The sequence below is a fragment of the Miniopterus schreibersii genome (assembly GCF_964146895.1).
Source record: "Miniopterus schreibersii genome assembly, chromosome: 13".
NCBI classification, from domain to species: domain Eukaryota; kingdom Metazoa; phylum Chordata; class Mammalia; order Chiroptera; family Miniopteridae; genus Miniopterus; species Miniopterus schreibersii.
In genome coordinates this window covers 50,636,395-50,707,509 of record NC_138113.1, presented here as the reverse complement: position 1 = coordinate 50,707,509, position 71,115 = coordinate 50,636,395, and the positions used below count along the sequence as shown (strand labels likewise).

The 71,115-nt window shown below is 45.6% G+C and overlaps 2 protein-coding genes and 1 pseudogene across 3 annotated transcripts; all 3 read right to left on the bottom strand.

Moving 5' to 3' along the window:
* Positions 1 to 9,569: 9,569 nt before the first annotated feature.
* LOC308566271 (MYG1 exonuclease pseudogene) lies at positions 9,570 to 10,589 on the bottom strand (annotated as a pseudogene). The gene has a single exon. The product of its transcript is annotated as an MYG1 exonuclease pseudogene (transcript).
* Positions 10,590 to 13,852: 3,263 nt separating this feature from the next.
* CKAP2L (cytoskeleton associated protein 2 like) lies at positions 13,853 to 33,805 on the bottom strand. Its single transcript, XM_081156302.1, has 9 exons — positions 33,695 to 33,805; positions 32,252 to 32,318; positions 30,584 to 30,635; positions 26,774 to 28,014; positions 24,624 to 24,831; positions 20,604 to 20,759; positions 17,249 to 17,312; positions 15,690 to 15,882; positions 13,853 to 14,945 (listed from the first exon to the last, which is right to left on the bottom strand). Exons 1-9 carry the CDS (start codon positions 33,723 to 33,725, stop codon positions 14,720 to 14,722), a joined length of 2,238 nt encoding a protein of 745 aa, XP_081012428.1. The 5' UTR covers positions 33,726 to 33,805; the 3' UTR covers positions 13,853 to 14,719.
* A 4,845-nt stretch (positions 33,806 to 38,650) lies between these two features.
* On the bottom strand, positions 38,651 to 47,562 carry IL1A (interleukin 1 alpha). Its single transcript, XM_081156150.1, has 7 exons — positions 47,506 to 47,562; positions 46,816 to 46,870; positions 45,787 to 45,835; positions 44,712 to 44,934; positions 43,270 to 43,443; positions 41,709 to 41,827; positions 38,651 to 39,493 (listed from the first exon to the last, which is right to left on the bottom strand). Exons 2-7 carry the CDS (start codon positions 46,860 to 46,862, stop codon positions 39,302 to 39,304), a joined length of 804 nt encoding a protein of 267 aa, XP_081012276.1. The 5' UTR covers positions 46,863 to 46,870; positions 47,506 to 47,562; the 3' UTR covers positions 38,651 to 39,301.
* Between the last annotated feature and the right edge of the window lie 23,553 nt (positions 47,563 to 71,115).

Here is a 71,115-nt window from a genome sequence, read left to right as displayed (position 1 = left end):
TTTCATGCCACCCTCCTGATGTCAGGGCCAGAAGCCAGGGTGATGACAGACCCTAGGCTCTGTTCCTGAGGGCTCACAGCTGCGGTTGATTGTTTCCAGTTATCTTCTGTCCACCCTGTGACAACCCCTCTGCACCCCCTGGATGTGACCTGCATGTGTCCCTGTGGGAGGCATGGACTCCTTCCTCTCATTGGCCACGTCACCTCCCTGGGCTGGCGGGAGTGAGGCCTGCAGTCACACAGTAGGCGTGATGTCATGTCAAAGCCTGAACGACCTGCTGGAGTCTGCTCTGTCCCTTTGTCCATGACCATGAGAGTGGAGATGGGGGCTGTTCCTTCAGGCTGGGTCCCAGAACAAGAAGACATAGGGAATAAAAGCACAGTTGACCCACATCTGACGAGTAACGTGGGTGAGAGATAAACTTGCCTGTTGTAAGTCCTAAAATTCCAGGGTGGTTGTTACAGCAGCGTAACCTAAGGGAAGCTGACTAATGCCGGGCTGTGCTCAGGCACGAAGTCCCAGATGGCTCCGAGGAACTGGTGCCTGCGAACGGTGGCCTCTGTGTTTGATCTGGATCTATCGCCAACCGATTAAAAAGTTCTGGTTATTATCTCAGGAATCAAGACACGCCACGGGCACTAGGACATCCCGTACTTGCTAATGGCAGTGCCAATCGCTTTGAATAGCTGGAAAGACGTTTGGCTATGTATAACAAGAGAACTAATAATTTTTACTTCTGAAAACCTAGCCCAAGAAAATAATCAGACCCACAGGGACGCTGTTGTGGAGTTACTTGAAAAATTAGAGACAACATAAATGCCCCATCGCGGGGGAACAGTGTACACGCATTATCCTATACGATGAATACTGTGCAGCCAAAAAATCAAGTAGTTGAATAATTCATGGGATGGGGGAAATGTTAGTGTTCTAATAGTGAGTGAAATAAACAGGATTCAGAACAATATCTGTATGACAATCCTAATTTAAATAACAAAATTAGGATCGTGCTGTTGATAAATTTCGTGCTTTTCACACTTATATTACGTGAATAAGCATTTTCTCCCAGGGTCAAACATGTAAATATGTATAAAAAAGGCCCGAGAAGAAATAAGCAAAAATAATAGTTCTCGCTGGGTAGCATTTTCTTTTCTGTGCTCTCTATAGTGCCAACAGTCTGTGATGAATAGGTACTACTTTTATAATCAGAAGTAAATAACTGCTACTTCAAAATAAGAATTATTTCGGTCGCTTCTAGGGCTGTGCCTTTGCGTTGCGGCTGCCCAGGGACCTTAATTGGGCTCCTGGTCTAAGAATAAGCCTGTGTGTTTAATTAGGTCACTCCCCTGCCGACCTAGAATCTCTGCACAGGGCTGAGCTTGTGCTGCCCCTTCCCGGAGCAGGCGGCTGGGCGCGGCTCGGGGCCTGCAGGTGCTGTGCTCCTGCCTGCATTTAGCTCAGCCTGCAGGTTGAAAAATGTGAGAACTGTCACCCCGAGGGAACCCGCCCTCGTGCCTCACCACTTCCGTGACTTTAGGCCTAGCCGTCCCCCCCACCTTCCCCATAGTGCCCCGTTTGTGGGGGGCAGGGATTCGGGACCAAGGGCAGTGAGAGGAGCTGCCCCAGGAGTGAGCGAGGTTTCAAGGGCGAGTCCTTCCTTTCCCGATCCAGGAAGAGGAGAGGTGATAATAATAGTAATAATATCTACACCCCAGGGCCGAGGGGAGAAGCCGGAGAGAAAGGCTGAGGATGCAGCCTGCTCACAGAACACACTGATGTTTCCCTCGGGGATGAGACCCCCAGGGCCTGAGACGGGGCCCAGCATTGTGCGCTTGGTGTGTCAAATGTCTTTTTTTTTTTTTTTTAATGTTTTTATTGATTTCAGAGAGAAGGGAGAGGGAGAGAGAGAGAAACATCAATGAGAGAGTCATTGATCGGCTGCCTCCTGCACGCCCCCTACTGGGGATCGAGCCTGAAACCCGGGCATGTGCCCCGACCAGGAATCGAACTGTGACCTCAGGTTCATTGGCTGAAGCTCAAACCCCTGAGCTATGCCGACCGGCTGGGCCTGTCAAATGTCTTTTTAAAGCTGAGGTCCTGAAACCTGGTTGTACATGAGAATCACCCAGAGAACAGAAGATGCTCATTCCTGGGCCCCACTCAGGACTCTCAGGAGGGAGGGGGCCCCCTGCCAAGCTGTCACTTGCACTGGTCTGGCCCTCCTTGGTCCGAACAGCCTCCTCCCTCCCTGTCCTTGCCTGGCTGGCTCTCACTTGTCAGAGGTTGAATTGCTCCCCAGGTGATTCAAACCTGTGCCAGAAGGGCTCCACCCTTGTCCCTCAAAGGTCGGTGCCACACAGGTGATGCTGGGGGCACGTCGGGAATGCGGAAGCCGGGTCCCGCCCCAGGCCCTCTGAGTCAGAAGCTACATTTTAACCAGCCCTCGGGAGATGCACGTGCCCGCTGAAGTCAGAGGCACCGAGGTCAGAAGCACCCATGAGGACACTTGCAGGAGCCTTTGTGGGTCTGGGAGGTACGGATCCCAAGTAGGTGAAAGGTCCTACCCCGCTGGAATTCAGGTCCCAGGGCCCTTCAGGAGCCTGCAAGGGGGTTTGGAGGCCTCACAGCTGTGGCCTCTGAGAAGCCCCTGCCTAGGCCTCAGGCCTGATGTGGCATTAGTCCACCCGTGGTGTCCCCAGGAGAGTGCACTGAGGAACCACAGTCCTCTGGGTGAGGAGCCACTGGGAAGCCCCCAGCCAAGGTCACGGGGGCGGGGATTCTGCCTGGGCTCCGCTGGTTCCCTCTCTGCAGCCGGCACAGGGTGGGGCTGCCATCCTGTTTGGTGTCACAGTTCCTGTGTGTGTGACTGGGGCTTTCTCTGCCATGGGACTGAGGGCAAGCCCAGTCCTGCCCCACAAAGGCCTGCTTTTGTGAAACACAACTCTCCTGCTGTCCTGCTTCTAAATGCTGCTCCCAAAGTCCCAGGTCTGTGATGGAATATTCTAGTAGGAGCTGGACGCCCTGCGCGTGTGCTCCCTCAGGCCATCTTCCTGCCCTCCATACCTCCCCCGCCACCCCCGAAGCTGCCAGTGCCCTGGGGTGAGTCACATTGTCTTCATGACTGTCACTGTCCCGGAATCAGGGATCGAACTTCGCCGCAGCACAGTGTCCCAAGCTCTGTTCCACCTTCTCATCCGAACTCACACCGACCACGAGGGGCTCTGAGCTCCAGCCCTGGCCTGAGGCCCTTTTCTCCTGTCCCTTGTCAGAGTCACTTACACCGGCCTCCGAACCAGCCTCTGCTGTCCAGCTTCCCTTCCAGGGTGTCCTCCTTCCCCCTGGGCCAGGGAGAGCGACCTCCTGTGGGACCAGGTCATTCTCACAACCCTTCCCATGTGACTGTCACCTCCAAGAGGACCTCTTGGCCGTCAACACGGTCCTTCCCTCCCTCCCAGCCACATGCCCGAGACTCCAGCCTGGCTGCTTCTGATGCGCCCTTGAAGGCTTCCTCCTCCAGGAAGTTTTCCCTGATCCTCTTTTAGGTAAATTGGCCCCTGAGGAGGTGAGAGCTGATTTATCCTTAAATGGGGAAACCAGGGGTTTCCTGGGGTTCTCAGGGGCTTAGATTTCTCTTCTCACTGTTTCCTTCTGACGCGTATTGTCTGTCTTCTTCGACAGTGACTGACTTAAGGGAAGGTAACACATCTTCTTCATAGTTTTTAAACCCAGCACCCAGCGTAGGCTTGGCATGAGGCGATGCTTAGTAAATGCTCGGCGTCTGACTAGGTGATTTATGTATGTGCAGGAGGAGCCTGAAATACGCACCATTTCTGACTCCCTTGCAGCCTCTCTGCTCTGGCCTGCCCTCAGCTTGCCCAGACCCAGGTAAGCACCGGCCTGTTCCTCCGGCTCAGGGGTGCAGCAATGGAATTCGTAGGTCTCTGTGGGGGGAGGTACCTGCCCGCCCCTGGCCGGGCTCCAGAGCTGGCCGGATGCCTTCCTCCCTGCCGAGACCTGCCCTGTGACCACCTGGATCACCTTCCCCACCTGCCTGGACACAGTCCTCAAGGGCAGGGCAGGGCAGGGCAGGGCAGGGCAGGGCAGGACAGGGCAGGGCAGGGCAGGGCAGGACAGGGCAGGGCAGGGCAGGACTACCCTATGCTTCTTGTACCCCCCCCCGCCACCCTTAGATTCTTCCACAGGACCCAGGCCCACCAGGGTGGCTCAGCTGCTCAGTGGGGAGCCCTGGTTTCCCAGTTTAAGGATAAATGAGCTCTCACCTCCTCAGGGGCCAATTTACCTAAACAAGGATCTGGAAAAGCCTTGCATGTTGTCACTTGGGGGACCCTCGGCCCCTGGAGCCCCCGTCCCCAGCCTGGGCTCCTGCAGGATGGTCAGGACAGGCTGTGTGGGCAGCAGGAACTGCAGGCTCCCAGGGGCTCCAGTCTGATCTCAGGGGTCAGGCCTAGGTCCCAGCACTCTCCACTCTCACCTTCCTGCCTCCCCCCTCTCACACACACACACACACACACACTGTAACTGCACTCACACCACTCACACTCACATGCTCTCGTACACACACAACTCCAGCAACTTCCATTATTTTGATGGAAGAAGAGACAGGTTCTTGGACATTTTCCTAACCTCTCACCCCTAATCTATCCTTTCTCTGTGCCCCACCCATGGAGGGCTGTTGCCCTGGGTGGGGCAGAATTGTACCTGACCCATGGTGCCCGATGGTTGTGTCTCACTCAGTGCCAGGCCCTTCCCAGCAAGTGGAGTCCAACCTCTGGTCTCAGTCCCTCCCAATCCACACCCAGAATATGCCCTTGGCCGCGTGGCCACATCCAAGGGCAGGCGACCTCCGGGCCAGGACCAGGCTGGGCTCTGAAGGCCACTGCCCCTGAGCTAGTCCCCAGCATCTGCTGCCCCCCTGTGGCCATTTCCATTCCGCCCTCAGCACTGGGCTCATTGTTGCTGCATGAAACTCCTCTAAACTAATAAAAATCCTACGTTTCTTTAAAGACCTTGTCCAACACTCTGCTCTGTTAAAAAGCCTTCGTGGTGCGTAGCTCCCATGCCCGCCTCAATCCCCCTGTACCTGCTGGCCTGTGTGTGTGAGGAGGCCCCTGGCCAGCCCTGTTCTTGGAAAATGCTCCAGTATTTATGATAAAGGTCACGATGTGTGCAACTTACCTTCAGGCAAAGTAAATGCTTGTATTTAGTGAGCACGCACCCGCCACTGGGCCCGGATAAACAACGAGATGTGGAGTGAAGTGTTAATTAGCAAGACATGAATCTGGTCTAGGGTGTAAGAATACATGTCCTTTCTACTGTCCTCACAACTTCTCATAAACTTGAAATTAATTCCTAATTTGAACAATTTTTAATGAGAGGGTCTGTGTCCCCAGGGCCTCACGGGAGGGTCCTGGAGCTCTCTTTTCCCCTCCCACCCTCTCCTGAGCCCCCAGAGCAGCTCCTCTGGTCCCTGGAGGGTGCGGTGGCGCAGATTTCCTCTTGACGTTTACACCTCTACTGATGCGAGGAAGGGGTCAAGGACATGACGCACACAGTGGGTGCCTGGCCCCTCGTGACCTCTCCACCCTCACCACACGAATGAGCTGGGCCTGGGCAGACGAAGGGGGCCAGGGCTGTTGCTCACCCGGCTGTCTCCCACCCATTTTTGGAGCTGATGGGGGAGCTGAAGAGGCTGGACTTGCACCTGCTGAAGAGCTGTTGGGAAGCCTGCAGCCCCACGGAGAGCGGAGAGGGATGAGGGTGGTGGCCCATGTGCAGGCTTGGCAGCTAGGTCCTGCCAAGGTGGTCAGGTGGTCAGGATCTGTTTCATGGTGGGCTTCCCCTAGTGAACTGAACCTTGGGGCCCCTCTGCCCCCCTTGAGACTACCCACACTGTGACTTCTAAGCCCTTCCTCCTAAGCCACCCCCCACGGACTCAGGGCACCTACCTCTCACACAGGTGCACACGCCCAGCCCAGCATCCCCACTGGGTGCCCTCCACCCGCTCGGGGCCAGGGAGGCTATGCCTGGAGCTTGGAGGTCTGGCTCCCTCCTGGGTCACATGGCCACACGGATGGGAGCCATCATGGGCTGCAAGTCATCAGCTCCAACCGAGAGGGATTTTCGGGTAAGAGCAGGTGCCCAGGGAGGAGGGGACAGGCCCAGGGGGGCGGAGGTGGGGGCCTGGGCCTCCCAGCTCCGGGTCTGAGGTTCGCAGGCGGGTCATCTGATTCTCCCAAGAGCCGTGTCCTTGTCAGGCAGCGCCCTCTGCTGGCCCATGTTCCCAATGACAGCAGTGTGCTCTGCAGTTGGGGTGATTTGCGCAGCGTGGCCCCGTCCTCCAGTTTCCCCCGTTACCGCTCCTTGAGCAGCACCTGCCTGCTGGGTTGGGTCCTTCTGTGAGTGACACAGCTCTGACCAGTGTCTGGGGTCAGGTAGACAAGGCGCCTGAGGTGGTGGGTCCTGGGAAAAGGAAGCAGGAAAACATCCCCTGTGACTTACTGACCAGCCACCAAGGGGATTCAGGGTACACGGCAGCCGGGCCAACTGGGGCTAACAGCAAAAGGGACAAAGTGCTGTGGGCCATGCGATCCTGCCACAGCCCCAGGGGGTGGGCTGAGTGGGCTTGTCACCTTTATTTTACAGATGAGGAAACTGAGGCTCAGTGAGAAGTAAATGTGGGATCAGTTATCTAGAAGCAGGGAGTAGCACCAAGGAGGGGAGGGGAGGGGGCAGGAGTGAGCCTGGGTGTGGGCCCCTGCAAGCCCTCTGTGGGTGCTTCGGGGGTGGTCACTCTCCAGGGCCAGGCAGGTGACTGAGGAAAACAGGGAGTGGGCCCCGTGGCAAAGTGCAAAGCTGCCCACCTCCCAGAGCACCGTGCTGGCCCATCACGAGTGTGGCCTCTGGACTTAGGGGGCTCGGCTCCTTCCCTAGATGGGCAAAGCCCCAGTGTCTCCTGGTGACAGACCCTGGCCCCAGCAGGTGGGCTTGCCTGTGGGTGACGCAGGTCCAGGTGCTACAGCGCCACCTGCAGCCTGTTCTCCGTGGTTCCCGCCAGACTCTTCTCCAGCCAGCTGACTGCTATGAGGACCTTGACAGGGCCACCTGCCTGGTCTTCCTGACCTCTGGGCCCAGCTGGCTGTGCTGTGCCGGGAGGCCCCAGAGCCGGTGGGTCCCTGCAGAACCTCCCCGCGTCCTGCCCTTGCCCCAGAAGGACCCTCTGGTCCCCAGCCTCTGATGGGGAAGGTTTCCTCATGCCAGCCTCATCCCTGCTTTAAACCAAGACAGTCATCTTGTTATTTCTGTAGTGGACATGATGGCAGCTGCAGGAGGAAAGCGACGGTCCCTCTACGCTCAGTCCACACACAGGGACAGTGGAGGGTGCCTGGGGCAGCAGGGGCCCCTGCCTGCTGCGGCCAGTCTTCCTCGGGAAGACCCCTCAGGAGAGGGCAGTGGTTAACACAGAGCCCCCTGAACAGGCGGGCAGTCCTCCCAGCCGAGTGGCCCCATCTTACAAGGTGTGGCGTCTGAGGTCAGGGCCTGGACATGAAGCTGGAGCTCGGGGTCCCCTGCCTGCTTCCCTTGCTCCTCTCAGCTGCCCATATGGTTGGGGAGAGGTGTGTCTGAGTGTCCCCCGTGCTTCCTGCGCTGGGCCCCGTGACTTAGTCCGCTTTGTGCTCAATATAACCCTGCAAAGTTTACCCCCGGCGACAGGGAGCGCAGAGGACCTACGGAATTCAGTCACCGCTGCAGACTAATGCCAGGATTTGGACCCAGTGCTACTGACCGCAAGGGACTTGCTGTGTGCCCCGCACCACACTGCCACATGCTGGGGGCTGAGCTGTCACTGTGCAGCCTCATCTACCTCTGGGCTTTCAGATGAGCAGAGCTGGAGAATTCCCGAGCAAAGCCAAAGGTGGGGGCATAGTTATCTGTCCCGACCTCCTTCTCTGGCCCTCCCCGCCTCCCCCCCGTGGCCATGGCTTCTTCTGTAGTATCACTGGGCTGGGAGCTGCAGCTGTGGGCAGAGGCTGGAGTGGGGGGTGGTCCTCCTAAGGACCCTCGGGAGGCCTTACTGATGGAGTTTCTCCATCTCCATCTGTCCCTACAGATGTCCCATGAGGTGGTCATGGAGCAAGAACTGGCCCATATGGACCCCACCTCCTGCCTCCTTTCCTGAACCCAGAGGGTGAGTGTCTGGAAACAGCAGGTTAGTTCTCTGCACAGCAGATCTGGGAGGAAGTCAGCCACTAGGGGCTACAGTGGGCTAGAACAAGGGTCCCCAGGGGGAGGCTATCAACCCTAGGGGGCATTTTGGGGATTTGTGGGAGCTTTTTTGTCTTCAAGTGTAGTCATTCCTGAGTATTTATCTAGAAACACATATTATTTTATTAAAAATGGTTTTTATTTTTATTTCTTCTATGTTATAGTGAGGATATTATATTTATTTTTTAAATTAATATAGAGACAAGAATTACATTATCTATGAATTTCAATTCAGGATAGAAAAAGGGAAATTAAAATATTTTAAATTGGGCATTGGGTCTGATAGGGCCAAGAACCAAGGCTAAGGTCAGACCCACAGTTCTGCTCCGCCCAGCCCAGCCCAGCTGACTGTGTTGGTGCCTGGCCCCCCTCTAGCCTAATTTTGGCTGATCCATCTGACAAACCCACCCCTGCTCTGGTAGAGGTGGCAGACCCACGAGAGCAGGACTCCTGCTTCCACCCCTTTGTCACTTGTGCTGCCTGCCTGAGCCCCTGCGAGCTGAGACCCCACTGTCATAAGTGGCAGGCTGGCTCCTGTGGCTACCTTGGCATTCCTGGGGCTCCTGTTGAAAGTGTCCCTCTCATAGGTTCCCTTTAGCTGGTGGTTCCAGGCTGTTTACTGAGCTACTTTCCCGTCCCAACCAGCAGAGGGCAGCACAGAGCACACTCCCATCAGTAGCTGTGGCTTCTCTGGGGATGTGTGGCTTGGCCTCTCTGCCCCTCATCTCCATCCCAGCCCAGAGACGGGCATTTTGGCACCTTTTCTACCCCTGGGCTGGGAGTCACTGTGTGCGCTTGGGAGGAAAGGTTCCATAACCAGTTTTCTTTGTTCCTGGCAGGGCTGGGGGCACAGAGAGCCGAGGACCAGGAGAGCTGCGCCGAGGCTGCCTGAGTCCTGGGCCTGGGCTGGCACCATGGGTTGTCTTCTACTCCAGATATTTTTCAGATAACAGGAAAAGAGTGGACGACAGAAAAAGCACCATGTCGACATCTCCCAAATGTGACAGATTTGGAGCCAAGAACACGTCTTTTAGGGAGGAAGCTCCTCTTATCCTAGAAGATATCCCCCTGGCCTCTGAGCCCCTGGAAGTGTGTGCAATGAGCTCCCTGAGCTGCATCATGCTGCACATACAGTTTTATTTCTGCACATTTCTTCCTTTCTTTTCCTTTTTTTGAAATGGAAAAACTTTATTGGATGAGGGGATTTGTGGGAGGCCTGGGTGCTGGGCCAAGGTGGCACCCTGTCAGGTGTGGTGTCTACTAATGAAGCCACTGGCATGGAGAGAGATTCAGCCAGAGCCAGGAATACCACTGACCTGGCCCTGGGCCTCATCCAGAAGACTCCACCACGGCTCTGGCAGAGGCGGCTCTGGAATGGATGGAGGGCTCCTTGGGCACACACTGTGCCTGCCGCTGTCCAGCCTGGTCACTGTAGATAACAAAAGTGATGGTCACTGGGGCTGATAGCCCAGGTTCCGGGTGACAGAGATGCTCCTACCAGGGACATCCACCTTTTGCCAGTTCTATAATCTCCCCACGTGGGCCCACCTGGGATCGCTGGGCCAGGGCCTGTTCCACCAAGGCCTGTGCAGGCAGCCAGCTGGGCTGGTAGAAGTCTAGTCTCTGCAGAAACTCCTCCTGAACCAGATTGACTGCGCGCTTGAACCCGGCCTCGGTGTGTTGGTTGGGCTGGTTTCAGGTGGGATTAAGCTGGGCAACACCCGCAGTCAGCAGAGTGGTCAGTCCACCCTCCTTCGAGGTGCTCCCTCCTCCCACTGGGAGATCCCATTGTCCACTGCATCCGCCTCCTCCACGAAGCTCTCCTTCATCTTGTCCTAGGGGGTCCCCACCGTGCTGTCTTCTTGGCTAGTGCCCAGCACCTGGACCCACGGCTTGTGCTGATGCAGGTAGATGAGTCCACACTGCTCAGCTTGGCTGGCCGCAGCTTTCCAGGGAACAGGGAGCTCATGGTCCCTGTGAACGACCTCTGGGGATGGTCATATAGGTGTCTTTGAAGGTCTTACTCATCCCCCATGTCTACCACGATATTGCAAGAAGCAAGTTTTTCAGGGCCCTGGGTCTGCACAACCTTTGCATCCCGGTATTTCGGCTGGAGGCGTAGGAGTGCGTGCCAGGCCTCATCACGGTGGAGGGGGTAGCTGTGACTCTGGATTCTGGGGATACCATGAGGCTGCTTCAGGGTAATTTGGAGGGCGGGCAAACTCCAGGCTGAGCACGCTGTGCAGGACACGGAGGGGTGGCGGTGGCGACAGTAGAGGAAGGAGACCTCACAGGAAGTGGCGGCCCATGCAGTGCCGTGCACGTTTCTTTTTAAAAATAGCATTTCTGTGCATTCTGGATTCTGTTACTGGTGGTAACAATAATACCTGATTGGCTGGCTGTAATTGACCTCATTCCAGGCCATTAGGAAGACAACAGATGCGATAGCCCAGATGTCCTGGAACTTGATACATTAAAACGTATGAGAAGTCATACTTATGATTTAAAAAGTGATCATTACTTTGGTAGGAGCTGCTCTGTGTGGTGCTCAGCCCCGGCCTGTCCTTGTTCTGATGTCTCTGTCGCTTGTTAGTGGTGTCAGCTGGGCTATATGGAGGCTTAGAGTGAGTGTATCTGCATTTGAAATGACAGAACGAACTCTTGAAGGAATAGGCCTGTGACACAGCTCACTGGTGGCATTTTCTGTGGATAAACAAGGCACACATTTGGAATATCTGAAGATAAGTAAGGGGCAACAGGCCACGTGCTCTGAGCGCTCAGTCATTTTTCACATCTGCATTTCAGGCCTGGAGCCTAAGGCCTTTCCTTCTCCCTGGGTGGGCTTTGGGCCAGCCCAGGCAAGGGCCAGCTGTCCCTGGCGTGTGTTTTTAAACACTGGATTCTTATGCATTGGTAGAGGGTAGGATTTTATCAGGAAAGATCTTAGGTCCCTCTTCTCTGGAAAGGTGCTGTAATATGTTCAGTAGCTGAAGCTACAAAAAGCAACTCTTAGACTTCCCTCCTGGGGTAGACAATGCAGAAAGGGCCTGGGGACAAAGAGCCTGGCAAAGGAACCTGAGGGGCTCTGAGGAAGAGAGGGTGCAGTGTGGGCAAGGGGGAGGAGGACATGGAGGGGGAAAGAGCCTGCCAGGAAAGGGGAGAGGTGCACAGGGTCTTTCCCAGGCTCTCCTGCTTTCCTTCTGCCTGAGCACCCCCTGCCTCTTCTCCTTAAACCTGCCCCTCCTCAGGTCTCAAGGGGCCTCCCCACCTCCTTGATGGCACCGGTTCCTTCTCTTGGTCTCTCTCCCACGGACTTTTCTCAGGATGATCACTTTCACTTTTGTGATTGATTAAGGTGCATCCTCACTGGATTCTTGGCTCCCTGGGGCCAGGTCATTTGGCTCATCAATGTATCTCTGGCATCTGTGTTCTGTGTTTGACTGAGTGAGCCTGTCATCCTGGGTCAGCTGGTGGAATTGCCTCTCTTCTCCCAGGCTGGAGTGTCGCGGTGGCTGGCAGCCATCCTTGGCCACTAGGATGGCAGAACCGTGACAGACATGGCTAGGCCTGACACCATGGACTGCGGGTGGACATGCATCTGCGTTTGGGGCTAGTTACAGCAGGTGAATCCAGTCCTGAGCAGTCGGAAAGAACAGAGAGGCATCCAGGGTACTGGCCTCATAGCACAAAGGTGCCCAGGTGCCCATTTGTACAGTTCAAGAATGTCTGTTTGCTTTTTCCCCATTAGCACCCTAGTTTTCTTTTCTTACTTTAGAGATAGGAACTGAAAGCTCTGAATCTGGGTCCCAGCAGCCCTGACATTTCCTGTCAACTACTCTGCTTCCACACCTGTCGTAGGCTCCTGTGGGGACGTAATGAAGAGACATTCATGGACGTGGCCAGAGCTCACACTAAAAAAGTTTCCTTCCCCACTGTGGGAGTGCCGGTCAGGGCTTCCTCCAGTAAGTGACAGAAACCTAAAGTACACTGCTTAGGAAAAGGGAGCTCACTGCCTTGTCATTGGAGAGCCCAGGGCCTGACCGGCTCCGGGGTTTAGCTTGGGGATCGAATGCCATTGGACGTAGCCATGTTCTCTCTCTAGCTCGTGTTAATTGTCGGCACCATTGTCCGGCAGGTTTTTTTTCTATATAGTTATAAGATGGCTGACCCCACACTTGATTTCCATCTTTTCAGCAACTCTACCAGGAAGTGTCTCTTTCCAACAAATGCCTGGAAAATGATTCTCTCTGGTTCTGAGACATGGCCCCATCCTCCAGCCAGTGCCACTGGCCAGGAGATCCTGGGCTCTGGGTGGCCTGACCTGGGTGCTGTCCACACGCCTTAAACCGTGCAGACTGTGAGAGGGGGTGTGGCCCTCAAAAATTGGGGTGGTTTTATTAGGACTATGTGCCAGGTGAGCAAAAACAGACGTGCTGTGCAGCGTGAGTACGTGGCAGTGCAACAGTAATAAATGTGCACTCGGTCTGTACAGCGACGCCGGTACAGCCTCCATTTACGTTCCTTTAAAACTGTCCTTCCACTCGCTCCCCTAAGAAGCCGTCCCTACACATTAGAGTCAGTTTCTGCCAGGGCCCCACCTCCATGACAACCCCAACGAATCTTCATCCTGTGCCCAGGGCCTGCTTTCTTCCTGCCCCATTTCTAGGAACAGCTCTTTACGGAACAGGAGTCATGAGAAAGCTCCGTGAGGGTGGTTTTCTGCGAATGCTGTGCCGCTTGCGATCACTTCCACACATAAGACTGCTCAAAGCCTCCCATCTGTCGCTTTGAAAACCACACCCTATTAGACACCAGTAGTTGAACCTGCACTTGCTAGCACCTGGGTGTTACTGCTGACATCCTGCAATGAAGGGGTGATAAAGATGAGGTCGCCCTTTGAGAACTGAACTATTAGGACAGTGGTTCTGAGGAGATATGTAAAATCAGAGAGACCTGGGCGGGGGGTGGGTGCTGGGTGGCAAGGATGGACCATTTTGGAAGCCCAAGAAAGGGTGAAAGTGTGAAGGATGCTGCTGCAGGGCCATCCTGAGGACCCGGTCAGTGGAAGTGAGCGGAGTGCCTGATGCCTGGTGCGAGGATATTTTTAACACCGAGGGGCCTGCCCCAGCCTGTCTGGTGATCTTAAATATTTGATTTCTGTAACTCCCATTTTCACATTTTGTGATCTCTAAGCATTTGGTGGTGTCACAGGTAAAGTGCATCTGGCTAAAGGGAGGAAAGCGCTGGCTGTGCACATTCCTGGATTTTAGTTGTGGTGACAATTTACTTCTTATTGAAAGTTAGTCTATTTGCACCATGGTCTAATAGCTGTTTCATGAACCTTGTTATTGTAAGTCTGACCTAGAGACAGATCTGCTTCTCTCACAATGAAAAAGTCTGGTTCCTAGGTGAGGCTGATGGTCAGACCCTGATCAAGGTCAGCTCTCCAGGGAAATCAGTGTCTGATGAGGCCTCTGGAGTGGCCTACTGGTGTTTCCCCAGACAAACCCCTAATGCTCCAGGCCAAGCCAGAATCACTGTTTTGTTTTTTTAATAAATAAGATAAATGGAGAAGCAGGAATAAACAAAATTTAATGTTTTTTCTTAGTTAACATTTAAATATTAAAAAGCCTTGTTGACTTGGGTTCTCTACATTATATATACAGTTATCCTGATTTAATGCCCCCCCCCCCCCCAAGAGCAGTCGCCCAGAAGGAAAGGCAACCTGTAGTCTCTGGGGCTCACACTGCCTTCTCAGGCACGGGGTTCCCAGGCAGAGCAAAGAACTGGAGGGCAGAAGCAAGCGTCCCACCCCACCCATCTCCCCTGCTCCCTTTTTTGCTTTTATTTGAAGCACTTCTGAATAAGAAATGTGAAAGTTAGGTTCGGATATAAAAAGTGAGATGGCCATCCCAATTCAGGACTCTTTCACCAGGAGACCTGGCAGAAAGGACGTGAATTACCCCTCATCCCAAGGACACTATGACAGAAGGTGAAGGTCACAAGTAGTCATTTGTGATCTCCGAGCAAAGGCGTAATGAGTATAGGCTCATCTGTAAAATGAGGGGATCTGACCAGGTGGCCTGTCACATCCCGTGTGATCTAAGCTCAGACCATCCATGCTGGGAGGACCAGGGTGGGTGCAGGAACGAAGGTCCATCATACTGTGGCACCAACCTTCCAGGATCCTTACCACACTTGTGGAATAAGCTCATACTGAACAGTGTGAAATTTCTGTAGGCTGTAAAACCGGCAAACTACAACCTTAGACGAGTAAGCCAAAGGCCTCCCTGTGGGATACACAATTTGAGAGTCTTGCAAGCTACTTTCCAAGTCCTGAGTCTGCATCCATGACAGTCTGTTCCAGGTCAGCTGGACGAGGGCATTTCTTGTCTCATGGAGGCTCTGAAATACCTTTTTAACAAACAGCATCAAGAAATTATGATTCAAGGATTTGAAACCCTAATGTTACAGGCAAAGCCTCATTTTTACGGAATACAAAACACTCTGTTTCTTCCACCTCTAACAGCTCGTTAAGAGAAGCCACCACTAAGTCGTGGTCCTGCAGCATCTCCGGGTAGCGGGACACGGCTCGCTCGATCCTCGCCGACCGCCGGACGGGAGTGACCAGCTTCATGTCCTGCACTTCCGGCATTCCGCTTATTCTGAGGGACAATGAGAGAGGCATTCAGAACTTTATCGCTTCTTTTGAAATTCCACGTAGCCTTTATTTTATTCTTATTCTATTAATAAGACACGATAGATGTTTCAGTGTAGGTTGATAAAGGAGTTATAGCCAGAGCGACTCTCATCCTAAGACAACCTTTCTCTGAATGTCAAAATGAACTGGGTGGTGTCCATCTGCTCTCAGATCATGAACAGAGATTGATGTTACATTAATGTTTTATAAAATGACACTATTACCCTGACATGGTTCCTTAAATTACTATGGATTCTGCCTTAAACTTACACTTGTTAAAAAGCTAACTGATATTCTGAGTGGTCTCTAACCAGTACACATCCAGCTGCCTTCCCTGTTTTTAGGGGCTGCTCACTGCCCCTCCCCCACCTACCGAGGTTGCTCCTGATGGCATTTTGTGCCCCCCCTCCCCAACCTGTGCCAGGCTGGCAGGAAAGGAAGGTGGGGTCTACAAGTATAGGACCAGTGAGGGTGAAGAGGAAGGAGAAGTCCACTCCAAAGTCCTCATGGCTCTAGTAGTATCCCAATCGCTGCAGGCCAGTTCTCTCCGGTCCGTTCCAACCCTCCCCTCACCCTCAGCTCCTTCCCTTAACGCCAAGAATGGATTAGACCACCTGATCCTCCTGAGGCAGAAGATATCAAAACACTGGAAGTACCTGAATCTGTGGAGGAGACCTAGAGCATGAAGCCTGCTTTAGGGTGTGCTTACCTAGGGATGGGGGCGACCTGTAGTTTGATACCAGGGTGATTATCATGTTCTGCCTTGGTTATTTGGGGTGTTGCTGGAACCTGTTCTGTTTCTTTTGGAGGAAGGCAAGATTTTCTTCCCGATTCCATGTCCCTGGCAAGCTCTTCTGTGGAGGGCATATTAGTCTCAGCAACCAAAGAGGCAGAGGTAATTCCTGTGTATGCAAGGTCAAGAAGGAAAGCAAGATTTAGTAATTTAGTACTTAACCAAAATCAATGCAATGAAATCATTGTATCCTATATGATGATTTCCCCATGGATCTCGGATACTAAAAAAGAAACTGATTTGAAGTGGGACTTACAGCCAGTTTTGCTGTTTAGCCCTGTAGCAGTGCCAGCTACATCAGGCTGCCTTTTGACACGCCCCTGCCGCTTGAGGATGGGTCACTCCGAACATAGCCCCAGTCTCCCATTCACTCTTCAGAGAGCTCTCTCAGGGACTAATCGCTGGGCTTTTACCCTTACACCATACCTTGGGTCAATTTTCTTAACTCACTAGGGTTAACTCACTTGACCCACTCCCTTCCAGGATGACCATATGGCTATTGCCTTGGACAGTGGGTGGAAAAAAGTCTTGTTAACCCAATTTGCATGATAGCCCAACCACAACCACCAAAATGAAAAGAAGAAAATTAGGCTGAGACAGGCAGATCCTGTGACTGGGGGCTGAGGCCCTAAGAGAGGTCAATAGGGTGAACAAGTAATAAGACGTGGATTCCTGTCTCTTTTCACCCCTTGGAAGAATACCACCATATATCATAAACAAACATCTTAATTTTAGCATCATTCCCAGTAAGCGTGCCACTGAGCATATCTACTCTGTAACCTCATTCCCCAGAGTATTGCGTTAGCAGCTGTAATGCACGTGATCTGACTGTTCCCCAAAGTTAAATCTTCTCTTAAAGGAAAAACACTTGCATCTTCCAAGTTCATAAAAATAATCCGTTTATCTTTTGAAGGCAACCTGAATGCATTAGACTACCTGCCTCCATTCATGTAACAGGCATGACACGCTTCTGTACAATATTTCTCACAGAAGAGTCCTCTGAAGTTCTGACCAATGACAATAACGCTTTACTAAGTGCAGAGTCCTGCCATAGCTATTTTTAAAGAGATAACGTGAATTTGCATGTAAAATGTTGGTGGGTTCGTTTTGATTAAATATGTGATTTGAGCTGAAGTATTTCTCTTTTCTTTCTATTTTTTTATTGTTGACACTATTACAGATGTCCCTATTTCCCCCCACTGGCATCTCTCCCCTCTGCCTCAAAAGAGCCACTTGTCTTCTCTAACCTAGGAATCTAGGGAGGCAGGACACTCTCATCTAGGCTGCTCAGTGCTGAGAAGTATACTGACTTGTAATGACAAAAGCAAGTGAGCCAATGATACTGGCTTTGAGGGACAGACCACGGAAACCAAGGGTGAGAGGCATTTCAGAGAACTTCTTTTTCTCCCTAGTGATGCTCAATGACTTGTACTTCTAGGGCTAAAAGAAATGAACTTAAATACAAATAGCAGTACCGTCTCTGGTTGTGTTTGGGTCTTGCAAAATATGAAGGACAACTTCCCGCAACTCTTGTATTGGCTGGAAGGAGGGATGAAGAGACATGAACAGTATTAAAACATTCATGAAAAAATACTCTAAGAAACACTGTGTAACATCAGATGAACTTCTTTATATATATATAAAATTTTTTTCTTTTTTATTTGTCTAAATATAAATAATGTTTAAAAAGTTTCAGACTTATAGCTTCATGGGAAAAATGGAGGAACAAAGAAAATGTTGGTTAAATGGTGGCCTGCTCCACTTTAATGGAGAGATGGGTTGATGGAAAGTTGTCTATAATGAAATTTCTCTAAAACAAATTAATTTTCTTATTGACTTATATGGTCTCATTGAAGATGTGTTCCCATATAAAGATTCTGGCCCACACATATAAAGATAGCCATACAAAAAACATGGCATACATTTTTAGAGTTGTCTTAGTTAATTTTGTTTTTTATCATAAAAGTCATATACCTCATTACAAAAAAAATTAATAGGTCAAATTTTAAAAAGGAAAACATCCATAATCTCATCACCCAAATACGGACCTTTAGTTAGCATGCTGGACAACTCTTTCTCAGCCTTCCCATTCTTTCATCTTTTATTTGGTAATATAACTTAAAAACATTACAAAAAGGTAATTTTTTTTGTTTTAAATCCTCACCCGAGGTATTTTTCCCCCCACTGCTTTTCAGAGAGAAGAAGGGAGAGGGAGGTAAGGGGGGAGAGAAACATCAATGTGAGAGACACACATTGGTTGGCTGCCTCCTGCATGTGCCCTAACCAGGGCTGGGGCCTGAGGCTGCAACCAAGGTATGTGCCCTTGGCTGGAATCAAAACCAGAACCCTTTAGTCCACGAGCCGATGCTCTAACCACTGAGCAAACTGGCCAGGGCAGAAAAAGGTAATTTTTTATAAAATTAGCTGAGAGAGCCTTCCTTTTCCAAAGGAAGTAAGCCATGTCCTAAAGCAGAACAGCACAAATGAACTGCACATTCTCACGGGAACACTGTATGTGGAGGCTCGTCTTCTGACCTACACTCTGTATCAAATAAATAAGTATGAACAACAGCATAAAAGCAAAGCTATCGACAAATTTTTATAAAATCTAAAATGCTTTAGGCTTAAGGAAATGGAAAGAAGTGTACAGAATACATTGCAAAGAGCCTGAATTACATAAAACATCGACGAACTGTCTTTTACGTTCTTACAGGCTTCTAGTTAAAGATGATGAATTGGAAACACATTTATTTTTAATCCCTCTTGAAATTTTGGTAAAAAGAAAGGGATTAAAAGGAGGCAATAACCACAAAAAATAGGAGAGAAGAAACAGCAATAAGATTTTGGAAACTGGAATGCAGGACGAGATAACCAACTTGAAAGAGTCGACTTCAAAGCTGGCAGTATGGCCAGGAAACAACCTGATCCAACCCCAGGGCCTCTGAAAGGCAGAGGAATGGATGGTGGGCAGGACCAGGGGGACCCCTGAACATCTGTTCAGAGGGCAGCCAGGTCTCCCAGTCCACTCTGCACCCTGAGCTCCATGCAGCATAGTGACTGTGCCCTACCCCCAGTAGAACACTGGAGTGCCTTCTCCAGGTCTCTGGGAACATCCTGCAAGACTGAAAGTGGGGGTGCCTACTGAAAAAGATAGGACAAAGGAAAGTTTCCTGCTGAAGGCTGAGAATTCCTCTCTCTTCTCCCCCACAACACTGGTGGCCTGTCCCTGGCTCCAGGAAGGAAACTAGAAGAGTCTTTTCTAAAGAAGATGATTTGTCTAAGATGAAGGACCTGAAAATATTGATAATGAAGGGTCTTCAACCAACTAACTCAGCCAGATCAACTATGGTAAAGCCCCACCCATGTGCCCAGGTCTTTTAATAAGCTTTTTCAAACCCATCTCTTATATATGTAAACAGCCCAGTTTCACTAGCATCTGAGTAGAGCCTTTAATGAACAATAGAGAACAAAACAAAATAAAATGAACAACCAGGGAGAGGGAGGGGGGGTAGAGAGGGTGGGAGAGGGGGAAAGAGGTAGGGAGAGAGGAGAAAGCACTGGAGAAGAAACAGACAATGCAGGAAGGAATAAACTTGATATGGGTTCTAGGAACTGAGATGTAAGGACATAAAGGGAATCTGAGGGTGAAGGGGAGAGGAGCTCCCATGATAGCCAGTGAGGACTAGGGTAAAGCTAACCTGCGGAGACTGGGACAGATCAGAAGGGACTGGGAGAAAGAGCTCAAAGAAAAAGAAACCAATACAAGTGTCTGATGTTTTGAAAGTATAAAGAAATTTAGACAATAAGAGAAGAGTTTGGGAGTTAATTATATAATAAACACTCAGAAAACTAAACAATTTCAGAAAAAGTAGAAAGTTGTGCTTGAAAGGCAAAGTAATCATAGTATATATTACATGGCTCAACATATTCATATATTTCTTACACATTCATAACAATGTGAACATGCAACAGTGACCAGAATTTCATGATTCTAATGGAAACATGAGGGATGACACAGGTATGCCAGGGTCATAGAGCTGTGTGCGTGTGTCTGGGGTCTGTGCAGGTGTGTGTGAAAGAGGTTAAATCCTAATCTTGCATATTTGGAAGTCCACAAATCATGTCTAAAATTGAAAAATCAGGAAATAGCAATACAAGCATACTACCTGAAACTATAGAGGTAAATATAAAAATAATCAGTTTGTTCTGGGAAGTCGGAAATGGGAGGTGAGTGGGAGCAGAGGCCTTATTGAAGGAACCTTGTCAAACTACTGGACTGTTTGAACTATGTGGATGTACAACTTTGATTTTGAACAATCATAAAAAAGGTATGTAGAACATATAACACAGAAAGCAACATGCAAGTGAAAAGAGCTATAAAACTATTTCATTTTTTTGTTAAAAATTATACAGTGATAGTAGTTTTACAATGAAAAGGAATTTCATACAATGGTTCTGAATTATTGATTTATAGATATTGATGTGTTGGGATTAATATATGTTTAAGTTCTTTATGGTGAGTTATGACTTTATAAGTATTGGATATTGATGGATGTTATAACTTGCTATGCTATTACGTTCCATAAGAGCATATTTATATAATAAGTGTTAAGTGAGACAAAGAAAAGTGATTCTATTAGTTTATACGGCATAAATATTTAATGAAATGTTCATAAAGGCCACACTGAGCTTCACATTCTGTGTATAACTTTATCAAATGAATAAGAAGTTACATTACATAGGTAATGTACTATAAACTGCTATATTGCAAACAATAGAACTCATGATAGAGAATTTTCAGAAAATCACCCACCCAAGACAGATACTCACTGTTGCCCCATTTCTAATAGCCTCTTCGTACAGTCCAATAACATCAAAGGTGCCTTTACTTGCCAAGAACTTTGCTTTGCAGATCCAGAATTTAGCAAATTTTTCAGCCTCAGGAATACTGGACAATATTGTAAATACTTCATTAGAAAGTACACCCTGGAAAAAATACCCAGGGGAAATTATTACCATCTCATTGTTACTCATGTCTCCTATCATAAACACAGCAGGTATGAAGAAATCAGTTTGATCAATAATTATTTTTAACTTTAAAAACATTTCAATTTTACCAAGATACAGTTTACATATAATAAAATGCACCCATTTAAGTAGGACATCTCAATGAGTTTTGACAGTGATTATTAAATTTTAAGAGTTACATGAGACCAAGCAAACAAGAAAATGTTTATCACAGCTGAAGGAAGGAATATGTTCTACATTTTTATGTGGCATAAAACCCAACCCAACCCAACCCAACCCCAGAGTAATCAACATTCACAACAATGTGAATACTGAATAGTGACTAGAATTTCCATATGACTAACAGAGGCATGAAGGATGGCACAGGTGTGCCAAGGTCATAGAGTATATGTGTGTGTGTGTTTGTGTTGGGGATCTGTGCAGGTATATGTGAAAGAGGGTTAAATCCCACAAAAAGGAACTTTAAAGTGGCCTCACTGGTTTGCTGCTCTCCTGGCTTGTACCCAGAGCAGAACAGGGAAATGAACCAGGAGTAACATGGGCTAGGTACCGCTGTACTTAGCCAAGCAGCACCTCCTACTCCTTGCGAGATGGGGTGGACACAGAGGTCAGCTCACAGTCAAGAATCACCAACTTTCCACAAAGAGACTTAAAACTCACCACCCAGAAAAATAGACACTGCAGCAAAAAGTTGAGGGGGCAAAGAGGAGTAAGCTTAAGAGTACTGCAGTCAGTATCTCCAGGGTGGTAAGAGAATATTGCTATCGTATCTGGTCTCATGAAACCAGAACAGGCTGCTATGGCAGAGAATCAACACAAGAGCAGAATGGTAGCTTGAATGCTGCTGAAGAATAAACTGTGAGCTGAAAACCCAGGTGCGGGCTTCTCTCAGAATCCAATGCAACAACGAAGAAATGGAAAGTGTACTACAAGAAAAGGTAAGAGTTCTGGAGGATATGTCTATTATGTAAGAATTTCAGTATCGCCTAATAGCATTTCTAGAAGGGAAAACTGAGAGAACAAAGCTCAACACACACTCAAAGCAGTTGTAGAAGAAAATTTCCAAGAACTGACCAAGGAAACAAGTGTTCAGACTGAAAACCACACCAAGAAAACCAAGGATAAAAAGAAAACCCTAAGCACCTCTAGAGAGGGAAACCAGGATTATTTACAAAGGAGTGAGGATTAAATTGAAACGAATTTTAATAAATGAACAACTCCAGATGGGGGAGAAAAAAAAAGAAACAGTAACTTCAAATTTTCCAGGAGAAACTATTTGAATTTAGAAATTTCCCCCGGCTAAACTATGATTTCAGCATGTGGGCGAAACAATGACATTTTTCACAAGCATAAGGACTCAGAAAGTTCACCATTCAAAAACCATCAAGTGACTAGTGAATAAACTTTAGAATTCGAGTGGAAGACTTGACACAGAATTAATTACAAAAAACATATGACATATAACTTGCACACCAAGTTTGAACCTACGCCTACCACTATCTTTTGTGATTTTAATTTATATGTTTATATGTTTTCTTTATGGAATAAGTAAGTTAAATCAAACACAGAAATGAAGGAAAATAAAAAGAATTCATATAAATTGAATTATAAAATAAAATGGCAGATGTAAGTTTAAGCATATGAGTAATTACAATAAATATGTATGGGCTAAATTTGCTTTTCAAAAGCAGAGAATTCCAGATGTGGTTAAAAAAATTCAACTGCATGTATTCACATGAGATATACTTCTAGAAATACAGGGATGAAAAAAGATTTACTTTACAAAATCTAACAAAAACAAAAAGCAGGTGTGGCAAGATTAACATAAGAGAAGAGAAATCAAAGCAAGTTATGAGTCTTTATTTACCTAACAAGAGAACTGGAAAATATGGCAAAGGAAGGAGACTAGACTTCAGGTGGCGAGCACACAATAGAATACATAGATATCATGTTATAAAGTTGTACACTTGGAGTTTATATAATGTTATTAACCAATGTTACCCCAATAAATTTAACTTAAAAATTAGGAAGTAAAAGTCTGACAGAAATACAAAGAGAAATCATCAATCACAGTGCCAGTGAGAGCTTCTGCATATTTCTTTTGGAAAGCAACAGATAAACTAACAAACAGAAATAATTGTGCTATTTAAAATTTCTAAGTCTGTTCTAATGGATACCCATGCAGAATTTTCCATTCAACAGAGAATACATACTCTTTTCAAATACTTTTGGAACACTTACCAAGACTGATCAGACATTAAGGCCAGAAAGAAAATGTCAACAAATTCTATGCAGTATATTAAAAATGAAAATAGGCAAGAAAAAAAATCGACACATCTGGAAGTTAAAGGATACTTTTTGAAGATAACTTTGGAGTTAAAGATGTGCTAAAGATGGAAACCTCAAACTTTTTAGAAATGAGCAACAAGGATAACATATATTGGTTACTAAGCTATGGTCTCTTAGCTTCAAACTCTCCGTTTCTCCTCTGCTTTGTGACCCTGGGCTAGAATTCTCTAAACCACATTCTGCTGAGAACAACTCCCTGCTGGGCTCTGCCAGTGTAGGGCACTGAGGGAGATTGAAGGGCTGGAGAGGAGAGGGGACCTCCTCTTCCTCTTTGCCCTCATCACCCAGCAATGGTCCTTCACCCTGGCAGCAGCAACCGGTTCCACCTCCCCGTTTTTTCCTGGCATTCGCAGACCCTGACCACACCAGGGGGAAGTAGCCTTTTCTCAAGGTCTGAGCCCAGTGCTGCAGGGATCCCTCCAGCTCTGTGGCACTAGCTTCTGCTAGGCAGTATGCCTCTTTAGAGCTAGAGTCCCATACCCCCAACATCTTGTTCTTCTGGAACCAGAGTTATGGCTGCCAGCCCTGTGTGCAGCACCCATGTTCCTCTGATGATCCCTTTACCATTTGGGGGCACACATGCTCACAAAGTGTTGTCACGTCCAACAGCCAGCACCTACACTTCTTTGTATGTGTCAGAGACACAAGTGCCTGGGACTTTTTGTCCTGCAGAGGCAGCCATTAATCAGTGCAGTGCCCTTGATCAGGACCAACTTGGAGATGTGTGACCTTATCCCCAGAGCTTCCTATGAGACTGCACCACAGTAGCCCTCCATGGACTTTGCTGGATACCCACCCTGCTTGGCCTCCTTCCCTTTCTGGCCCCATATCCCACTCCTCTGTTTTCCTGGGAGCCTCTTCCTAATAAATTACTTTTACACAAATTCTCCTCTTAGTGGCTGCTTCTAGGGAACTCACATAAGACACTGTGAAACCAATCCTAACACCACATTCTATCTATTACAATACCTGGTGTGATTTCTGTTTTTCTGACTTGACTCTGACTGATAAAGAACATTCCCTATCAAACCTGAAGGACATGACCAAAGCTAAATTCAGAGGCAAATTTATAGCATTAACATGTATTTTTAAGAAATTAAAACTAATATAAATGGTCTAAGCTTTCAATGAAAAAACTAGAAAAAGAACAATAAACATAAAAATAGTTGCAGACATTGATGTAAGAGAAAAAATAATCAATAAGAACCAAAAGACAGCCTTTTAAAAAGGTTAATAGAGAACCCTTTAACAAATTTGATTTAAATAAAAGGCATGAAATTACTAAAATTGGTCCAAGAAATACAAACCCTAAGTAGACAAATGACCGTAAACAAAACTGAAAGGATACACACAAAACTATCCCCTCACAATGAGTAACTAAATTTCTGTTTAGACAGAGGTTATTTCCCCTACACTATAGTTAAGAAAAATGTCTCTGGGTCAAAGCTTTGGAGATTTACCCTCCTCACTCACCCCTTCGATGAGCTGCAGACACTCGGTCAGAGTGCTATTAATTTTATTGGACAGTTCGAGTTGTGCTTCCCTTTCTTTCTCTTCTTTTTCCATGCTCTTCCAGAATGAAATATTCATTTCCTCTATTACTTTTCTTTTTGTTTTAAGTTCCATTGGAGGCCGCTTATACATTTTCCCCTTAGATTTCTGCCATTCTTCCAGCTGTTTCCTGTTACGTAATTGGAGAGGAGCAATGGTTTTAGGATTTTGGGAAATGGTCAAGCTTCAAAGTGTATGATATGCATAGACTGAGTACTCTCTCTGAACACCTTCAACAGCAGACCAAGTCAGGAGGCTGGAATTAAAAACAGTTTAAAAATGGGCAATGACAGAAGTGGTTGCCTCCCTCTTCAGAAAGCAGAGGTATTACTAGGATTACAGGTGGCTAGCATCTCAGTCTTCAAATCCCCTGACTTCAAGATTATTTATTATTTTTCTCTGAAACTTTCCTTTCACTTCTATGATAACCCTGACATTTGCCTTCCATTGCTGAGATCACTAACTCAACACTCCAATTATCTTACCACAAACTTTATATTTGCCACTGATCAGCCCCACCATACCCGCACTAAGCCCTCAACATGGTGTTGGCCACTCAAAGTGACCCACTTTCCTAGTTCCTTAGCCCATTCCTGACCACATGACCTCCTTTACTCTAAAAAGACCAATAAGTTCAGGGTTCATTTTTAAAATATGGTGACAAGTCCTAACCTCGCTCTCCCCCACTTTTCACAATCTCCACTCTTGCTTCTGAGCAGCCGATAGACTGCTGCTGGAGGAGGCACCAAGACATGTGGACCTGAGTGTGGATGTAGACTTGCTAGCTTCTTTAAATTACAACTAGCTCATGACTCACAAATATACATGTCAGCCCAGTTCTCTCCCTACAGCTCAACCTTTGTAAAACCCACAGCCTGGTTGGTATCTTTTATTTGATGTCTGGCAGGCATTTCAAATTTAATATTGTCTGAAACAGTGCTCTTGATTTTCATCTTTAGATCTGTCCCTGCAACGGTGATAGTGTTCCTATCCACCCCATGGCGAGAGCCTAAAACTAGGAGTTGTGTTTGAGCAGTGCTTTCTTTCCCCACATCCCACACACCATTGTATGGACAGTGCTGCTCCCATCTCCACTAGCACCATCCTACACTACATCACTGCCACTTTCTGCCTGAAATGCTATAGCTCCCTCCTAACTCATCTCCTTCCTGGCTTCTATTCTAACCCTTAACAAATTCACCCTGTGCGCAAGTATCTAGAGTAATCTTTAAAATGTAAGCCAGACTGAGTCACCCCCAGGAATAAAATTCAAAATGTTTTTCTATGGCGAATGACAGTATAATTTGAGTTCTGCAAGTCTCTCCAAGATTATGCGGCACCACTCTCCCTGTCACCCCTACCCTCCGGAAGCTCTGGCCTCTTCAATCTTCTGATCTAAGCTTGTCCCTGCCTTCTGGTCTGGCATTATCAGCCTTCAGTCCTTCCTGACTAGGAAGTTATCTGTAATTATCCTGTCTTATTTAACCAATGTGTTCATTTCTTGTCGTCTCCACTAGAATGTAAAAGCTCTAGGAAGGCAAAAACCCTCAGTGTCCTAGCACTATACCTAAAACACACAGTGTTCAATAACAAGCAGTAAAGCTCACCTTTTTGAGAGTGCAGTCCTGTGCTTTGACAAATGCAAGAAGTCATGTAACTGTAACTATGACTGCTCTCCTCTGCCTAACGACTTTCCAAAACTGCCTGCTCAGACTCATGGAAGTTTCCCAGTCCTTCTTCCTTTATAACTTTTCTGGATTTAAACCCCGGTCTGCTTGACAAAGGACTAGCATCTCCTCACCTCCCCCTGGCCCTCTTCCCTTGCTGCTCAACCTGCAGGGACTTCTCAAGTTGTCTATACCTGCAACCCCAACTCCTTACTGAACCATTCTGCTTCAAGTACACAGAAAGTTAGAGAATATTTGCTATATTTGCTTCAAATCTTTTTTTCAGGGTTGAAGCTAAAAATAACTCAGGAACCATTATTTATGGCCTATTTTCTGACCAAGTATGCCTAATGGTCAATTTGCCTAATCATCTTAAATTGCAATTTTGGAATTAAAGCAACGTACCTTCGATCCTCTGCTGTGGTCTTCTTTTTAACATCTGGGTTAGTCTGGGTCCCATTTGGGACGCCTCTTCCATTTATGGCTGTGCCACCAGCTTGATTTTTGGGAGCTGTCTTGTTTAGAAAACGGTTCTGGAGAAGAGCCCCTTTCAACTTGGAGTCCAGGGTCTGTGCTTTCTGCTGACAGCTGCTGCTTTGTTTATTCCCCTTGGCTGTACTTGCTCTTATGCTTGGGGTGTTGGGAATGACTGAAGTAAAGCTGCCAACTGCCAGGTTAGGCCTTTGGTTCACAGCTTTGGATTTCTGCTGCACACATGACATCTGAGGTCTAGAACAAGGCTGAGTGGGTTTCTGATCCTGCTTAATGTGGTCAGGTCCTCCCTGAAGAAGACTGGGGCAGGTCCTGGGTCTGGTATGTTCTTTTTGTTTAGTAACAGCATGTGACTGTAACTTAGCTCCACCTGGTCTTTCATATTTACCCCTATTAACATTTATATCCTTCATGTCCTTGACCCCTGGTTTCTTTGATGCTTGAGTCCTACTAAGGGTCTGAACAAAATGAGAGGAAACTGTCTTTGGGGGCTTTTCTCCTGGTTTTGCAAGAGCTGCTCCCCTAGGGAGCTGCCGTGACTTTACTGGTGGAATCCTGGCTTGTATTTCTCCAACAGACTGTTTATTAGCTCTGTCTTTCAGAACAGCACGATTCAATGAACTTTTACCCAAGGCTTGTTTAGGGGCCAAACTGCTCTTGGTTTGATTATAAGAGCTAGTCTTTGGTTTACTTTTGGTCCATAATTGAGGATGTGACATCTTCTCAGAGTCCAGTATGGTATGGGAAAAGTTTTCTTTGTTCATCTCTTTTAGAAAGTTGTGTAAGGATTCACCCTCACCACGGACATCGTTCATAGAGTCTGTATGGGCAGCATTTCCCTGATCTGTCACCTGCTGCTTTGCAGCTTCCTGTTCCTGTATATTAAGTGACCCCCCAGTTTTCCTTGACAGCTCTCCAGTGGATGATCCAGCTTTGTGCTGTTGCTGACGATTGCTGAAAGGCTTACAGTTTGGGTTAGAAGAAACACATCCTGAAGTCAGCCTTTTGCCCAGAAGTTTTGGTGGATCCAACTTTGGCTTCTGGGGCCCTGGGATACTGTTGGCAGGTCTGGGTGGAAGTTTAATGCTGATGGGTCTTGTAGCTTTGGCAGGCAAAGCAACATGGTTGGTAACATCTTTTTTTGGTTTAATAGTCTGAAAAAACAAAGAAAAATATTAAAAAAGTAAATTCATAAGAATAGCTCACTGTTTATAAAATAAAAAAGATTAGTTATTTTATTTAGAATTTCATTTAAGTTGAAACCTAAGAAAATAAAGGATCACTAATAGAGGATTTTTATGAGTTCTTATTAGAAATACATTAGAATCTTTTAGCTTGACAGAATTAAGCAGAGATACAGTAACCATACAAAACTTGCTGTTTAAAAAATAAATTTGCCTCAACTGAATGAGTATTTGCTGAATGTCCATTATGTCCCACTGAAGTGTCCCTTCAAGAGACCCTGGAAAGATATATACATGGTACACTTATGTTAGGGTACCACCCAAGTTCCTCCTAGTCCTTTGTACAGCTACATTAAGATTTTAAAGACAACAATGCCTTTGTAAAGGTCACAGTGTCACTCAAGAACCAGTTGCAAGGACAGGTGGTAGGTGCTGGGAGGCCTGAGACTTTGGAACAGCTAGCTCTCCATAAGCATCTAACATCACAGAAGTTAGTCATATTTATGAACTCAGGATGGATTTTAAGGTTAGATTCTATGTTATTAACAAGTAAATGTTTCAGTCATGTGATTTAATTTTGGATAAGGTAGGACTAGGTTAGAGAGAACTTTGGAAAGTAGGGAGGGGAGTTAGAATTGATATGGTAGAGAATAGGAGCATCAATACTGAAAGCAATTACTCAGAAAGGTGAATTGGGCAGAGATTTGTAAAGCACAGGCTTTCAGGGGAAGATCTGGGAGTGCTACCACTCTTTTTCAGTTAATAATATTATCAAGAGTTACTATGTAAGCTTTATGAGTATGTAAGGAAGTCAGTAACCAGAGCCACTTGGCATTAAGGGCGAGGCTATGTCTACTCTTAGCATTGTACGAGCATGTATGGTGTTGTTGGGGTTGGGGCAGAGATAGATGGCGCACCAACATGGCTACAGCTGGGTTACTCCTTGAGCCCCAACATTTATATCCACCCCTTACCTCTCCATTATGGCTTACTGCTGAGGCATGGAGGTTGGTATCAAAGTGTGCTGTTCTTTAGTTATTCTTTTTCATACATTAAAAAACATTGAAATATAATTTGCATCCCATAAAAATGTAAAGCATACAATTCAGTGGGTTTTAGCATACTCACAAAGTTGTACAACCATTGCCACTAACTCCAGAATATTTTCATCACCCCAGAAAGAATCTCGCCCGGCTGGGCGTGGCTCAGCGGTTGAGCATCGACCTAGGATCCAGCAGATCAGGGTTCGATTCCCGGTCAGGGCACATGCCCAGGTTGCAGGCTAGGCAGCCGATCAATGACTCTCTCATCATTGATGTTTCTATCTCTCTCTCTCCCCCTCCTTTCCTCTCTCTGAAATCAATAAAGATATGTTTAAAAAAAAAAGAATGTCATACTTGTTAGAAGTTACTCCCTATTTCCCACTCCCCTCAGACCCTGGCAACGACTAATCTACTTTGTTTCTATAGTTGCCTATTCTAGACATTTCATATAAATGGAATCATACAGTGTCTGATTCTTTTGTGTCTGGCTTCTTTCACTTAGCATTACATTTTTGAGATTCACTCACGTTGTAGCATGTATAAATACTTCATTTTTTAATTAATAAATTTTAATTTTTAAGAGCAGTTTTAGGTTCAAATCCAAATTGAGTGAAAACTACACAGAGTCCCCATAGACTCATTATGCCCACATAATTTTTAAAATTTCATTATTTTTTTAAAATTTATCTTTATTGTTGAAAGTATTAGATGTCCCCCTTTTTTCCCATTGACCCCCTCCCCCTGCCAGGCCTTCACTGCACTTCATTATTTTTTATGGCCGAGTAGATATTCCATTAAACCCGAAGTATGCTGGGATCCTTTTCCATTGTATCCACGATCTAGCTGAATGGAACTGATTAAGCACCAGTTAAGCAGCATCCCAAAGTGCTTGAGACCACAGGCTCTCAACTCTGTCATTTAATAGGTGTCCTGTGACTCAGTTCCCTCATCTGTAAAATGGGGATACTAACAGTACCTACCTCATGAGGCTGTAAGGACTCAATGAGCTAATGCAAGTGAGAAAAGTATAAACACATAGTAGGTGTTCAATAAATGTTAGCTATGAAGAGACCAAAGTGCACTTAAAGATTCTTTTTGGTTAATAAAATTGAACTACAATATGTTATACTTTTCAAAAACAATTCTGTCCCTTATAAACTGTTCCTTATTTATGAGAAATATTTCTGTGGCCCTGGCTGGTGTGGCTCAATTGGCTGAACATTGTTCCATGCACCAAGAGGTTGCAGTTCGATTCTCAGTCAGATCACATGACCAGGTTGCAGGTTCGGTCCCTGGTCAGGGTGCGGGTGGAGGTAATCAATTGATGTTTCTCTCTCACATCAATGTTTCTCTCTCTCTAAAATCAATAGAAACATATTTAAAAAAAGAGAAATATTTGTGTGAAACACTTTCTTTAGGTTGCTAACATATCTTTATTATTTTTATTACTAATCACTCAAAATGGATATTTTTTAAAAAGACTAATTTCTACTTACAGATTTAGAAGGTGGAGGATTTGGGCAATTATTCTTGGCTTTTAGATAAGGCCTATAAAAGACAAAATACAATTAATTCTTAGTACAGAAAGATCAACAAGGCTTGGGAAGTATGGCATTGGTGTGCAGCTTGGGATTTCAACCAGTTCATTTATATTCTAAAGGATGACACTTTCAGTAATGATTTTGGCTTTGGACCATGCTTCCAAATTAATATCAATATTAACCATATCATTTACATGCCAGGTCCTATATTAAGCTCTTCACATTTAATCTGCACACCAATTCTATGAGGTATTTTACAGCCTGAAATTTAAAGAGGGTAAATGACATGCCCAAAGTTGCCCACTTACCTGTGATCCCTTCAGAGATGTCCTACGCATACACATAATATTCTAACAACAGTAACGAATTATGTCTTTTCTTTGTAGTTAAACAGTCTTATTCATGCCAGCATCATCCCTGGAACACCACAATGTCCCAGGAACACAGGCACTGGAGATACAGTGCCAAACAAGTTTAAAAAGACTTAAGTGTCTTCAAATAGTGCATTTTCAGGGGAAAAAGTGATTCAATTAAAAAAACAGGCACCTATAAAATCTAGCTAGTGAGACAGAAAATGCAAAAAAGGATAGGAAAGTAGAGAATTTAGAAGGATTTAATCTCCATGGATCAAAAGCAATTGCTAGGCTAATAGGGACTTTGATCGTGACTTGGTATTTGTTTCTGCCATCTTGAATTTAAGGCCTGGAACGGCCAGACTGCTCTGTCTTGTTAAGCACCATGTCTTCAGAACCAAGAGGGATACATCACACAAGTATTAAATATCTGTTGAATAAATGCACTAGGTTTAATCAAGGAAATAGAGTTGAATAAAAACCCAAAGTAAAAAGAAACTAAGATAAAGTGTGAAAGCTAACTTTGTAAAAATTCATTTTGTAAAAAAAAAGTACAGTAGAGGAAGTAAGCAGAAAATTGATCAGTGCTTAGAAAAGGGATCAATGACATCACTAAGATGGCAAGATGTTGACAAAAGATAAAAATGAATCAGTCATATCATGTTCACCTCGAGAGTAAGAGCTAAGACTGGGACTTCAATTGGTGTGCCACAGCCAACACAAGAGCCATCCGTGTGAATGAATCAAAATTATACCTATTTTTTTGTCAGATGGGCAAAATATATATATTTTTGGTGTGCTGCAGAATTTTAGTAATTAGTTTATGCGTGCATGAGATGAAGAAGGTTGAAAATTGCTGTGCCAAGAGAGTGACCAAAGAGCACCATCAGGCAGAAGGATGTTAATGTGCAGCATGGAGGACTGAACCAGGGTCATTCAACTCCTTGGCCAAACATTGCCATCACAAGAGTTACTCTCCCAGGAAAAAAGCAGGGATAGGGAAAGCTTCCAGCATGGTAGGTAATATCGTAGCTCCTTCTCTTGTTTCTTTTGGAGACTGTCACAATAACAATGCTTAAATCTTTGCCAATGTACTAGATACCGCCCAGAGGTTTTTGTCATGCTTGAACTGAAACGCCCTTTTTGAGTCACCCTGGGATGTCAATGCAGTTAGAGTAGAGCACAAGCAAAAGGGCTATGTTTGAAAGGGCTTTAAGTTGCTATTAGCAACCACGCCAACAAGTCTTATAACTGTGGGAGACGGACTCACTTGCTGTTTTGGCACTTCAGTTTTCCCTTGGCTGCCAGGTACTCCTGGAGCTTTCTCTGCCGCTCTTCTGCAAAACAGGCAAGCAAACAACAGAAGCTCAGCTTGGGATTTTAACCAGTTCATTTATATTCTAAAGGATGACATTTTGAGTAATGGTCTTAGCTTTGGACGATGCCTCCAAGTTAATAGCAACATTAACCATATCATTTATATGTCAGGCCCTATATTAAGCTCTCCACACTTACATTATGTACTTTAATCTGCACTCCAAGCCTATGAGGTATTTTACAGCCTGAAATTTAAAGAGGGCAAATGATATGCCCCAAGTTACCCAGCTAATAAGTGGCAACACCAGGATCTGAAGGCAGTTTTATCCAACTCCAGAGCCCTTGCTCACAGGCACTGTTGTTGGCCACAATATATGCTTTGCGTGAAGAAATCCTGTTACTGGCCCACGGGAGCTGGTGAGCCAGGCCTGGCCTTATTATATTTTTTTCCAACAGGAATGATGATTTTTGCCTACAAACCCTTCCTGGTTTCCTTTGGGACTAAGGACAAAATAGGCCAGGTCGGGGGGTTCGTGGCAAACATCCACATGGTGATTTTCTAAGCACTGCATCTGTGAGGGGATGAAAGTCACTATTTCTGTTTTCAAATTCCAATGTAGTAGTGGAGATAAAATAAACAAAATAATTACATACAACACAAGGCAAAATCTGGGTGTCAAGAAAGAATTATGGGAGTTCAGAGGCAAGGACTAAAGTGGTTGGAAAAGGCTAAAATTCAGTAATGGTTAACCAAACAAAACAGAACACTGCGGGGTGCAAATCTGCTCTAGCAAATCGACTCTCGCCTCACCTAACCTCCGCGTCCCCATAGGCTCCGAGGCACCCCTGGGAGCCCGAGCCGCGCCAGGTAGTGAGTGGGGGAGGGGCCGTGGGGTCTGACAGGCCGGCTGGGACCCCAGTTCTGGGTCGTCCAGCGCTTTAACAAAAATGCCTCTGCTGAGCCATAACATGGGGACAGAGGTGCCCAACTTTACGGGTCCGGTCGTTCAGTGAAGCGCCCAGGTCACCAGGTGTCATCGCCGACACCATCCAAACGCCGGCCCACCCGGGAGGTGGGGGCCAGAACCCACGCCCTCGAGGCGGAGGCGGGCCCGTGCGGGCCTGTGTGCCCGCCGCGCAGGCTCGGGGCCCGCGGGGGCCGCTCTGGCCGGGGGTAGGGGATGTTGGGGGCGCCTGGCTCCTCCTGGACGCGCAACCCCGGCCAACCCACGGGGGGACCGCGAGGCCCTGGCAGGGCTGCTGCGGGACCCGCTGGGAAAGCGCCTGCGGGGTCCCGGGACTCCCCGCGCGCGGAAGTCTCCCTGCTGACACCGAGGAAGGCGACAAGGACCGCGGGCGGGACAGCCCGCCGCGCCCCGCCGCCCAGAGCACTCACCCGCAGCCGCGGAGATCCCCGGCCCCACCATAACGTCTCCTCCGCGACAGTTGCTCTTCAAAGGCCGCGCCCGCAGTGGAGGACCCGCTGCGCGCCGGCGCCAGCTCTCATTGGCTCGCAAGGGTTTGAAACCCGCCGATAGGAAGCGGGGGAGGGCGGGACAAAAGGAAATAGTAGCTTTGCGCCGGACTCTGCTCCTTTCGACGGGAGGAGCTGCCCGCGCGCCGCCGCTGCGGGCAGCGGGTGGAGGGCGCGGTGCTGCCCGAGCTCCCGCAGCCGCAGCGCGGGGGGACTTCCGACCCCCGCGGAGACGGAAATAAACCCCAGGTAGAGGCAGAAACAGCATTTGACAAAATTCAATATCTATTCACGACAAAAACTCCCAACGGAGTGGGTATAGAAGGCATGTCCACCAACCTAATCGAGGCCATAAATGACAAGCCCGCCGCCGACACCTGCTCAACCGCGAAAAGCGAAAAGCTTTCCCTCTACCGTCAGGAGCAAGACGAAGGTGTCCAGCCTCATCATTTTTAGCCAACATAGCACTGGACCTTCTAGCCAGAGCAATAAAGCATTAATAAAAGGCAATCAAATAATAAAGGAAAAAGTAAAATTGTCTCTATTTGCAGATGTCATGATATTATAGATAGAAAATTCTAAAGACCCCAAAACAAACACGCGCCCCTCCCACTATTAGTTTCAGTAAATTAGCAGGATAGGAAAACAATTTTCAAAAATCAGTTGTATTTTATACACTAACAACAAACTATCAGAAATAAAAAATTAAGAAAAGAACTCCATTTACAATTACATCAAAAAAGAATAAAATACTTAGGAATGAAGTGAACCAAGGAAATGAAAGACCTGTACACTGAAAACCATAAATAAATGGAAAGATAATCGTGCTCAACGATTTGAGGAATTAATATTGTTAAAATGTCCATACGACCCTAAGTGATCCACAATTCAATGCAATCCTCATCAAAATTCCAATGGCATTTTCACAGAAGTAGAACAAACAACCCTAAAATTTGTATGCAAACACAAAAGACTCCAAATTGCCAAAGAACTCTTTTTTTTAATATAATTTTTAAATTTTATTTTTGTTTAAAATATTACAGATGTCCCTTTATATCCCCAATGACCCATTCTACCCCGTCCCATCCCCCTCCTCAGCCCCTCTCCCCACCATTGTCCGTGTCTTTGGATGGTGCATATATGCATATAAATTTGCCAAAGAACTCTTGATAAAGAAGAACAAAGCTGGAGTCATCACACTTTCTAATTTTAGACTATATTAAAAACTACAGTAATTAAAACACTATGGTATTGGCATAAAAGACACATAGATCAATGCAGAAATAAACCCATGCATATATGGCCAATTAATTTTTGACACAGGAGTCAAGACTATACAATGGAGAAAGGATAGTCTCAGCCACATGCAAAAGAATGAAGCACTACCCCCTATCTTACACTGCACACAAAAATCAACTCAAATGAATTAAACTTAAGACCTGAAGCTGTAAAGCTCCTTGACATTGGTCTTGGAAATGATTTTTTGGGGGGATTTGGCACTAAGACGGAGGCAACAAGCAAAAATAAACAAGTGAGACCACATCACACTAAAAAAATGTCTTCATAGGTAAAGAAACCATTAACAAAATAAAAGGGCAATTAATGGAATGGGAGAAAATCTTTTCAAACTATCTATCTGATAAAGGGTTGATATCCAAAAGATAGGGAGAACTCACACATCTCAATAGCAAAAAACAAAAAACAAAACAAAAAGCACAATTAACCAACCAAACAAATAAAAAAACCCCAATCCAATTAAAAAATGGGCCTAGAAACTGAATAGATATTTTTCAAAGAAAGCCATACATATGGCCAACAGGTCCATGTAAAGATGCTCAACATCGCTAATCATCAGGGAAATGCAAATCAAAACTGCAATGAGGTATCACCTCACACCTGTTAGAAATGGCTGTCATAAGAAAGACAAAGGAAAACAAGTGTCCGTGAGGATGTGGGGAAAAGGGAACCCTCATGTACTGTAGGTAGGAATGTAAATTGGTGAAGCAACTATGGAAAATAGTATGGAGATTCCTCAAAAAATTAATAATAGAACTACTATGTAACTCAGGATTTACACTTCTAGGTATACATCCAAAGGAGATGAAAACAAGATATTGAAGAGATACCTGCATGCTCATGTTTATTGCAGCATTACTTACAATAGGCAAGCTAGGGAAACAACCTAAGTGTTCATGAGTGGATGAATGGATAAATAAAATATATATATATGTAATAAAATATGTATATACAATGGAGTATTATTCAGCCACGAGAAAGAGAGAAATCCTGATGTTTTTGACAATATGGATGGACCTTGAGGACATTATGCTAAGAGAAATAAGTCAGACACAGAAAGATAAATACTGCATGGTATCACTTATATGTTGAATTTAAATACAAGTCAAACTCATAAAAAAATCTGTATAAATTCGTATTTTGTTGTGCAATCATACATTCATTTAAAAATTCAGAAAAATATATAACCAAAATGCTTATAAATCATTCAATCACTCAGAGGTCAGGACTGTTAATATTTTGATGTATACCTTTCTATAATTATTTAAAGATAAATGTAGGTATTTTAAATAAAAACAGGGTCATACTGTGAAATGTTTGTAATCTATTCTTTATACTGGACAATATACTGTGAACAAAATGAAAATATGCTTACCCAATTACAGATGTCAAGAAGCTGAGGAGAGGAAAAGCCAGTATATATAAAAAAATCAGAATCTGGAATAACCTAAAAAGATCTGGGGCCAAATTAACAAGATTAAATTTAACAAGGATACATTTAAAGTTTGAACTTAGGTTCATAGTTGGTCTAGATCTTAACTGCCTACAAAGACTATCTGAATCAACAATGTCGCTTGCTTTCAAAAAGCTAATGTCACTTTCTAACAAAAGCATGGTGTCTAAAATAGGAAGGACAAGTTCTTACTCTGGGTTCTGCTGCTCTGACCATACCCTGAGTACTATACTTAATTCTGGCCAACAAAATTAAAAACAAAATGTTTTTATTGATTTTAGGGAGAGAAGAAGGGAAAGAGAGAGGGAGAGATACACTGATGAGGGAGAGAAATGTCAATCGGCTGTCTCCTGCACACCCTCCTCTAGGGATTGAGCCCACAGCCCAAGCATGTACCTTGACTGGGACTCAAACTGGTGGCTTCTTGGTGCATGGGACAACACCCAACCAAGTGAGCCACATGGCCAGGGCATGGCTAACAAATTTTATAAAAAAAACATTGACAACGTCGGTCAAGACTCAAGAGGACAATTTTGGCAAATTGTATCTAGTCATAAAACCACCATGCAATCAAGGAACAGATCTAGATATGCAAGCATATTTACATCTACCACAATAATTATTCCTATCCCAACTACTTGTCACCCCAAAAAGTTTGAGTGTAGGTATTTTTAAGTGTCAAGGGGATGACCTAGTGGGAAGAGGGCTAGGGAAATATCCTTTGGCTTTTTCCTTCTGTACCTTGGACTTAAAGGTGGAGATTTGGCTTCTCTCTAATTAATTTGGAAACTGATGTATAAAGACCATCATAAGAGAAATAGAGTCCAACAAGTTCAAGGCCAAGACTGGTGAAGCCCATCGTAGCGACCTTCTTAGCATTTAGGCCGGGGAGATGGCAATTGCATGGACAAACAACAGTGTTTACCATATGCTTCTCTTCTCCTTTCTCTGATGTCACTTTAAGATGTTACCTACTATACACCTGCTGTCTTCCAAATCTACATCTAGTTCTAACTTCTCCTGGCTTCCAGATACGTTATCATCTGACCATTCTACACGTGCACTTGGGGGTCCTGCCAGCAGCTCAAATTACGTGTCTAAAATGGTATCCATCATTCTGCATCCTGGTAGTGAGAACAACTCCATATTTCTACCCAAAGTATTGATCGACACCATCACTCTCCTACGCTCCAGGAACAGGAAACCGAGAGCCATCTAGGGCTACTCCTTCCCCATTATTTCCCACATCTAATTCCAAGTTCCATCTAGGGCTACTCCTTCTCCATTATTTCCCACATCTAATTCCAAGTTCGGTTTTTTAACTTTTTCCCACTCAACTTATCTTGTATCCATTCTTTCTAAATGCATCGGTTAGTTAATAATGTGGCTCAGTATGTGTGGATATATGAACACATGTGTTTTAAGTGTGTAATGTGAACTTTAAATATACCTGAGAATATTAGCATTCTTAGTGTCATTTATACCCTTGGCTGGCTAACAAAGAGATGAAAAAAACCATAAAATTTTGGTTTGGTTTTGTAAAGTAATAGTATAGTTATTTATGTGAACATTTTTCATTTGTTCTTAATTACCCTGCAGTAAAATAATGATTAAGACAATAAGTAATTATGTGACAGATTTACTAGTTTGTAATTTTTATTCAATTGTGATTGATAAGGTATCGGTCCTCATTGTTGACAGTAATGTGAGACTATGGTTTGATCCCAACTTTTAGAACCTAGAAGGAACATTGTTTATGTTCCAGAAAAAAAAGTGTAGATAACAGTTGTTCTGTGGTTGCCAAAGTTAAGTTCATTCTGTTTCAGATAGCAGGTGAAATTGAATGGCACACGATTGACAAGACAAGTTTAAAGGCAGAGGAACAGAAGATTTTGGCCAATTGTCAGCTCAAACAAGCAAAATCATTAATACAAATTTATTATGATAATTCCAAGGATCCTGGATACTGAATACAGAGTCTCATGGCAATGGAAAAAACATGACTTGGACCAAAGTGCCTTGGAGTAACTATATCAAACTCATTCAGCCTAGGGAACACTGTCTGTCGTTGAGGATGCCTGGTCACACTCAGAGGTTACAAAGAATTGCCATAAATATAATAATATGTTATAATATCTTAAATTATCTTTATAAATATATATACATATAAATAATAAGGTAACATTCCATGTTTTGCCTTACTCTTGAGGCTCAGCTTCAAGACGTATTTTACTGAAATGATCTCACTGACTCATAAAATACTGTTGAGGCAGAAAGGACATAGGAATCATTCCTTCCATTTTGAAGATGATCTTACTGAAGTCTCAGAAACTTACAGAATTTGATTAAGGGTTCATCAGCAACTTAAAAGCAGAAGGTGAGCAGTTGGAATGAGATCCTGGGTCTATGGCTTCCCATCCAACTGCCACTGTGGGCCTTTCTTAGTTTTCTTGTGCCTTGGTTAACTCCTATGCAACACCGGTAGAATCTTTTTTATAGTCAAGAGCCCTGGTCCTCCCAAGATTGTTATGAATAATAATAATTAAAATGATTGGCACTTTGCATAGAAGTGTTCCTTAAATAACAAGCAACATTATATATTAGTGTTGGTTCACTAGACCTTACTCCCTCTCTTGCAAAGAGAGTAAACATTCATTTAGAATTACGAAGGCTCAGCACATGCTGAGCAAGTGACTAAGAGGAAAGGGTTTCAATTGTTCATGTACATGGTACATATGGACTGGCAACATTTCACAAGTAAGTAGACTCCAAAGTCAAGGCTAGTGCTCCAGTATCTGAAAGTCAATGATAGAGGGTGGCCCACTTGCCATGTGCACTGGTTTTTCTTGCTTTGTGGCAATAAACAACTTTGGATAGGCAACTGACTCGAAATACTCCTTAGTGCCATGAGTTTCCCAGAAGAAGAGGAGGTTGGTCTCATCTGTGATGGTCTTGGGTGTCTCAGGCATCTCCTAGGACAAGGCAAACAGAGATGTTAGAGAGTAAGGTGCTGGGACAAGAATCGAAGTTCAGTCCCTTGGCATGTAGCCTCAGTGAGAAGCATAGCACTTTAGGATTATGACTCTGTAATACAACGTAGGTTCTTCACTCATTTGTTCATTGAGCAAGCATTTGTTGCATGCCTATTTGATGTATGGTCCCACCTATTCATAACAGTGGATTTCCTTAGTTAACTGGAGAGAAATCCAAATTGGTCATGAAGATTGCCAGTGACACCAGTGTCTCCCTGTATCCTGGCAGGTGGGGTTAAACTTCATTCTTATCCTGCCTCCCACATGGGCATAGGGCATTTTGCCTCAAATGTAAGTGCTAGTGATTCTAAGAGCTCTAAAGATTTTGACCTCTAAGTATTTAAATCGTACCTTTGGGAAAATAATTTATAATTTAGAGATGTTTATGTCTGTATTTGAGTCAACGACTGAAGGTTTAAAAAACCCCCAAATACACACACACACACACACACACACACACACACACACACACACCCCACTACCCAGGTATATTAGCAGCTGAAGCCTTTCAATACAATCGCTGATGCCTGTGATCTCTTTAGCCTGTACTCTTCTTGTGATTATGAATAGAATTTAACAATACTTTCACGGAAAAGTAAAAGCCAGCTCCAACTTGAGATACATCTTCTCTATCTTTTTAGTCTAAAGAAACTAAATATCCTTCTGAAGTTCCCTTGGGGTTTTCAATGTCAGTAAGGATTTTATTTCCCAAACCAATTCCTCTCCTAATGTTTTTCATCTCAGTAAATGAAATGTCTCCTCTTGCTCTTTTAGGTTCTGTCTTCAAAATGCAACGAGAGATTCTGTCTACTGCTTTCCACCTTTCTCAGCACTTCTCACCCCATGACTGCTTTTATTACTTCCTACTCTGGCCTTCTGTTTCCTCTATTGCCTTCCTTCTGATCTAGTGTCCATTTTAGAAAATATAAGTGAGCTCCCTTTAATGGCTTTTTAGTGTACCTCAGATGAAATCCAAATGCAAGGCTCCACCAACACTAGCCCCTGTCTATCCTTCCTCCTCCTCATGGTGCCCAGCTCTTAGAGTGCCCTTCTAATCTTTGAAGGTGGCCTTTAAGATCTAGGGCCTGGGAGCAGCCAGCCCCCTCTCTGTTTACAAAGCCCCACTCCCACCCATCCCTTTGCATGATGGCTCCCCCCCTCCCTCCCATCAGCAGCTCTCATCTCACAGGAAGCTCTGTTCTTGCCCCTCTATCTAAAGAGCACCCCCACTTCTCTCTATCTCAGCACCCTGTCCATTTGCTTTATAGCATCTCACGCATTGTGCTGGTTGCTTGTCTTGTCTATTGCCTGTGTCCCCTAGAAGACTAAGTTCTATAAGGCTAAGGACTTTGGCTTGCCACTGTCTACACAGCTGTTGACGCTATGCTTGACAGATAGAAGGCTCTCAGTAAATAACTCTTACTGAATGACTTCATGAATGAAGCTACTGACACCATTCTCATCTCACTTGATCCAGGTGGAGAAGTACATGCACCACATAAAGCCTAGTGGGGGTTGGGGGTTGGATTATGCATTTGCTGTTTAAGAGTCACCTGCTTACCAGTGGAGAAAACTCTTAAGACTACAGTGGGCGTGTGTGTCTGCATATCTGTGGGGGAAGGTGGTAGTGGAGGTGGGGCTGGGATAATGTTGGAAACAATGAAGAGAGAGAGTCACTAGAGCCTGAAGGCCAGGGTTCGAGTCCTGGCTTCAGCTTTTTTCTTTGTGCCTGCTGGCACATGATTAATCCTCTCTGATCTCAGTTGGCTTGTTTGAGTTTCTTGGAGGCAGGCCTATCGCCCTAATGCCTAAATAACTTAAGGCAGATAGTAGATGTCATAGTAGATGTCAGAAAGGATCAAAGGCAGAGGGACTAAATGGATGCCCTTGGATGGGAGGTGAAAGAAAATGAAGGAAGGGAAAGAAAATGATGGAAGAAGGCAATTGACCTCATACCTCTTACACTCCTGTGCCTACAGTTTACTCTCTTACAGCTCCGGCCTAGAATTGCCTCTGGGGATGTGTGAGAAGCAGGTGGGGACTGTGGTAGGAAGAGCAGAGGACTTTGCACCCCGCTAGGGGTGTCTGCCTCTTGGGGTCATTTACAAATGTATGGGATGTAACAAAGGTAAGTTAGAGACGGGCGACAACTTACCTTTAGCAATACCGGATCATCTTTATCCTGGGCGCTCAAAAACAGTCGTGTTTCTGAGATCCTTAGAGTCACAGGACGTTTAAGGTCATTTGACTTATAAGCACCCATGTCAAATTTCACTGGTGAAGAGAAAAGCCAAAAAGAAAGTAAATTTATTGTATTTGTACAAAATCAAGTGTTTATGTAGATTGTGTGTGTGTGTGTGTGTGTGTGTGTGTGTGTTGGGTCCCTGACTATGGTGTAAGGGCTAGAAATGGTATCTGACACATCTGCGTGCCCTTTACAATGTCTGCCACATTTACTAGGCGGGTAGATCCTTGGTTAATGTCTTTAGGTCTTCTATGTTGAATGGATGCTTAAGGGCTGAGTATTGTTAAATCTCTTGTAATTACATGAATGGGAGGGCCCACTAATGCAATTACAAGACCTGAAATTTGTGAGGTCATGAGTTCCTAATGACCTAAGCTGGAAGGGTTTAGGGAAGCCGGTACTCATGCTGCTAGTGTTAGTAGTTCAGTAGCAAACAAGTAGTTTAGTTTTCCTTAAAGAACAATACTTAATAAGAGTTGAAAGATTATACACGCCTAGAAACCCAGGAGTTCCACTTTTGGGATATGCTCTAAAGAAATAACCTCATAAGAAAACAGTGTATATACAAAGATATTTGCAACAGAATTACTTAGAGCAAACCCAACTATATACATGTGTCCCCCCCAAAATGTATACTCGCTTTAACAGCTGATAGCTCAATTTTGAAAATGAAATATATTTTAATAAACACTGCTTTTATAATTATTCAAAGTGTGTGTACACATTTTTGGAGGGAGCACCATATATATATTATCAATGTATGGGAAAATTGTGTGAAAATAAAACACAAAATGATTTGTAACTGTCAGAGTGGAAAGTGTGTTAGCTGAAGTCCAATCAGAAAGAGCCCTGCTGTTTACTGCAGAGGAGCCTCTGTGAATCTCGGAAAATAATTTTGTGTATGATGACATGTCCTGAAGCTAAACTGTATGCACCATGGAAATCGGGTCTGTGTGACAAAACTTCTTAGACACTAAGTTTCATCCTTCAGGACATATTTGCAGCTTAGTAGCTCTTTTGCTGTACAATTATGTTACATAATTGTGATAACGGTTCTTTCTAGTTCAGTGTCATTTGTAAGTTTGATCGGCAGGCTTTCTGATGAAGTGTGATGGCCCCTCATTGGTTCTGGGTAAATAGGGTGAGTGATTTAATATATTTGAGACTCAGTTTCCCCTTCTTTAAAAAGAAGATAAGAGGATAAGACTGAGAGAACCAAAGGTGAAACTACATCAGAAAGCTCCACACTGCACTTAGTGCTTTCAAAGACAAGACACTTACCTTGTGGAGCTCTCAGGTTTGGCTGAGGCTCCTGCCCTTGCCTGGGTTTTTTACTGGGGTGATATGAATCTTTCTGTTCTAGAAAAATTGTGCAAAGCCAGGAATCTAGAAGGTATATTTTTTGAAAGTAGAAAGCTTGAAAAAAAAATACAGCAATAAGAGGAGGGAGGATGACTGAGTTTCAGTTTACCTGCTTGGTCCAGATTATTTAATGCGGTAGCCATGAGGAGTTGACCCGATGTGTCTCGAATGATGCTTTGGTTGAGGGCGTCATTCAGGATGAATTGTTGCTTGATGACCCTCATGAAGGGGTACCTCATGTTGCCCTGGGAGCTGTAAGGCACTGATGTGGACTGGAGGATTTCTACAACAATTAGCACAAGCTGAGATTAATGTCTGGGTGCAAACATGTGACATGTTTGTTCTAATACAAGCACAGAAAGTAGCTACGAAAGGAATATTAGGAATACTCCAACTCAGGTGAGGAAACGGAGAAGTGGAACCCCCCGGCAGTACAGTGGGCTCTAGGATCATTTCTTTTTAAACTTTGATGCCTCATTGTTGCATTACTTATAATGGCGAAAAATTGGCTCTCTAAAATGCCCTTGATATGTCGCTAAGTGAAACAAACAAACAAGCCAGATATAAAATTGTGTATAGTGTGATCCTAACACGATCATGTGTGTGTATGTACATAGAAGTGACTTATAGTGCTGGCAGTGGTTAAGTCTTGGTGGTAGTATGAGTGATTTTTATTTTCTTTCTCCCATTTTCTTCTTTTCTTAATTTTCTCAATGAACACGTATTATTGTTTAGCTATTACCTTAAACATATTGAGTTCCTGTTTCACATAGAGGGTTATAGAGTAGAGGCATGGGGAGAAAAATCATGATTTTTATGGTCAGAACCGAATTTGGTCTGAGGCTTTTCCATTTACACACCTTGTGCCTTTGGGCAGGTGACTATCTCGCTGAGCTTAGTTTCCTAACCTATAAAATGAGAATGTAGGGTTGCTGCGAAGTTTAGATATCGTCTAGCCACTAATAAAGTGTTATTGTTGATAGTATTAACAAAGGTAATAGCAGCAGTAGTAATAGTAAGAATAACGACGATGGCAGTAACTGACAGTTATTGGCTATTTACTATGTGCCAGGCATTATTCTAGTCCAGAAGCTTGCAAATGTTGACACATTTAATTCTCATGATGAGTAAGGACTTTATCAGCTCCATTTCACAGTAGAGGAAACCAGAGCACAGAAAGGTTAAGTAACTTCGCCAAGGAGGCACAGTTAAGCATGTGGAGGAACACAGCTTGTCAACTGTTACCCACTAACAGTGCATGCATGCTTTCTGCGGAAGGACTGAAGTCACATGACCTTTACAATACAGCTATGAAATGAGCACGTGAACAAGCATTTCAGACACAACCACTGTTGCTTTCTCCCCGCTTGAGAAGGACAGATTTAATTTTCCTTCCTTATAGTTACCAGGCTGGTGCCTAGTTGTCTGCTTGTTACTCTAACTCCAGGTGGGTGTTGTTTTTTGTTTGTTTTTTTTTTGCCTCTATACTCCATTGTCGCTAAATTTGCTTAAAAATCAAAAGCAAGGCTATTATTGTACTTGACCCCCTACCTTCTTCTGGATCATTGGCAATGGCATCCAGGTCATCGTTGGTCATAGACTGATTGAAAGTCAACCGTCTCCTCTTCAGAATCTTCCCACTGGCTGCCACCACCACCATACTCTCCTTGTAGGTAAGCTGGGATGTCTTTGAGGTCTCAGAGGTACTCAGAGACATGAATTTGTCCATGCATTCCTTGGGAAGTGGGTCATAGCTTGCATCATAGAAGGACTTCTGTGAGAAAAGAAAGTAGAGCCTAAGAGGTTGCCCATCGCCATAAAATGAGAGTCCTTTCAGTAGGAGTTTTATTCAACAGACTCAGTGAGAAGGATCTCCATTTTGGTCTCAGCTAACCCTCGTTTCATCAGTCTTCCCCTCCCCCATCCACCCTCCTCTCAGGATTTCCCTGAAAGGATGTGATCTCTTGGCCAGTTATTGTCATCCATCGGCCTACTCAAAACTGAGATGTAATGAAATAGCTTTACAAGTGAGATCTTAGTAAGTTGTGGCCTTCTAGTTAGTTCTTCCTCAGAAATTAGACTTTTACTGGACAGGGCACAAATATTTTAGAAACATTCTTCTGGGAAACATTCTTCTGGGAACAGCTTTTAGAGCCAGTAGCAAAGGCACTCAAGGCAGTACTTATGTGGTCTCCTAGCAAAATCACACAGCTGGAGCGTGGCCTGCTTGCCCCACCTCAGCTTCCTAGGCTGTTACATTTCAGGTCTTTCTCTAATCTCTGGAGCTGGAGTCACAGAGGATGACCCCAACATATCTCCTTAGGAGACGGATCCCAAAGGGGCTGTCTCAGGATAGCATAACTAACATTTGATGACGCCTGGCCGAGACTCCAGTTCTTGGGGTTCAAGGTAGTTCTGCTCTCTTCTGGCCTTCATGAAGAAGGCCATCAACTCTCAGTGCATAGAGGCAGTGTGTCTCACTTACAATGAAGAGATACATGTCCCTGGGCCTCTCGTGAGGGTACAACAGAAGCATCTAGGGCTCGCGCCACTGCTGTTCTCTTCTGGTGGAGAAAATACTACTGTGTCCGAATAGCAGTCCTATAAGAATCAGTCATTTGCTTACCTGAGCCAGAGAGAGTTGGTCAATGTCAGAACTGTAGCCTTCATTTTCACTGTGAAACAGGATGATAAAAATGTAATTGTTTGTTATATCACTACAGTCACTGGCAACATATTTTAATGACCACATTAGCTTTGGGTAAAACACACACACACACACACACACACACAGCCACTACAGTCATCCTAGAAAATGAAGGGCTTCTATATACACACGTACATATAGTGATTTGTCCCTCGCTAATTTCAAATTAGTAATCATATCAGGGCAGGCTTTAAACTTTACCTGTGTTTTATCAACAAAAACAGGGGTCAGCTAACAAATTGAAGAGCTGTAGTTAAATTTTGGAGAAAAATGTTAAGCTCCTCAAGAGAAAAGAAGTACTTTCGAAGCAGCTCATTTTAATTTTAGCCAAACAGATGTTACACGTTGCTTTCATGTATCCACTAAAATGGATTTAGTCATTTATACTTGGCAACACATCCAGACATTTGGATGCCCTGGCGGGTGCCAGTGCACATTAACAGGTAATGGGAGCACCACGCTTGCTGAAAGGGCTCTATAATTTTACCTTTTTATTTATGTATGTTTCTCCTATGTCTGGAAGAGGCTTGACAGTGTCTGAGCACTCATGTGCTCAGATTGCTGTGGAGCCATTTCCCATTCCAGACTGAGATCAAGAAGTTTTCTGAGAATGGTTTCTTTCTCTGACAGCCATTAAAACCCATGACAGTATTGGAACATGTGGCCCCAGCCGAGGCAGTGTCTGAGTAGATGTTGAGATTCACTAGGACTCAGCAGACCTTAAAAATAATTTTTCTATAATGGCTGTCTCCCTGTCACTGTCATCTCAGTTTAACACGCTGGATGCTTAGTTTCCCTGGGTCTTTGCTCAGCCTGCCCTGACTTGGGAGGTAGGACACATCTCTTCAGTGTCTGCCAGTCCGGCCCCACGCTGGTCACTGTAACCCCTCGCCCAATTCTAATGTGCCTTGATCTCCCCATCGAATCGCAAGAGAATCTATTTCCTACCTGTAACAGCTCTTCAGGTCTTCAAAGAGGTCAGGGACCTTAGCCATGTTGATTTCTGCAACAGAGAACACCAGGGGGCGTCAGTCTAGCCGGCGCCTGAGCCAGATGCCCGCAAGGGGAACCACCTCCGCTTGGAACTTCTTGAGAAACTTAACGCATGACTTAGCCCACACGCAGCATTTTCCCCATTCTTCTTTGCACTCCTTTAAATGATTTGCATTGCATCTGCCTCCTCTACTAGACTGTGAACTTCTTTTAGAATCTTAGTGTCCCGTATATGTCCAACACAATGCATGCACATAGGCATCCGGTGAACTTTGGATAAGTTAAAAAAAAAAAGACACCCACAAGAATGAGGTATTTGCCTTACACAGATGCAAGAGAGAGACAGAGTTGGAAACTCGCAGTTTCCTCCCCGTAGTTTTTGGGAATAGAGTTCCCTCTGAGGGAGGCCTTGGCTGTGCCCACCTGTGCCCTTAGACGAGACCAGCTCCTCTGCCCCTCAGTTGCTCACTGGAAGAGAGAATCATTTTCTGGAATTTGACTGTGATTCTAACTCACACACCGAATTAGGAAAGGACCAGAAAGGAAGGAAAAGGCTTTAGCTTCTGAGAAGGCAGTTTGAGAGATAACAGTCAAGGAGAAAAACAAAAAGTATTTTAAAAGCCAAAGATGCGATAAGGACAGTACCTTTGCTACTCCGGCGCCAGTGAAGTGACTCCCTCTCGGCCCTGAGACTTGGCCCAAGGCCAGTCCCTTCGCCTTTTGTCTCTGATGGAGTGGGCGTGGCCGTGGGTGGGTCCCCGGGGAATTTACGCATAAACAAAGCAGGATTCTTCCTCCTAAATTCGTTCAACCTTTTAATAGCAGATTATAAACTTGCTAATGTTGTTCTCGGAGATTGCCAGGGTTTTTGACTTGCTTTATGTGTTCATTGCTTTGCTCTGAACAATTATAAACACATAGTCTTAGAAAAAGGGAAGAAGGACAGGAAACTTACCAAGTTTCTAAAAATATAGGAGGGAGAGGAAGGAGAACTCCGAAAATGGGAATGACAGGTGGCTAGAGTGGGAGAGGAGCTTCAGGGCCGTGGGTGTGTTTTGGCTCAATCTGCTTACTGTCCCCCATGGCTGAGTATGAATGGACGGGGTACTTGGCAGGCCCTGGCAGCTGAGAGGTGGCCCCTGAGGGAAAAAGACCCATTTTTTCTGAAGAGGGAGGTTTGTGTGACTAGGCATAGCTCACTCAGCGTATAGGGTGGCAACCTGCTGGTTAGGGCAGGACAGAGGAGACAAAAGTGATATTCAACCACAAAAGTCTCCATCCTCTTACTCCTCTGAATGCGGTCAGTCCATTTCCTACAGAAGTGACAGAGCTTCAGGAGCGAGCCCTCTCTCGGCTCTGACCATGCAATAGCCTCCACCAGAGCCCAAAGAGCCGTCTGGTCTTTTTCAGGATAAACCCCAGAAGTGTGAGGATCACTGCAGACTCAGGGAGTGTAGGCAAATCCCCAGAGGCCAGTGGCTAGATTCAAGAATAGGGGTTGGGGAAAGGAAGGGACTCATGTATGACACTGATCAGACTTTGTCAATATTCTGAGGCTGGCCCAGTTCGGGTGGTACAACACCAGATCCTTAGCAGATACATGGTTCAGGTTTCCTGGTTGGAATGGAAACCACATAAATTTAAGTAAAGGAAATGGATGATAGAAGAGGGCCGAAGAGAAAGGGGAAGCATGGCAACATGGCATTAAAAAGCACCGAAGCACAGAACTGGGAGTAAGTGGCTTATGTGAGTTGGGTAAAGCATTCTCTCCAGTCCTGTTCAACTAAAGAATGGAGTTGGTTAGGTGATCATTATGGTCTTTCCTAGGTGCCAAATGTCTGATTCTGATTCCTTTGCCCAGTCTAGTTCCTCCTGATCGTAGGCTTGGTGTTTCAATAGCCATAAACAAGAGCTCAGAAATAGCTGGCATCCTGAATGTAGGCAGTGTAAATGAAGGACCAGATTGGGGCAGAGCTTAGGTGTCTCAGCACGATCATTGTATTAATGGTGTTGGTAGCCAGGTCTCTACGTCTGTGGTTCCCCTACAGGCAACACAGAATGTTAACTCTTGTCACCCATTTGCCTCTTGGAGATCTTGTGAGGACTATTACTAAGAAGCGATTGCAGAGCACATTGTGAATGTGGGCTGCGAGGGAGATGCAACGAAACAAAAATAATAACAATGCTAATGATGGCTCTGTCACTTGGAAACCTGTATAGTCATCATTGTAACACCTTGGTTCACCAAAGGAAAAATAGTTGTTATGAAAATATGGGTTCAAAAACTTCAACAGGAGGACCTATTCAGATGAAGACCTCCACTGAACCCGTGAAGATACTTAGTTTCTGGGAGGACTATTCAACACCTCTTTGGTAATCCAGGAAAATACCGTTGTTGGTTCTGCCATAGGTGGCAACACCCATCCTGACCAATGTTACTCCTCTGCTGTAGAGAATTCCCCAATGTGGGCTGTTGAATTTCTCAAGGAGAGTTTGAAATTTCTTCTAGACAGACAACTCAGGTTGAGGTCTCATCTAACTTTTTCCTTCACGTGACCTTCTTGGAAACCAGTTTTTAACAGATGAACCATTCGGGTGAGGTATAGAGAGTGAGAAGTCCCTGCTTGGTTTTGGGGACCCTACTGTTCTGTGAGTGTGAACAAAGGCTGACTTGTAGGGAAGCCTCGGCACCAGGTGATCTCTTTCTAGGGAACAGAGAGAGGGACATACTAAGTAAAGCTCCACTGGAGCCACAGGGTGCTTAAGGCTGACCTGTGACAGGGACTTTGGGTGGCTTCATGCATCTACTTCTTGACTTTGAGGAGGCCTCAAAAACCCTTCTTTAGTCATTTTCACCTAAATATTTCAGAAAAAATTTCTGTGCACTTATTCTGTGCCAGGGGTTTTGCTAAGCATCAGTATTTTTCTTTCTTGATTCACAAAATTAGATATTCAAGATGAGATGATATTTTTTGGTAAGTGAGTGGATATACTTCATAAGCTCGAAGGTTGTGGGTCCAAAGAGTCATGGTGGCGTTTTTCCTTTGATGCAGTTCAAAGAGTTCTTACCTGCACAGTCTCACTGGCTCCTCACTTTATCTATAAGAGGCAGTGATGACTATCCTATTTCATAGCTGGGGACCCCTGAAGAGGTTAAGTGACAAGCCTATGGTCACAAAATTGGCAGAGTTAGCAACCCAACCCAGGTTTCTTATTCCAAATGCAATCTTCTCTTTACACTGAATATAGATGCTCAGGTCTCTTGTCACAGCCAATGCCAAGTGACAGGGCTGAAATAGATCATACTTAGAAGTATTTCCCACATGAAACACCCTATCATTCAGTGATTCTAAGATTCTTTGTAAAATAAAAGAGAGATAAAAAAGAAGTGGTTTAAAATATCTCCCTTCCCTTTCTTTCCTCCTCCAAAGAAATCTCGTGTTTTTCCGTAATGTACAGGAAAGGGTGACGGTGACCAGCATAATTGAGCACATGGTCAGTGGTGGCTGAATGGGGACTTTAGTCATGCTCTTGCCATTGTATCATGAAGACAGAAAACATCTGTAAACATCTTCAGAACCAACTTTAAAATCATTGCTTGTAGTTGAACCTCATAGGATTGCTTGAGTGAGGAGAGAAACACAACTCTGTGAATCTTCAGGGTTGCAATGTTTTTGTGTGTGTTTGTGTGTTGTTATTTTTTAGGTAGTAGAAAGCCTCTTCAGAGGAATAAAGGAACCAAGACATGCAGAGACAACTGAGCTTTTGTCTCAACTCATGCCCTACTAAGTTATAATCTTCTTTTAAATTCCATGACAGTCAGTGGGAAGGCGGAAAGGACCTAACACCTACCATAGCCTTCCATGTTCCAGGTATTAGAATACATCATCTCATTTAGCTCTCTAATCAGACCCGTGAAGGAGGTATTCTTACTACATTGTATACAAGAGGAAGTCAAGGCTCAAAGACGTTAAGCAATCTGCCCAAGGTTGCAAGGTAACCAAGTGGCTGAAATGGGATTCAGACACAGAGCCCAGGCTCAGTGAACCACGAGGCCTTCTCCCTTTCTTAGTGTGATCTCTTCCTTTCCTTTGCTCTTTTAAATTTCTCTCTCTCTCTCTCTCTCTCTCTCTCTCTCTCTCTCTCTCTCTCTCTCTCTGCTTTGTCTTGTTAGTCTATTGAAGGCCCTGGAGTGCTACGTTGGAGACAGAGGAACTTCAGATATTATCTAGATTAAACTCTTACTTTATAGAGGAGGAAACAGGTTTAGAGAGGGAAGTATAAAGGTCCCAAGGTCACACTGAGAGGTCATATAAGAGTAAGAGCAAACATGGAAACTCACTGTTTCTTGATTTCTAGTTCAAAATATCCTACTGCTACCTACTGGCACTAGCTCTTCAGGAAAGAGGATAAGGTAAAGATATGATCTCAGCCATAAGTAAAAAAGAGTTTAAAAGAATGAAACCCCATTCAGTGGGCAAAAACCAGCCACGGTTGCCACTGTCCTAGAAGACATCCCCAAATGAGCAGAGAAGCACACACTGAGATCAGTGGAGTGAGGGCATCTAACAGAGGAGCTCATCTTAGACTGGAAGTGGGGAGTTCACTGGGGAAGGAAGAGGGAACATTCAAGGCTGAGTAAAGGCCATTGGGTCAAATTAATGAACATACAGTCTGAGGCTGGAGTCCAGAGAGGGGCTGCTGGAAGGGTGAAGAGATGAAGCTGGAGAGGAAGGTGAGTCAAATGGGCAGGACCTGGTGCAGACCCACTAAAGTCTTTATCCATTTAACACTGGATGAACTTTGGATTGGTGCTCTGGAACTCGGAGAGCAGAGGGGTGCTGTGGCTTGGAGTAGATGGAGAACTCAAGCTGGCAGAAGGGACAGCTTCATGTTGAGGCAGGAAATCCCTGTTTAGCTGTGATCCTCTCTCTGCCTTAGCTCATTTGTTCCCCTATTTTTGTGTTTTTTTAAAATTCGGAATTCCCCTTCTCTCTTCTCTTGAGAAGGTGGTTAATAGGGCTATGCCCCTCTTTGCCTTACCCTTTGGCTCTGTGCTCTCCTTTTCATTTTTTCACAGGAGATTTGTAAAAATAATGAAGGGATTAGCTAAAGAACATATATGCAGAGCCCGTGGACACAGACAATAGTGTGGCAAAGGCCAAGGGATCAGGGAGCAGGAGGCGGGGGCAGGGCGGAGGTGGGCAAATGGGGGACCACTGCAATAATGCCAACAGTAAAAAACTTAAATAAACAAAAAAGAAACACACACACACAAATCAAAGTTCACTAGAGAGCATCTTGTGTGTCAGCAGGCCTGTCTGTACCCATCTCTCACTTTTATTTTTGCTGGCTCCTTGTGGCTGTTCAATCAGAAGTGCATTTTAAGAAATTCCCTTCCCCCTTGAATCATCTGCCTCATTGGAGTCATCGTTAACCCTGGTCTGAACTTGTTTTTCAATAAAAAAAATACCTTGTATTAGTTTTTGGAATTCTAAAGCATGTTACTTGAATACTGCTGGGGAAATATAAAAAATATAAAGAAGAAAACCCACAACCATTGGACCAACTAGAGGTTTTCACTATTACTATTTTAGTGTATTTCCATTCAGCCTCTCTTTTTTCAAGACATCTATAGGTTTGCTTTTAAGCAAACGGCATGTTCTGAGAAGTATTTGCTTTCCTGAAATCTACGAAACCCATACATGGTAGGCCGTGCTCATCAAATATCTATGTGCTCCCTTGTGGGGTTACTTAATAAATGTCCCTTTTCATATCCTGTTCTCCGTGGCCGTTAATTAGGGCCACGTGGCTTGCTGGGCCAGCGCTGTGAGCGGGAAGGGGAAGTAATACGTGCTCGGCTACATTTCCAGGCTGAGGCAAGCGAGGCCCAGCGTGCGCCCCGGTCATCTCCAGCTTCCTCTGATGCAGCAACTTTGGAAATCACGTCTCCCACTGTGGCTGTGAGTGGCTGAGGCACGGCTCAAACGAGTGAGACTGGAACAACCAGCCTTACACTCGGCATCCTTGGGAAGCAAATCTTTAACTGTGCTGTCACTGAGATTTCAGGGTTCATTGTTTCTGTGGGATAACTCGACTTATTTTGACTATTACTGTGAATGGCTTCCCTTCTCTATCACAGACTGCAAGGGGACATGCACTGTACCTCAAATTCCTCTTTCACATAATTGATTCCCTTAAATCTCCAATAAAGCAAACCAAAGAACTTAATCAGAGGCTTTTGTTTTGGCCAAGTTCCAAGTCCAGATAAAAAGATATACTGGCTGTGAAGATAAACTGTCCAATAATTAAGTTGGTACTATTGAGATAACATCCCAGATACAAACCATATGACAATTACATTAAAAATCTAACATTTATATATGGTGCTTTGCAGTTTTTCAAAGCATTTTTTATAACCATCAATATAAGCATTCAATGTGATATGAGGCTGATTTATGAATGCAAATAGTCAGTGGCAAAGGTCCTATGCCAATGCACGGTTCTCTCCTTTCCCCAAACTCCTGGCTGCTGGGAAGGATGGGCCCCTGTTAGAGCAATTGTACCACAGGGCAAGCAGTGGTAGATGTGGCAGGTGTGGCATACAGTGTGGTTGGAGAGGCAAGCGGCTTAGATCTAACTCTGACCCTAACCAGTCAAGTGATCTACAGCAATCCCCACATTTCTTCAGGATTTCCTCATTTATAAGGGAGGACTTTAAACTGAATGACTACTGGGGTTTCTCTAGCCCTGGATGTCCATTCCATATTTCATGACTACTTTGAACATGGCCATGGTCTGCTCATGGCACCTCTATGCTCTTGAAATGGCATGCTTGGTTACGCATGGCCCACCCCAGACTCACTCCTTACTGTCTTTTTAGAGAATCTTTCTCTGTCACGTGTATAGCTGAGTTACAAATAGATACGTGCTTTTCATTACTTTAATGACAAACTTGATTTGTCCTGCTGAGTATAAATAGAAATAAGCTCCTTTTCTAGTACAGAAATGTAGAACAGTTGCTGATAAATTAGAAGGAAGTGCAATTTACTCCTCTGTTAAGTGATGGTGTCTCAGGCTTGTTTTCTAGAAAGCTTGGTCTAAAGAATCACCTGGGCCCTTGATAACCCTCAGGAAAGTTTAAGTTTCTGAATCTGAAAGGCTGGACAAGTTTTGGAGCATTCAGATTTTTTAAAAAAAAGAACGGCCAAGGAAAAAAATAGGATCTTTCTTTTTTCTGCACTCTGCCCACCCTTTTTGGGGTCTTAGCACTGTTTCTAGTGGGCCACTATATTCTCTGTGGGTTTTTCAAAGGCACAGTGGCTCCCCTGGGAGAGAAAAAGCAGACTGAGGAAGCCTGTGCTCGGGAACAGGACCCTGGGGGCAGAAGAGAGCAGAGGTTCCCACAGAGCTCAGTCCCATGAGACCTGCTGCACTGTAAGGCATCGCGGCAGAGGCCACGGGGAAAGAGGTGGGAAAGAGCTGCACTGCCCTTAATAAGCTTCTAAACTTGTGGGCAGACCTGTGCGGATGACTGCAGTGCCCGCAGAATGAAAGAAGTGCTGTAACAGAGGCAGAGGCCCAGGTGGGAAGGGGGTGACTGCAGCAGGCAGGAGCCTTCATGGAGGACTGTGTCTTAGCTGCATCTTGAGTAGTTAGATTTGGGTAGCGGACATGGATATTCTAGGTGAGGGCAGAGGGTGTATGACCACATAACATTCCATGTCTCTGTTTCCTACTCTGTGGGGCTGTAGGCAAGTTACTTAACTTTTAGGGCTGTGGTTGCCTCATCTGTAAAACCGGACTAGTAATTCTTACATCATAGGGTTTGGGAAGATTAAACAAGTCAGTCTCCTTTTCCTTCTCCCCAGATGTCCAACATCCTCCCATCTCTACCCTTTGCTCGGGCCATTTCCCCTTTGGGACTTATTTCCCCTCCTTCATTCACAGAATTTAGATCTTTCTTTACTAGCCCAGGCCCCTCCTTGATGTGGAATGGAAAGCACAGACTTGCTGCAGGCAATGCTAGGTGTGGCTAGCCCCAAATCAGATTGTCGTCAAAGGAATTCTAAGTAGAACGTGAGCTTGTCTATAGTGGGTACAGTAGGCTGGGATATTATTAAGGGTTTTCAGTTCATTCATTCATTCGCCACAAAAGATGGGGTCTTTGGAGCATGTGTGCAACTGACGCCTGAGTGGTGATGAAGACGAACACAGTTCCTACTCTCAGAGCGTCTCTGCACCCAGCTAAGCCACGTCTTGCACATACAATCACGGTTGTGGTCTTTGTTAAGAGGGAACCTAATTCAGCCTGAAGGTCATAGAAAGTCTCTCTGATAGAGCAGCGTAATGGACAGGAGAGACAGGGGTTTAGCCAGATGAAGGTGCAGGCAGAGTAGGGAAAGAGACTCATGCCTCGGGGCATGGGACCCGCAGGGCCAGGGCTCAGGCAACCTTGTAAAAGTGTTCAGGACACTGGGTTTATCCTGAAGGCAGTTTTGAGATGTTTTAAGCAGGAGAGGGGCCAAATCAGATTTGTGATTTTAAGTGGTCTGTATGGATTCTTAAGGGGAGAGAGCAAATGAGGGCAGAAGGCTGTTGAATCATCTGGAGCTGAGGCTGGTGGGGCTTGGTGGTGGCAGCGGAGAGGAGAGAAAGTGTGTATTTGAGTTGTCAGAGGGTGGAATCAGCATGACATGGGATGGTCAGGCATGAGCGTGGGCACCACGGTGATTCAAAGGAAAGTACCCACTATGGTTGGGGTGCTTGAGTGACCCCCGCCTGGAAAGAGCAGTGAGGGATGCCAAAGCTCCGAATCCCGAGAAGCGGTGCAGACGACGAGAAACCCAGGAGCCTGCGAGGCGAGTCCGTGGGAGTTGCACGCCTGGGTTTTCAGCTCAGAGAGACAGTGGCCGGAGCTGGAGATGTGGAACCCATAGCAGCAGAAGTGAGGGACAGGTGCGAGTGGTGAGGCACCCGGTCAGAGGGGAGCACACAGGAGGGGCAGGCCGGGGCCCTGGGGAAGCAGAAGCTGGGTGCGAGGGGAAGGCAGAGCGTGGTGTCCTGGGGGTGAAGGAGCTGAGGCCCCGGCCCACCCACCTGGAGATGCAACCAATGGGCCAATTCGCTGCTCCTCCTGCCTCCTCTCACCTTGTTCTGCACTTTCAGTCACCAGTGTCCTATTCTGTTCCCAGTTCTTTCCTGACTTACAGGAAACTGGTCTGGTAAAATCTCTTTTTGTTTGTGTTTTTTTTTCCCCAGAGGATACTTTTTCCATTGCTTTTCAGAGAGAGTAGAAAGGAGGGAGGGAGGGGGAGAAGGGCAGAGGAGAGGGAGAGAAACATCAATGTGAGCGAGACACATCAATTGGTTGCTTCCTGCCTGAGGTCCGACCCGGACCAGGGATCAAACCTGCAACCCAGGTACGTGTCCTTGACCAGGAATCGAACCCGAGACCCTTCAATGAGCAGTCCGATGCCGTAACTGTGGAGCCACACCTGCCAGGGCCCGATAAAATCTTTGATGCAAAATTTCTAGGGCCTAATAGAGTGCAACTAGCAGGCTTTTATGTCTTTTAAAACAAGAGCTTGGAAGAAGCAAGGCCTGACCTTGGACCTGGGAACTTTGTTTTGCGAGAGTGACTGACCCACTGAGGAAAGTCAATATATGGAATACGTGGGCATGACGTTGAAATGTAATGTAAAATTTAAAAAATTAAGATCGGGCTTCGTAACACTTTACTCAATACTTGAATAAGAATCTCTAAACCCAGTTCAGACTAGAGGTAAAGTAGGAGAGAAATGACACCATATTGTGGAAAGAGACAGCCGTCTGTGTCAGGGTAAGGAAAGATTGGAGAGGCAGGTTGGGCTGACCGATGGCGGTGGGCCCTGCAAGTCCATTTGGGAGCCACAAGGGAGCCCTGGCACATTCTGTGCAGAGCCTCTGTGTGGAAGGTGCTGACAGTGATGGGCTCAGCAGGTAAGCACAGGGAGTGAGGGGAGCTGGGAGGCCACTGTTCTTCCAAGGGAGCCTTGGTGAGGAGAGCCTGGACTGAGTGGCACAACCAGGTGGCGGTGGGAGAATAGCTCTGAGATACGTACAGGGAAGGGGAGACCGACACTATGGGCCTTGGCCGTGCCTGACAGCAGAGAGAGGACTGGAGGATGACATCAAGGTCTTGAGTCTGGACAGCAGAAATAGAGAAGTGTGCAGGAGGAAATGGTTTGGGGAGGAAAATTATGATTTAGACTCCAGACAGTTTGAGTCATCATATCGGGTAGGCTTAACTGAGAAAATAAGCATTTGCGAGATTTCCCCGCAAGAGTTAGTTCCGCTCTGCCTGTGGGCCTTGGGAATTCCTGCAGGGCTGAACCAGTGGCCTTGCAGAGTTTGGAAAGAGGGAGTTCTTAGAAACAAAGTAAAAAGAAGGGAAGTGACATATTCACTGCCTCATAAGTTTGAGGGAGGAAACAGCATCTTCTGACTTTCAATTCAAGATTTTCTCAAATGTAGCCCCAAAGGTTATGGGTTACATTTAGGACAAACTTCCAATGTTTAAAACCAGACGGGGAAAGTATGGATTACTTAATAAGTTGTGTTTGGGAACCATAAACCATTTGGAAAAATAAAAAATGAAAAGGTTACACTCTTTTCTTTGTGCCAAATTAAATTCCAAATAAGTTAAAGGCTTAAACATACCAAAAAAAAAATGAAGTTATAAAATTACCAGAAGAACATAAAGGCTGGAACTGATGCTATCTCAGCGCAGGCCCAGAGCGCCAGGCCTTCCCCGAGCAGGGCTGAGCCCTGAATGTTCGGGCGTGAGGACAGGTGGGCTGACCTTCCTGCTCCTGGTGGACCTGGTCTTAGTCACTCTCCAGTGGAGCAGAGGTGAACCAAATTTTTCTTCTTTTAAACCCTCGGCAACTTTGTCTCCAGAGGCGAGCCCCGGCCCAACCATGTGATTAAGGATTGGCTGGGGATGATTGAGGAGATTATTATGAGGCTGCAGCTCTGTTCAGCTTGTGGGACAGAGTTCACATGTGCGGGGCCCCGAGTGGTTAAGGCACCCGTAGGGCGCTAGTTGTTTTATTTCTCATCGTAGTAAGAAAAAGCTGGCCTTTGGAGTCAGAAGGATTGAAGTTTCCTATCATCTTAAGTGGGGGGCAGCTATGTTTTCCTCATGAGGTAGTTATGAAAATCAAACAAATGTGAACTTCCTTGTAAAACGTAAGACTCAAAAATATTCAAGTTCCCTTTCTTTGTGTCTGATGTAGTCCTTAAAATATTTGGTATTTGCATCTCTCATAGAAATAAAACAACTGATCATGTAATTTTGATCATCCATAAACTTGGGCAAATCGGTTTTTCCTGTGTTCCCATTTTACAGATAAGATAATTGATCCCCTGGGAAGTTAAGTGAGTTGCCTGTGGCTGAATTAGCATTTTACTAGGTGATAGGCCAGAAGTAGAGCCGTGTCACCTTCTTGCCCATCCCTGTCCTGCCTGCTGTGCCCCATCTCTGTGTTTGTATATGTCCCTTCACTAGGAACAGTTTCACCAAGTGGAACTACCAGTTAGTAACTAATTCAATTAGTAAAAAATGGGCAATCAAACAACAAGTATTTTCTCTATGCCGGGCACCGTTCTGGGCACCAAAGCAAATGCCAGTGCAAGTCTTGACTCTGCACCTCATTACACACCCATAAGAATGTCTGACATGAAAAACACGGACTGTGGGAGAACCAGAGCTCTCACACGTCGCTGGTGGGAGTGCAAACAGTAAAATCATGTGGAAGACCGATCTGACAGTTTCTTAAAAAGTTCAACATGTATCTACCAGACGACCTGCCCTTCTGCCCTACCTCTTTGTTTACCCTAGAGAAACGAAAGCAGATGTGTATCTAGGAACACCCTTGGCAGCTTCGTTTGCCCTTGCGAAAAACAGAAACAACTCAATGTCTGTAAACAGGTGAATGGATGAAAAACCCTGGCCCATTCATATGGTGCAGCGCTACTCAGCAGTAACATGGGTGGACTGAGGATGCATGCAGCAATGTGGATGATCTTAATTATGCTGAAAGAAACAGAGGTGCAGGGCTACACATTCATGCACAATCTCATGCATATAAAACTCTAGAGACTGCAAACTCACCTGTGGGTACAGAAAGCGTCAATAGGTTGTCCGGTGTTGGGGGAAGAGTTAAACAGACGGAAGGACACTTTTGGGGTAATGGATATATTCCTTATCTTGATTGTGGTGATTGTTTCACTGGTGTACGCCAGTCATAATGAGCAAATTATGCACTTTCATTGCATGCATTTTTAAAAATGTAAGTTATACCTCAGTAAAGCCGTTGAAACAAGACCCTCTGGGCCTCACAGCTGTGTGGGTGCAAAGCGTCTGCAATAGCAATGTAATTCCAGTTTCCCTGCCCCCTGTGCCCGTCGGACCAGGACTCCAAGTGTCGCCTGCTTATCTCAGAGTCCTCTGAGGCTGTCTCACGTGTCAATCAGTTTGGCAGGGAGCTTTGTGAGGGCGCGGCACTGGGAATGCGGCAGGGAGGGGCAGGCAAGGCTGGTGTCCACACCAGGGGCCCGTCTCTCCTGCGGGGGGTTAGGAGGGCTGCCCTCTGAGGACCTGCGTGTGTGCAGGCACCAGGCTTCTGCATTAGGGCAGAAGAGAGGAGCACGTCCCTACCCTCTCCTTGCATGTCCCGGGCACTTCTCCATCACGCCTGACAGGGTCTCTGGTGAATGACTCCTCTTGGGCCGTTTCTGTGACTTCTGTGCCTGAGCAGACACCAGCTCAAGAAGGATGCCCTGCTGTTGCCTCCTGGTCATCCCTCGGCAGATTCTTCTTGTCCCACATGCAGATCAGCTCATGCCACTGAGTGACTTCCCACTGCCTACCCCACCCGCTTGCCAGACCTACTGGACCTACGTGTCCTCCCCACCCCTCCAGTTCTCATCATGAACGTTGTCAACCTTCAGGCAAGTCTAAATAACTGAACATCCGCACACTCATCTTCCTCACCAGCAATGTCTTGTCACGCTTGCTTTATACACACAGAGACACACACAGAGACACACACACACAAGCAGGCTAATGTTTCTTTCCTCTTGAATTGCTACTTTTCAGAGTAAAGATGGTGTGACGGTCACATGTGAGACGGAGTTTTGATTTTGAATTTAAGTTTGAAGTTTTGACTGTGACTGGGCAGACTAACCTGAGGTGAGTTTTAATTACTGAAATAAGATTATTGAGACTGTTTCTTTTCCTTTTAAAATCTAGTTTGGAAAAATGGTACAGTTTCATTATTTTGTGTTTGTTTAAAATCCAAGTTCCGCATGTAGAGAGTCGAATAGGGCTAAGGCTTGTTAGAAAAAACATCAGATTCCGGTCTTCTTCAAGCGTCTGTCCCATTTGGAATAGACATGCTTGTGTTTGTACTTCATCTTTAAGCTTTGGTCGTTAACAATGATCTTCCCACCGTGGAAAACAAGGATTTAGGTTTTTTGTCCTTCCCCAACCTCCAGCACGCATGTTTACCTTTCCCACTTCCCAGCTCTCATAATGCAGCTACATCTTAATTTTCTTAGATTGATAATTAGTATTATATTATTATGAAGGTGTAAATGCTATTCAGAGCTGAGCCTTTTAGTAAAGTAGCTACGTTTCCTTTCTGGTTCAACATTTCATTTTCCCTTGAGTTAATAATTGTCTTTTTTTTCCATTTGCTTAGTTCTTAGGTTCTTCTCATTAGGGCTGAATATAGTTTCTATTGGTGAAAGCAAATATAAATTACAAATATAAAATTAGGCACAGGGCCTTGGAAGGAGACCTTGCAAATGAAGGGTCCTAAAATTTAAGCTTGATTACCTTGACAGTAAACCCACCTCTGATTATCATTGACTCAACTCGAAATTCCCAGTAATTGTTTAAATTTCCTCTTCAGGCATTCAGAGGTATAAGGCAGTTTGTCTTATCATAGGAGAAGAATTATTTCCTAGAGCTTTCTAAGCTGCTCCATGTTGGGCTGCTGTGCACAGCTTTTCTGGGCTCCTTCACCTTCAGGACTCCCCACATCTCCCTCCTGCCTTAGACCCTCTTCTCGTTTCTATATATTTATCTACCTTGGTTTACCCCCTTTAGTGGATTCTTGGGAAAAGATGCCTTAAGAAGTAAAACTCTTTTGTCAGGGATTTGCAGGTCTGAGAATGCCTTCATTCTACACTGACATTTGGTTGATAGTTTGGCTGGATATAGAATTCTAGGCGGGAATTAATTCTCCCTAATGGTTTTGAAGGCGTCACTCTGTTTTCTTCTAACTGCCAACATTGCTGCTGTGAAGTCTGATGCCATTCAAATGCCCAGTTATTTCCACATGACTGTTGTTCTCTGTCCGGAATATTGTAGGGTTATCTCTTTATCTTCAGGGTTCTGAAATTTCACAGCCTGGATATTCTTTTATTTATTATGGTATACATTCAACGGACCATTTCAAGCTGGAAACTCATGTTCTTCAAGTTCTAAACACTTTATTAATTGATTATACGATTAAGTGCCTTTTCTCTCTGTTTTTTTCCTCTTGTCTTTTTCTCTGGATCCTTTGTGTTTAGTGTCTGAGTCTCCTGGATCTGTCCTCTAATCTTTTTATTGCTTCTACCCTGTTTTCTAAGTCTTTTTTCAGTTGGTTTTACTATCTGGGGGGTTTGCTTAACTTTATCTCCCAGTTCTTTTATTAAGTTTTCATTTCTCTTATAATATTTTCTTATCCTTTGGACTATCCTCCCCATCCCTGTAGGATTTTGTTCTTGTTTCATGGTCCTACTATCTTATTACTCTGAGGGTATATCTAATAGTGTTTCTAATTTCTAAGTTTCCTTCTCTTTGCAAAGTCTCTTTCTTCCCCTGCTTACTTTTGTTTTGAGTTCTGTCTGGTTAGAAACTTTCTGCAGATGTTTAGTGATCCCAGCTTTTCTGCTTCTCTGTGAGAGTGGGTAACTCCAAAGCTGAGCGGAAGGTCTGAGAATATGGGTGAGGCCTGTTGGCTCTGAGGGTTGGCATTTGCCACCTGGCAGGGACAGTGGGTTGAAGAACCCCCCTCTCATCCCCGGGGTGGGGGGGCTCTGTTAGTACTGCATGAAGGATAAGGCCCACTCTCACCCTCTGAGAGGTGGTGGTGGGGCCTCTCAGCAGGGTGCAGCTCCCGTGACTCATACCCTTCAGTACTTCCCCCACCTTCACATGTGCCTGGTGTGCCCAGCCCAAAGACCTCACTGTAGACCTTTACAGAATAAACTTAATGTCTTCTGCTAGTGTTGAGCTGGGGTCTGTGGATATGACTATTTGTTTTCCCCTGTTAATGTCACTTTATTATTACCCAGATGTGCAGTTGTTATCATGCTGTTCTTGAGTCAGCAACAAATGAGAATTTCCTCACAGCCCTGCCAGCACTTTTAAAAAGCAGTTTTAGCCCAGCCAGCCATGGCTCAGCGGTTGAGCATTGACCTAGGATCCAGGAGATCGCAGTTCGATTCCCGGTCAGGGCACATGCCTGGGTTGCGGGGCTCGATCCCCATTTGGGGGTGTGCAGGAGGCAGCCGATCAATGATGACTCTCTCATTGTTGATGTTTCTATCTCTCTCCTTCCCCCTTCCTCTCTTTGAAATCAATAAAGATATATTTAAAATAAAGTAAAAAGCAGCTTTATTGAGGTAAAACTGTCATATAACAAACTGCACATATTTAAATTGTGCAGATTATATGTTTTGACTGTGAAAGCATCACCACAATCATGGTAGTGAAGGCTTCATCCCCTCACAAATTTCCTCTGGCCTCTGTGCACCCCCCTCCTCCCTCCTTCATTCCCAGCAACACTCACCTGTTTTCTGCCACTACCGAGTAGCCTACATTTCCTAGAGTTTGATGCAAACGGCATCATACTTTCCTTTGGTCTCCAGCTTTCTCTATCAGCCCCCAAATATCTCCCTTATTCCCCCCCTCCATGCCCACTCGTAAAGGCCCCAGGTGTCGGCTGGTTCACAGTCTGTCTATTGCTCACCGAGGGTCAGCTGCCACATGTCCAACTGCTTCCCAGGTTCCTTCCCCCCACCCCCACCCCGTTTTTTGCTTAAAAACTCCCGTGTGAGGCCAGAGACTCTGAATTCTGTTGTGAATGTGAACTCAGAGAGGTGCCTGCCAGGAAATTTCCAGATGGGTCAAAAATCTGGTCTCTCTCCCCCACTGTTGCTATCTCTTCCCCTGTCCTCCCATCCTTGTGGGTTTGTGCCCTTCAAGATCCCTGTCCTGTCGGATGCATGGGGCTTGGGGAGAGGAACTGAATCAGGTGAAAGCGTTTGTATCTGCCGTCTTTATCTGGATCCCAGACTGTTTGCCTCTGACGGTCCCCGGGAAGTTCTGCGCTGGCTGGAGCAGTCAGAGGGGGCTTCTTGCCGGTGATTCACCAAGTGCGGGCTGCCCAACACGCTGGTTACATTTGGCTTTCGGTAAAGCCCTTACTCCTACCCTCCCTCCCTCCTTCCTCTGTTTCTCTTTGTTCTTCAGAAGCTGCTTTGGGGAAGCCCCTCAGGAGACTGTGCAGCCCAGGGGTCAGGGAGACATCCTGCAAAGATAAGAGACGCTGCAGATCGGTTCAGGACGTGGGGAGGCCAGTGGAGACCTCTCAGGAGTCACTTAGGGGTGGATCTTTCTGTGCGGGAACAGGGGAGGGAGTAAAAGCTGAGCCTCAGAGTAAAGGGCCTGCAGCCAGGAGTCGAGGGGCCGTCAGGAGGCCTCAGCTGAGGAGGCGCAGCCTGAAGTCCAAGGAACTTTTTTGTGACCAGGTAGAATGTTCCTTCCTCACGCAGGGAGGCCAAGCGGTTGGCAAGCGAGAGGTCACGGGGAGATGTTCTGGGCCAGGTTTGGGTTCTTAGCGATGAGTTCTTTTCATCCCTAACATGGACATGGAATTGAAGGCTTCCTGAGGGTGGAGGGCTGGCGGAAGGAGGAAGGGTGGGTGGGAGCCACACCCAGCGGTCTCTCAGGGACTCTGCTGAGGTCATGCCCAAGATAAGAGGGTCTTAGCCGACTGAAGGAACCTCATTAGAGCATTGACTTCCTTCTTTTTTGGTGAAAGGTCACCGCTTTTTTCTTGCAAAGGAAGTTCCACAAATATTCCATCCCCAGGCTTAGAAAGAGCCAGAAGTCAAGACGTTCTGGGGAATTTCCCCGAAGCACAGGCGGAGTTCTGGGGGCGGGTAATCCAGCGCTCACCTTCTGCAAGGGGGGGCCCAGCTGTGCTGGAGCCGTGGGGGAGTCTCTGTCATTCGTCCACATAAACAGCTGTGGTGTCAGCTCTGGAGGAACAAAAGTTCTTCACCAGCCCCAGATGCTTCTGTTACAGAGAGGCATTTGTGGGGGGACTAATACGTTATTTCCAGACACTTTGTTTTAAAAATGTAAACATCTTACGTTGGAGAGAGAGCATCGTGAGTCAGGGCAGGATCGGAAGAGCCAGAACAAAAAGACGGAAAGTTCGGGGCATTGGGTACAATTGCCTTCAGTGGGGTGGGAGGGAGAAGACTGAACAGGAGCGACAAGTGATTTCACCGTTGCCCAGCCCCACGCCCTGCTGTTCTGCACTGAAACAACAGAGGCAATGGGGCAGGAACTCTCTCTTCCTGCCACAACGTGGAATCCACCTGCCTTCCCGGTCTGTGACGGTGGCCAGGGTGGCCCTGAGGATGACCCTGGTCTTGAACTCTGGCTTTTATTTTCTTCTTCCTGCTCAGGACTCTCTCACACTTACATCCCAGCCTCCTCCCTCTCTCCCGGCTTATTGCCACCAACTATGAACGTGCCCAAGCATCTGCTGTCATGAAGAAACCCTCTCCCGACACCCCACTTTTTTGTGTTCCTTCCCAGAGACACGTGCTTCTATTTGTGGCTTCCATGCCCGCATCGCCCAATTCTTTCTGCGTTCTGTAGCCACTATTCCCTGAGCCCCTCATTTCAAGACCGCCAGTGACCTCCATCTAGTGGCCACTTCTAGGTCCTCGACTCTCCCTATCAGCGGCACCGGATGCAGGGGACACTTTCTGCTTTATGAAGAGCTTCCATGCTTTGGTTTCTGTGGCGCCCACGCCCTGCTTCCCTTCCACCCTGGCTGCCCTTCTCAATCACCGCTGCGGTTCCTCCTCTCCGAGCTCTCAATGCAGGCAGGCCCCGCGCTCAGCTCGAGGTCCACCTCCTTCTCGGGACAGCTGGCCTTGTCCCATTGCTTCCTGTGACCTCTGGGTGCTGTCCATTCCTCAGTTTACATCTCCAGCCTGGGCGTTTTCTCTGAGCTTCAGATTTGCATACCTTTCTGGCAGTTTGACATCTTTACAGGAATATCCAATCAGTGTCTTAAACTAAGCGTAGCCCAGAAAGAACCCCGACTCTCCACCTGCTTTAAACCTGATCCTCTCCTGGTTTTCCTCAGTAAATGCCTCTGAAGTTTACCCAGGTAGCCTCACAAAAAAATCTAAGCAGTTACGTTTGATGCATTTATTTTCCTCAGACCCACATCCAACCCACTAGGAAGGCCATTATTTCTGCTCTAAATTAGCATCCCAAACCTCTTTGTTCTTTGTCTTCCACGAGAGAACCTTGGGTGCACGGTGGTCCAAGCCACCCTTGGATGGGACAATAAACTCCTACTTGGTCTCTCAGCTCCCTCTTCTCTCATATGGTCCATTCTCCACACAGTGGTAAATGTGTGTTTTAAAATCGTAACTCCAGTAATGTTACTTGTTTAAAATCTTGCCCGGCCGGGCGTGGCTCAGCGGTTGAGCATCAACCTAGGATCCAGGCGATAGGGGTTCGATTCCTGGTCAGGGCACATGCTCAGTTGCGGGCTTGATCAATGACTCTCTCATCATTGATGTTTCTCTCTCTCTCTCTCCCCTCCTTTCTTCTCTCTGAAATCAATAAAGATATATTTTTAAAAAAATAAATAAATAAAAAAAATAAAAAAATAAAATCTTCCGCAGGTTTTTCAATGATCTTGTAACAGATCCAAGTTCCTCAGCTTGGCCTAGTGGCCCTTAGTCATAGTGGCCCTTATCTGTCTCTCAGTTTCATCTCATGCACTCTCAGTGGTGCACTGAAGCTGCTCACACCTGCTCTTGAGGGCTGGTTGCATGCATCTCTTTCCAACTTTGCATTTAGTGACTTAATGCTGTTAGCTTGGTAGGTGGAAGTATTTACACCTAGGGAATTGGTAAATGCTACAAACCATGACTTTTTTTTTTTTTTTCTCATAAGGCCCATTATTCAAACCCTTCTTAGCGTAACACTGATTCTTTCATTTCTCATTATGCTCCAGCCACACTGGCCTTTTAGCTCCTTGTTGAACTCATCCACCCGGTTGCTGTCTCAAGACCTTTATGCTTACAGTTCTCTGTCTGCATTGTTCCTCCTCTCATGGTTGGCTCCTTCTTATGACGTAGTGCCTAGTTCAGAGTTATTTCCTAGGAGAGGCCTTCCTGATGAGCTCATTCAAGGAATTCCTTTTCAGCTCTATCACATCGCCTTGTTTTATTGCCAGCAGAGCATTTACCCTAAAATAATTTATTTTCTTATTTTTTTGTTGTCTGCTTCTTGCATTAAAATGTCTTCTCCTGTGTCTCCAGCATCTGGGACAGGAGTCTGACACATGGTTCGTGCTCACTAAACATTTATTGAATGAATAAATGAACTTTGTTATATTGTTTTTCCTTCCTGGGCCTTAATTTCTTCATCTAAAAATGGAGATCATTGCCCTAGCCAGTTTTGCTCAGTGGTTAGAGCATCGGCCAGTGGACTGAAGGGTCTGGGGTTTGATTCCAGTCAAGGTCATGTACCTCGGTTGCAGGCTCGATCCCTGGCCCCAGATGGGGCGTGTACAGGAGTGTCTCTCTCAAATCAATGTTTCTCCCTCTCTCTCTCTCCCTTCCACTCTCTCTCTGAAAAAACAATGGAAAGAGTGTCCTCTGGTGAGGATTATAAAAAAAAAAAAAGATTGTTGAGGTGACACCACCAAGGTGGTAAAGTAGGAGACCTCATCCTTTGTTCCCCCACAAAGATCAATGATTAGCTATCATTCATGAAAAAAACAGCTCCAGGAGAGTTCTGGAGTCCACTTGAGAAACTTCAGCAACACAATGGAGCAAAAAACCTGGGAATCAGCACACGAAAAAGGAAGGAAGAAGAGCTTCATTGTGCCTGCATCATCCCATTCCCCGAGTCAGTATTGCTCAGCACCAAGAGGGAACTCCCCAACTAGAAGCTGTTCCTCTCACTAGGAAGGGGAAAGTGGGGCCAGCGACCAGCTTTCCCAATGTTTCCGGGAACTGTAAGAAGAACACACTCAGTTTCATGCCACCCACAACGGCAAAGCTGGATGCATAGAGATGACTAGGAATGGAAAGAGGAGGAGGGCTATGTGACCACAACGCCCACTGACCTGTTCTGCAGAGCACCCCAGAGCTTTCACCACTAAAGAAACTATGGCCAGTACAGCTGCTAGTACAGATGCAGATTTCATGTATTTTTTTTGTTCCACAGGTATTTGTATTCACAGCCACCACCTGCCTGAGTCTCTCCCCATTTCCTCCTCCTGCCCCTACAAGACCCCGGGACCTGCACCAGCAGCCAGCCCAGTCCTCAGCAGCTGTGTGAATGAAGACCCCAGCTTAGACCCCAGCAGCTGACCCCCACCTACCTCTCTGTGCCTGCTAGTCCCTCCAGCTGTGTACTTCCATGCTGCTGGCCTAACTCTCACCACAGGCATTTACTGTTGTTTGTGCACCTGTGGCGAGACTCTGCAGCCCCGAAGTGCACGCTGACATCCAGGACCCTAGCAGCTTCTCGTGGGCCTGCATATGGCCTATCTCTTGTCACTGGCATACACTGCTGGGCTCACCTGCAACTAGCCCCTCCAGCTGGGCACCTGCACACCCCAACACCAACTCCTTTTACCAGCCTCCACTGCCATGTCTGAATCTGTGTGGAGATCCTGTAGCCATAGTAGTACATGCTGACAGCCAGGGCCCCACAACTGCTGGTGCACTCACTCTTGGCCCAGGTCATTGCCGCTGGTTCTGGTCCCCATCGTTACATATGTCTGCAGTTCACATGCTACTACACAAGCATCTGTATGCTTCTGCACTTGGTGCCCTGCACCACTAGACCCAGGGTTACAGTGTGCTCTAGCATGCCCCCACCCTCAGGTGAAGGTCTTTTCTTGCTGAAGTCAGTCCATAGAGTCTGAAAAAGGTGACTACCCCTTCAAATGCACAGTCACCTACACAAAGTTACTGGGATCACGATGAATTGGCAAAACATGACACCACCAAAGGAACACAACAAACTTTCAGTGACTGACTCCAAGAAATGGAGATATAAGAATTGCAAAACATTCAAAAGTGATTGATCCAAGGTGCTCAGAGACCTACAAGAGAACACAGATGAACAATTTAACAAAACCAGGAAAACAATACAGAAGTAACAAAACAAAATGAGAAGTAAAAACGTAGAGATGGAAACATAAAAAAGAGCCAAACACATTTTGGAGCTGAAGAATTCAATAGAGAGCTTCAAGAGCAGACTGGACCAAGAGGAACGAGTCAGTGAGTTTGAAGACAGGTCATTTAAAATTATATAGTTAGAGAAGCAAGTAGAAAAATAAAATTAAAGGAATAAAGAAAACCTGTGGACTTATAAGACACCATTAAGAGAAACAATCTACGTGTCATTGGAGTCCAGAAAGAGAAGAGAGGGAGGAAGGGCAGAAAGCTTACTGAAAGAAATAATGACTGATAATTTTTCAAATTTGGGGAAAGATTTGATATCCAATTTCATGAAGCTATTAGGTCACCCCATAATTTCAATCTAAAATGATCTTCTCCAAGACACATTATAATAAAGCTGTCTAAAATCAAAGACAGAGAGAATTTTAAAAGCAGCAAGAGAAAAAAAAAATCTCATACATTTGGGCTATTTGGCTTGAGAATCTGAGACAGGGTCATTGGTCTCTTCTTGGATAACATGGCACAAACCATGGAGTAACACAGTCAATTCTCAGAGTTGGGGACAGGCTGCTAAGTCAGTGGAAGGCCTTAAGACTAGGCTTTTTAGCTGTGAGTTGATTTTATAACTAAACCCCATGGACCTCTTTTAAATGACACCCTTCCCCAATTTTTCTCTTAACTGCTTTCAATTTACCTACCAGCTGATATAGATGGATATATAAAATCATGCCTCTTATCTTTTATTGCCTTATTGAACTAAACTAATTTCTTTAGTACCTGATTTTTTTCAGTGTTTGCTGATGGTTACAATTCTATACTCATTGTATTGATTAATGGGTAATTTAAAATCTCAGCATTCTTATGCATTTACTGCTTATAATGGTCACTGCTCATAGCTGCCATGTAATAATGAGTAATGGGAGATGCCTCTGAGACTCTTCCAGAAACCAGTAGGACCTTAAGGGGTTGAAGATACAGTAGAGTGACATTTGGAATTTAGCAGAGGATTACTCCAAAAGAATGTTCCAGTGGCCAGGGCAGCTCAGCCTGTCTGGCCTGAGAGTGAGAATGACCCTGCTTAGGGAGCCAGGAGAGGAGAACCAGTCTGCAGGGATAACAGCCTGAGTGTACTCTAGGTGCTATTTCATTCTGAGGGCAAGAGCAGTCAAGAAAGAGCTGCCTCATATTTCTACCCAAGGAATTACTAACCCTCCTGCATCTGTATCCAACTACATCACCTCCCTTATCACTTCCCCACAGGCTACTCAAGGCTTGGTTCCTGTAACCCTCCCTTTTCTCTCCTGCATAGTCTCTCTCCCACTTACTGAATGGCTGGTCTGAACCTACTGATGTGCTATAACAACTCCATCTTAAACATAAAATACTCATTTGATCCTACAGTCCCCTTCAGCTATGATAGCATTTCTTTGTCCCCTTGCTCCCTTTTTTTTTTTTAAGTATATCTTTATTGATTTCAGAGAGAGGAAAGGAGAGGGAGAGAGAAAGATAGAAACATCAATGATGAGAGAGTCATTGATCAGCTGCCTCCTGCACGCCCCCACCTGGGGATAGAGCCCTCAACCCTGGCATGTGCCCTGGCAGGGAATCGAACCCAGATCGCCTCAGATCCTAGGTTGATGCTCAACAGCTGAGCCACGCCCGTCTAGGCCCCTTGTTCCCTTTTGTCCCCACTTTTATTTCACAGCAAAATTTCTCAAAAGAGTCTTGTCTGTACTCAATGGCTCTACTTCCTCTCCTTCCATTCTCTCCTCAACACATTCCAGGACAGCTTTTGTCCTCAAGCTCTGTCTTTTTTTTATTATTATTATGGCCACCCACAACCTCCTTCTCACGGAATCCAGTGGCCAGGCACTCAGGGTCTCAGCCCCTCAGCACCACTGGGCCTGGTGGGCTTCTTTCCCTTCACCCACTTCCTCCAGCTGTCCTGTTACCCCTGTTTTTTTTTTCTCTTATCTCCTGGTCACTCTTCAATCTCCCTTGAGGGCCCCATTTCTTCCTTTCAGCTTCTCTGCATTGCTGTGCCCAAGGCTCAGTCTTGGGCCATTCTCATTTCCAGATATTCACTCTTGTCAGGTGGCCTTGAGGCCCATGACATGTGACCTTCTATATACAACTTACACCTGAGTCTGATCTCCAGGGAGATTCAAATTTTATATTCTTGTGTATGTCGAGCAGGTATCTAAAATACAACTTGGCCAAAATACAACATTTTGTCCACCTTGCCCCCCAACATGATGCCTGCTTCTTCCTGAGGCTTCCCCATTTCTGTGAAATACCCCCATGTACCCGCTTACCTGTGAGTCCCTTGATTACCCTCTCTCTCACCTCCCACACTTACGCCAGCAGCCAGTTCTGTTGTCTCTGTGCCCAGAATACACCCCTTACCGCCTTCTCTCCTATCACCCTCATCCAAGATGCCATTTTCTCCAGGGCAGTCCATTGCTACAGCCTCCTAACTGATCTCTCAGCTTCCACTCTTCACACCCTCTCCTCCTGCCCCCAGGGTCCATTCTTCACACAACAGCAAGAGTGAGACAACATATGAGATCACCCTTCCGTGACTAAGGATCTGCAGTGGCTTCACATGACACACTCAGCCCAAACTCCTTACACAGAGACCTGGCCCTTGCCTGCCTCTCTGCCTTCCTCTCCAGCCCATTCTGCTCAGTCCAC

Bases quoted from the DNA above. Each gene is read 5' to 3' on its own strand.
- IL1A (XM_081156150.1), bottom strand. From the start codon at position 46,862: ATGGCTAAGGTCCCTGACCTCTTTGAAGACCTGAAGAGCTGTTACAG. The intron at 44,935-45,786 runs GTAAGCAAATGA...CTTTTCTCACAG, and splicing joins ACCAACTCTCTCTGGCTCAG to AAGTCCTTCTATGATGCAAG. The intron at 43,444-44,711 runs GTAGGGGGTCAA...TAATTGTTGTAG, and splicing joins TGCCAATGATCCAGAAGAAG to AAATCCTCCAGTCCACATCA.
- CKAP2L (XM_081156302.1), bottom strand. From the start codon at position 33,725: ATGGTGGGGCCGGGGATCTCCGCGGCTGCGG. The intron at 32,319-33,694 runs GTGAGTGCTCTG...CCTGTTTTGCAG, and splicing joins GGGGATCTCCGCGGCTGCGG to AAGAGCGGCAGAGAAAGCTC. The intron at 14,946-15,689 runs GTAAGCACACCC...ATTGTCCCTCAG, and splicing joins CAGGTCGCCCCCATCCCTAG to AATAAGCGGAATGCCGGAAG.